Below are 62,828 nucleotides of genomic sequence, written 5' to 3'. Positions count from 1 at the left end.
ACACAAATGTCCTCGATCACTTAAAGGGCCACTGTCCAGGGAAGGCCCTTTTAAGCAAAGGAGCCCAGTGTTTCAATCAGGTACCGGAGATAGTATGTGCAAAATGCTACAGTGACACGCGCGCCGCAAAGCATCGAAAATACAATTCAAAGCTCTCTCATGCTCTCCTGTGGGAAGCCAGCTTCCCCGTTTCCTGCGCTGGCCCGACGGGCCACAATAATGACGTACGTACCGCGAACGATGTACATTTGTCCGTCTCGCTGACTGACGGGAGAAGGATGGGTGCCTACCGCTTGCTGCGCGCTTTTCCCTCGCCACGGCCAGACTGAATCCAGCGGCGCGCGCTCCCTCGGCCGTTTTTTTTTTTTTTTTTCGCGCTCTCGGAATGCCACGCCCCACCTCCCGCCCAACGCGGAGGAGGAAGGGGAATTTGTCTTGCGGAGGCTAGACGACCTCGGGCAGGAGAGTGAAAAACCTTTGCGAGGGAACGGAATGAGAGAAGCATGACAGAATCGGGTGATTGCGGTGGCTGTAACTGCGTTATTAGTTACTCTTTTCAAAAACATTTTGCGGCCTTGCGTTCTAGGGGCGAATTGTCTCACAGTCACCGGGGAAGAAAATATTTTCGAACGGAGGGTGGACAGTGGGCCTTTAAGATCCTGATTCAGTCAGCATTTCAGAATTCAACACTAAGTTGCCCGAAAGGAATTGACAATGTTATTAGGTCCGCTTCTTTGATATTTGAAACATTTCTCAGAATTCTTTTTCTCAATTATTTATACCAGGAAAGTGACAGAAAAGACCGAGAGGCCAACTCCTTATGTGCACAAGCCGTGCAGGGAGATTTTGAGACTGAATTTTCTAGACGCAGGTCGCATTGATGAATTGATATTTGAAGGACAATTTTTTATTGTTTGCCTCTCTTTTCGATTCTGCTCAACTGTTTCTGCTTAAAAGAAGAGAAGCGCTCTCTCCCTCGAGACCGGCCGTGGCTGCAGCCTGGCCTCCTAGATAACCCTCGTGCGTGCGCGCGGAGTTGATCTCGGAGGCCATGGCTGCAGTTGACATCCTTACTATAGTGCTCTAGAATATTGGGCAGTGTGACGACCGGCGCCGGAGAGCGGGCCGCTTTTGCGATGACAAGAACCGACTCCCGCGAGAGGGCGCGACGTGCAACAGGGGTGCCACGTTCGCCGCCCGGCGCGTAGCGGCCGCGGGATAGCGGGGGTACAGAGGAGGGGTGCCGTTCTCTTTTGAGCGATTTTCAGACGCTACGCAATTAGCGTGATAATTAATTAAGAGGCTACTTATTCCAGGTGCTTAAACTGATCCCTGCCATTCTTTTACGTCTATCTGGAGACATCGTGCACGCTTGGGTAGTCCTTCGGAGCAGCGCGCGATGTTTGAATCGCTATCTGAAACTCTCAACATTTCTTCCTGCGGACAGTTATAAATCGTCCAGATGAGCAATTTGTACTTAACGTTTGCAACGAAGCGTCGTATTTTGCACTCGTTTTTCCCGTAAGAGAATAAAGGCTACTGCCCAGGAGCGCTATTAACACGCGGAGAAAAACAGTGTACATGCGAATCAAAGCTTGTGCTTCGTATGGCCTAGCTTTAGGAACACTTATTTTTTACAAACCTTATTTACGAACACCTGCTTACATTTTGCAGCTTGAGCTTATTAATACATAACAACGTTTATCTTAAATAGTCAGTAATCTGTAATATATCTCTTTAATCGGTGTTCTTTATGTGACCTAATCACCGCTTATATAAATTACAAATACAGTGTGCGAGCAAAACACATTTATTCACTACCGTACTAATTTAAAGCACTGTGGTATTTACCGGCAAAAAAAAAAAAAAAACAAGGTATACGCGACTCAAGCATTTATTCTTTGTTCGTGATTAACATATACGTATATCACGGACATTTGTTTGCGTGCCACTAACGAAAGGGTGAACCAGCTGTTTAGATGAAAAAAAAAAAAAAAAATAAAGTACAGCTACGGCATTGCTTCAAATAAAATGTGAAAAATTAAACCTGTCACTTCCGTAATACGTTCATAGTGAGCACTTGAGTGCGGACGCTTTACTGGCATCAAATGGTACAGAGCAAACAAACAAAAATAAAAGCACTGATAATTACACGTCGAATTGGCAGGTATGATGCAGTTCTTGGCCCGTGCACCGAGAGAAAGCGGAAAATGCAAAAAAGATGACGAGCACCTAATACGAAAGCAATTAATATAATGCCGAAATCAAATGCGGACATATTGCGTGTTTATTCTTTGAGTGTGTGGTATGAAATATGAGTAATCGACTGGATATACTTGCAACTACTGCTTAATCGGGCTACTTGCCGCGGGTGCTCTTTGCAGTACTAACCAGACTAATTGTTAGCAAGGTTGATATTACACGTGAAATACTTCCAAGGGAATTTAATTACTTTCCCTTTGGGGACTCTTGTCGTGATTCGCTTACTTCGCAAAGAGCGAAGCCGCAAAATCACATTAAATTTTATTGATTCAAGTGCGAGCTTTTCTGGTGCTCCAAGTAGGTAAACTTTTTGAACCTTCACATTTTACAGGAAGTTTACAAAATGTGAAGTGCAAAGAAAGGACCGTGCATCCGAGCCAAATTTTTGAGTATATTGGGACCTAGCTTCGAACCTATAGCGCTATTTTTGTTCGTGGTGAGAAATCGTGCCGGCCTCACAACCTCTCTTTCGCAGAAGGATGATCTAGCGGAAGCGAATTTAGCCTCTGCGTCCTCTATTTTCCGTCGTTATTTCTTTTTCAAAGGTATTCATTTTTTTTGTATGTACATAAACAGGACTATAGCGATCTTCTGGAGGCAATGACTTGCATATAGCCGGTAGCTTGCGCACCCTAGAATGGAAACATTTTCTTGAACAATTAGGTCATTGTTAAACTATAACGCATTGAGATTAAATGTCATAAGTATAGCGCACATTTCTGGGTATTTATAAAGCTACCCGTTACAACAATGTTTCAGCTTATGGAGAGCAAATAAAATGGTGTGTTCTTAGATTAGTGTACAGTTTCACAAATTGTTGTCTCCTAAATTTCGACGCTTATATCTTTATACGCGTTCGATTGCAGCCTGTTCGTCCACTGCTTTCCTCTCCCGGGCCTTCATTTGGTTCTTATGCTCGGTTGTTTCCTCTTTTTTTTATTGTTTTTAATATATCTCCATTTTTCTTCGTCGTGCGTTTGCCGTGCCGCACGAAAATTCTGAACCTTTGTTCACATTCGCGGTCGCTCTTTTCACGGCGCTGCGTGCCTTCCACCAACCCCTTTCTCCCTCCCTGGTAGGCGACACGTTTCTTTTTATTTTCCTGTGCAACCTTAACCTCCCACTTCTTCCACCTTTCCCGACCAACTGTGTTCCGTTATTCAGTAGCCAGTTGGCGTGGTGTCGTTCGTTTTTCATGTCCTTACTTTACTATATCTCTACCTCCATGCGGGGTAGTCCACATTTAATTCATTCCAACTGAATGCCGACTTCTCTTGTGGCTTCAGTGATGTACTGTAGTCGGCATAGTTGGCGTGGGAAACAACGGAATATACCATTTTGGACTGTTTTGATAATGGGATTACTGTGACCAGTTTTAGTCAGCGCTCGAACGCACGTGTTGTATGTTTCACTTCTTCATACATCCTGCCTCCACACTGCCCTCTTTTCAAAACGACTACATTTCTGGACGTGAATTAGGTGCTTTAGGAATGCTAAAGCAAGCTGTACGGCGAGTGAAGCGTGCTGTGCGAGTCGTACGCCGGCCCTCTCCAAGCTGTTTTCTTCGGAGCCAACTCCTGTCATATTACTTCCCCGAGGTGTTGCCGACGGCCAAAATGGAAAATAAATTAGGTGACTGCTAACAGTACTGAGCACCGTTAACCGGCATGTTTCTAAAATCTTGTCGCGAACAGCTCGAGACGACGCACAAGTAAACAAGAACGTACAGTCTGCGCAGTATCCGCCCCGCCGCACAGCGCGCATACGCGGGCGCCCGGATGGCTGACACACCAGTTGCTGGTGGCGCCCTCTGCGCTGGGGCGCCTCCGTCATCGCAAAAGCGGCCCCTCGCTCCCATGCATTTCGCCGCGCGGTCGACACACTGCCCAATCTTCTAGAGCACTATAGGGGGTATTCACTGACGCGCTGTGCGCGGTGCATTGTGGGTAACTGAGGCACAGTCGGCCATTTTTGTGTCCTCGGAACGAACAGGGCGAACGTATGTATCAAGTGCTGTCGTGCGGTTCTACAAGCAGTGACACCCGCAGCTATATGATTGTTTATTGAGCTATCGTAGACTGTAATAGACGCGTGCACAGTGTAAACAACGGAAGCTGAAGAGCTGCGCGAAAGACCTCGGCATTTTAAGGTTCCGGAAGTACACACGAACAACTCCACCCGAACGAGACACTTCCCCGAGATGCGACGCCACGTATGGCTGGCACGGCACAACCGCACAATTATCATGGAATATGAGAAATGTATGTCAAAATGGGCTGGACTGGAATCTTCTGAATGTGCCCTAGCAGCCAGCTCTTGTCACTATCTGTGCACGACTGTTCTTCACGCACTCGGAAGACACATTCCCGGTAAAGGAGCAGCGCGGCAATGTATCGCTTGCAGTCATGTGCATGCATTCAGCGCGCTGCCAACACCTCCTCGTCGTGTTTTGTTGAAATAAAATCATTCAAAGAGGACTCGCTAAACTTTGTGTTGCCGTACTTGCCTCATTCGATCAGAAGAAGTTGGATGTTTGCATCGTCTGTGTCGGCTGCTAATCAAAGCAGACCGCATGCAGATTCGGCGAAGGATCGTAGGCGGGCAGAGTTGTTTTGCAGAAGGTTTGAAGAACTTCATAAACAAATTTATCTCTAATAACAAATCAAGTTTAGCTTGGCCAAAACTGCGCTATATTTCAAGAGTTTTGTTGCAAAAGGTTATTTCGAGCCCGCAAGGCAACGAGGTGGCGCTACCGGTGTCATCGCTGTGGCGTGTGGCAGCGGTTTCTTTTGCTTCATTACCGCCACAGACGATGCAAAGATCCGACTTCTTCTGATCGATTGAGGCAAGTACACCAAACAAGTTTTGTATAAAAGATACTGACTACTAAACGCCATTTCTATGCAGAATATCAGCTACAAAAACTCATCGGTTTAGTTGGTATAAACGTTGGACGGCACGCACGTAATTGCACAAAGAGCGAGTTCGTCTGCTTCAACCGCGGCTCTTAACCCAGCCGATTGCAACGTAGTTGCGTTCTTCGAGTGGTCAGTAGGCTTGCGATTGGTTTCTTGCGATGAAGCTCGTCTGTAGAACAAGGAATTCATGAATGTCGCACACATTTATGCGGGCACAGGCCGACGCTTACCGTGCAGTTGCGCATATCGACTGCACACGGGTTGGTACCATTAATGTTTTGTTTCGTACAGGTCTCTGTCCGCATCGCGCCCACTTTGCTGATAAATCGAACTGTCACTCATGATACCGATTGAGTTTTCATAACAACGGTGCTGGCATGAGGCAGAGTGACAGACCAAACGGACGCGCACGAAAAGCTAACCTAACCGCCGCTCCGTACTAGTACTAGTCAAAAACAGGACGCAAATATGGCGTCGGCTGCATACTGACGTCAGCTGTGACGTCATGTGAATACCTCCTATATCCTTACTGCGTGAGAATGCCGCGTGCGGCTCGATGGATCACCTGGATTACGCAACTGGCAGCACCGTTTTTTCAATCGCTCCTATTAATCATTCTAACTCTTTTTCACCCAAGCTTCCACACCTCTCCCATAGTCTCAACTAATTTCTGCCCCACCATGGGGCTTTCTTTTTTCTTTTTTTTTCACCCCCTGCTAAGAAGAAAACCCGTCTTTACGAGACCGTCTTTAAAAAACCGTCTTTACGAGGCCAATTAAGCCATCTTATGACGACACAGCCAAAATGCCATCCGACTCCTCCGCTCGCCGCTTCACCGCTTCCAACCAATTCCTCCATGAAGAACATCGAACATCCCTTCGAACATCTCCTCGATTTCAACGAACTCCGTGATACTACCATACTACGTTGCACTATCCGCTACACGACGTTAAAAAATGAACACCAGCTTCTGCCTTTCTTTACACCTTGATTGTTGTTACAAATATGTCAACTATCTTATAATTTTATTTACTAAGTTTTTTTTTTTACTCTATCCTTCTAACCTTCTATAGAGGCTAGGACATTTTAGCCTCTGTAAACCTTCTTCATTTTTCTGCTTTTTAGCCACTAATCATCCATAAACGATGAATCTTCCAACTTTTCAGTGGATGTCTTTTAGCGCAACGTAGCGGCTAGTTAGCGCAACGTAGAGGTGGAGCCCAATGACCATTGAAATCGAGGAGACATTGCAGGCAAGGTCTTCAAGGGGGCTTTGGTCAAAAATCATTTTGGCGGGATCATGGCCAGGACGGCGAGATTGTCGAGATTGCTGCTGTTTCTTCATTTTGCATTTGCAGAAATTTTGGCTCTTAGAGCCATGAGCTAGACATTTTGATAGAGTGGCCTGAAGCAGAATGAAAACTTGTCGTGTTGTATTAGCAGTAGAACTACAATGTGAGAGAGGCTGACAGCGGCCTTCAAAAATGGCCTGTTTGCTCCCGGGAAGCAGCGCGGAGAGAACCTCGCCAAGAGAAAAAGTTGACCGAATGACAGTGGCGTAGGTGTCTCGTCCTGGCCTCGACGTATCGCTTGTCCAAGTTGAGTCAGCACTGCGACTGCATGTCTCTGCCGTCAAGCCAGCTGGTTATGCCTTTCATGGTTTTGTCTGCACTTTGTTTCATCGTGAGTAGCCACCTCGACATTGGTCTTATGATAGTTTACAGGTCACTTTAGCCTGTCAGATAGCTCTTAACGAGTGCGTTTTGTCAAAGACCGAGCAGCGTATGGGCGTAAGCGGCACTGCTGCCTAATATTCACTTGACTTTTATAAGTTCATAACCGAGAGCAATGCACTGTTGAAAACGATGCTGCCGATTTGTAGGTTCGCGAACTGGAACATTGATCGTGTGGGCCCCCAGCGATGCAGTAGTGGTGCAGAAAAAGAAAAAAAAAAAAAAAAGTTGCCATTCATCTTTAAACCTGTCGAAGTTTTGCGTATCTAGGTTTGTGGAAGTAGAAAATGGTTCTCTATTACTGGAGCTCGTTAGGTCTTTGTGGTCATAAATCATTTCACATTAGGAAGGTTTACAGGGATATAGGAGTGTTTGCCTAAATTGGCCGTTTTTAATATGATTTTCTCTTATATGTGCTTGTTTTCGCTACTAACAGAATTCGCGCCCCGAGTGATTAATCACTGTCTCTTTGCTTCTTTGCGGGTTGTCCATGCTATCAGTCTCCTTCGAGTGTCATTCCGGGGGGAACGCATTTCTTCAGCTCGCTTTGTCTATTTGCGAAAGTTCGCTGCTCAAGCATTGTGACATATGTGAGTTAGGGAAGAAGAGTGAGCTGCAGCTACCAGTGTGCGGGACTCGCAGTAGCCCTTTTGTGTTTGCTTTTGCGGTGTAGCTTTGAGAATGGGGTGTGTATGGAGTTGGGACGTCAGCATGGTGCTGAGAGCTGCCAGCCTTGAGCAGTCAGTAAATATTGTTTTTTTTCTGCCCTTAGGGGGCCTCATCTCTATGCTCCTTCTCACTGAGTATTTTCACTTTAATGTTCAGTCTCGCAGGGAGATAGAAACTGTGCATTGGTGCTTTGCATATACATTTTACTTGTGAATTCTGTTTCTGCTTTGTTTACTTTTTCTGTGTTTGGTGTGTTTGCTCTGCTTAGTTTCCTTCCTGCCTGCAAATAAAATTAATCTGTACGCTCCGCTTAATGCTGTGCATCTTTAGCAGCCCCACGTGTTGGCCACCAAATAACTCCTGATTCCTGGTGAGACAACAGAAATGAAACTATGGAATAACATGCAGAGGTGTAGCTCCACATTGTCTTCGACATGTTATTTACTTATACAGCTAGACTTGCGCGGTCACTGGTATAGAAATGGGTAAAGTCATCAGTATAATGCCCAGCATTAAATAATTAGAAAACAAATTGCTATAGGCAGGATAATGTGCAAATAATGTGTGGTTTAGGCTTTTATTGATGAAGCTATCACTAGAGCAGAGATCAGACCATCACCAAATCGCTGACAGCATAAGTTTGGATATCTGAAGCAAATAAAATGCAGCTCCTTTAACTAGTCAAGGACAGGTAAATGTCACACCTCTCGTTTTGCACATGGGCCTGAGAATGACATCCACAAATTGTTAGATCTTTTTGATCCAGTAGTGAGAGGCCTCATTTTTGGAATTGTTTTCCTTATCTACCAGGCAGGCTTATTTCCTAAGTCATCATAAACTTAAGGGCTTGGCTTGGCTCCACCATATTGATGATTTGCGTTGGGTCTGCAATGAAATCTTTCCTCTATACTTTTGTGAGGGCAGGGCAGGTATGGTTTGTAGTTATAGCAAGTCAACCTAATTTGCCCAGTTTTAAAACATGGTTAATTGTTTTTTGTGCCTCATGCTTTACACATAATTTGTGTATGGCAACACTTCAAAGGTGTATATCATACAGATAAATAGGGATGAGAATGGAAGGTAGGGGTATCAGGGATATCACGAACGTAATGTACAGCCACGGCCGCTCAATGGAGGCGCACTTGGGTGTGGCCCGTCGCGTCGCCCAGAAGAGCCGTATTGCGCCTAGTTCTCACCGCCACCGTTCCGGGACGAGTCCGGGCAGAGAGCTGCGCGCAGCGGCCGTGGCTGTGCTTTCGTTTCGGCGTCCGCGTGGTCGGCGCTTGCTCAATTTAGGATTATGAGCGGCGTTTCTCACATTATGTGATGCTATGGGCAAGTTTGCTATTAATAAGGTGATAGCGGCAAGTCATCATCACTAGGCTTTTCCAAGTCATTCGTGGTCTTCCGTTTACAATGAGAACGAGGCAGTCGTGTGCTTCGCTGAGTGCGCACCCATTTAGTTGCATTTCAACCACTGTAATAACGTATTAGATATTGCAATCTTGAAATCGGGACATGGTCTGGGGCCATTTATTCAGCGTGCACTTTTCTGGAAACTTACAATTCAGGACGTAGCGTTCAACATTATTGTTCAGCCTGTTCCTCCGTTTTCACTGGAAATAATATTCAAGTGGGCACCATCACCAAAACATACTAGCTAACACAAACTGTTGCAAAAGAAACAACACAAGACAGCCAGTTCAACAACACGCCCGCAGGCTCAGGCAATTTTTTTCTCGTTTGATTATGAAGCCGCGTGATGCACAGAAGACACGCAAGCTTATTTTACAAGCTTATTTTTAAAAAGGTTTACGTGCAAGCGTGATTTTTTCCACTGTCTAATTGATGTTGTCTGTCCAGTTGGTCAGCAGTGGTCGCATTAGTTTGGTTAGGTCCTTAGTGTGACTGCGGTCTTCTCTCTTGCAAATCTACTCTGGAAATTGCACAAAATAGGGAAGAAGGGACGAAACTAACATGTCGCATAGCTTGCTGCTTCTTATGACCTGCGGGTACTTCATCACCTTGCTAACAAAGATGCATGGTGATTTTCAGATACCTTAAGTGTCCATCATCAAGAATTTTGATAAGTCCAGGGTTTTGCAGGAATCACAAGGCGTAAAGTTAATAAATGGATGGGGGCTAATAAAATAAAATTATTGACACTCTAAAGTAAGCACTAGAAGTTATTTAAACATTGGTAATACATAAATAATGAAAACACGGGCAGGCTCTGAACACAGAATAAATAAAAATGTTTCATGAGCTTTTGTAAAACTATTCGTATACTTTCTCTTCAAATGGACGTGCAAGGTAACTAGCCAAGAATGCATTCGGTGCTAACTCTGTGTCAGCCGCTGGTTCACACCACACATGAATGAATCCAAACTGACTCGAAAACTCTCTCGCAGCAGACGTGATATGGCAGTTGGCAAGGTACGACTTTCATAATCACGAATTCCAAGTTTTATCGCTGCCTATTGTTGATAGGTGCATTTGCAGACTGATGCTTGCAAGATGCCAACCTGCACAAAGCATGGCAAAATGTGTATAACATCAGTCGATATATTTTTTTTTCGCTGGTGGTACCTTCAGTATTTTCTTCGAGGTGAAAACTTCAGCCCTTGCGTCAACTTTGTCGTTCCCGCTTTTGAATTGCCTTAGACTGCTAAAAAGCGATTCTATAGACCCGCTTTCAGAGCCTGCTTTAGGGCGTATCGGAAGCTGAAAATAAGATTCGGTTAAATGCAATGCACTAGTAAGGCACACAGAAGACATTGTTGTAAGATACTTGATGTGATCAAGAAGGTACTTAATTTGCGCCACTGTGGATCTGATTGTCATGATTGTTGCTTCGTACGTTTGCTTGGTTAGCCTTTGCTTTCACGTGCCTCCTTGGACCTGAATGTCTTCAATATGGCAAAGTCCAACTCAAACCAAGAGAGTCGCTCGTCATCTGACAAATAGAGCGGCTCCTCTTGGTGTCTCCATGGCTTCACTTATGCGATGTTGGGCAAGGCATACCATTTTGATATAGTTATAAAAGTGATCGTGGCGCAGCTATCTTGAAACACACATGCTTCAGGATGACACAGGGGGTTGTCCAGGAGGAAATGAAGTGTAGCTATAACAAGTGGGGAAAATAAAGCTATTGACCTGCGCACATTAATTTTTTCAAGGTTGTTTGGCTCAACATGAGCCCGCGTGAGTAACTCTACTTGTAATGTGGGCAGTTCGGGAACACGGAGGGGACAGCTGAAGGAAGCAGGATCTTCAGTTTTATGTTCTTCCTGTAATCGTCATCTGTGAAGTGCAGTGAGTATACCAGTGACTTGTCACTCGGCTCCCACCGGCTTCCTTTTCCATCCTAGCCCTCCAGAGATATGTTTTTCAGCCATGCTGCTCGACGTTGTGAATCGCACGGGAACTCATGGTAATCGATCTTTTCTTGCTTTCGTGGTGCACAGCGGCACACAGCAGTTGCCTGGCATGGTGCTGCATTCGCTTAGGACGCTGTTGACACAGGCACCGATGACGCGCATGCAGAACTATCAGAACCACGCGGTTATGCTGAGTAGTCAAAACGATAATTTGCGCCAACCCAGCCAGCGCGCTCCTTCCGCGTCGTCTGCTCGTCCGTGCCCGGCTGCCGGCGGCGCTTTGTCCTGGAGTGGTGGCACCCCCGCGGAGAATGACGGCGGAAACTGTAACTTCTCCCAATACGCGCTTCCCCAGCCATTGAGGCGCGACGCGACGGGCCGCACCAAGTGCACCTCCATTGAGAGGCCGTGGTACAGCATATGTCTATAAGAATCTTTGTTGCAGAACAGCTCTGAAGTATTCGCCGCTGTGCTTGGCACTCAAAGCTTGTTTCACCAGATAAGTTGCCGCATTCTGTGGTATTCTAAATGCATTTTCGCCATAACAGGAGGTTGTCCATTTTAGAACTTGGAGTATGCCGGTTGTGGCTGTGTAGTGCAGATTTCACTGGGGCTTTTGGCATGCACATCTGAGAACTGTGGTCTTCTTGCCTTGCAGTATTATACCTGTGTGGAGGGGACGACGTAGGCGGCGTCTCTTGTTCAGTGCAGATGAAGAAGGGAACAGGAGCCCCCACTGCGTTATGGACGACCACTTGGCATCGACCTCTGTGCCAAGTGAGCAATTTAGTCGGATTCTTCTCCACTGTAGCTCACAGTTTGGTTTCAACGGCCAAACAATAGCTGTGCGGTTGGGTTGGGTTCAGGCTTCATGGGGAGGGGGAGAGCCAAAAACACCGCTGAATGCCAAACTGCAGTGTAATTTTGGGTTCTGTTGTGAAACCTGCAATGGCTTGCCAGCTTGCCATTTTTGTTTAAAAGTTTTATATCATCTTTCTTGTTTCCCCCTTCTTCTAGGTACCTTCACATGCTGCAGATATTCTAAATCAATAAATAAAAGGTCCACTGTAATTATGTTTTGTTCAGTAGCTGGCAGTTTAGCTCTATGGAAAGCTTAGATTCGGAGCGAACTGTCATAATTTGCCCCATACTGTGTCTATACATGATGATACTGCATATACCCCATTTGAGGCTGGTGAAGGAATTGGCATCACAATTATCCAAGTGATTCCTTTTGCCAGAGTAGTGTAAGGCAACATCTTTGGTATGTGCCCTGTGTGGGGGAAATACGGAATGGAAGACCGATTAGACGCAGTGGCAGTGTGCTTGGGTTTTCTGAAGGAGTGGTATATTAGAATGTAGTTAGAAATGTTAATAGGATGATATATTTTGTGCAGATTTGTAACGCCTGTAATATTAGTGGGAACACTGGTAAAATGTCATGGAAGGGACGTTATAGGTGCCCTTAGCAAAGCCAAATTAGTTGCTACAGTTGACAGTTTTCATAAGGTTGTAACTTCATTAGTCTTTTTATGCATCATCGAATTGAATTGAAAGCACTGTGCACAATTGACCAGTAAGCTAGTAGCTTCATTCTGAAAAGGTTGTTATATGAGTTTTGTGGTAATGCAAAGGTGTGGTGAAGGAACAGCGCAAGGGATGGGATACAGTGACACGAGGAAGCCCAAACACAAGGCGCTGGCTATCAACTGAAGTTTATTTCGAAAAGCATAGATTGTATAGCGAAGAGAACAGGGGGTAGCACGTCGATAGCGATAATGCCCTGTCAACGGCCATCGGAAGATTGTCACGTCAGTTAATAAAACATCTGCAAATGATTGAAGTTGCGGTGAAAAGGGTAACAGCGGTAAAATCTATAAAACATATAAAGTAAAAAGCTAGGTGTAGAGGGCCTTGGTTAGAACAGAACACCCTAAAACACTAAAACTGAATGGCAGAAGCAATTGAAGGTGCCCAAAAGAGGGTAAAATCTTAAAAAAACATAATGTTACTAGGTGTAAAAGGCCTATGGGTGAAGAAACAATTAAAACTGGTACAGGTATTAATACAGCAAAGAGTCAGGCAATAAACAATAAAACGTAAGAAATGATTAGAGAACCTTCATAACGTATGCCCGGAGGCGCTTAAGAATTTCAATTCTTTCTCCGATCAACAGATTAATGCTGTGCTAACACAGTGGTCTTTGGCATGGCTTCGATTATCTCCCTAGACATCCAACAAATTCCTGGTGCCATTCTGTGCCTTGCAGAAAACTTTGCGCCTAAAAAAAAAATGCAGTCAGGTTCAGTTTCTGTTTATGTACGAACGTCCAGTTGGCTATGGCATGGCTGAACACAGCTCGCAAACTTTCATTATTAGTGTCACTAGATAGATAGTGGTGACTTTATGCATCAGCAGCCAGTGGCTTGGAGGCAGAGGCAGCCAGTGGCAGGAACTCATGGTAACCAATCTTTTCTTGCTTTCGTGGAGCACAGCGGCACACAGCAGTGGCCTGGCGTGGTGCTGCATACGCTTAGGACGCCGTTATGCTGAGTAGTCAAAACGATAACACGCGCCAACCCAGCCAGCGCGCTCCTTCCGCGCCGTCTGCTTGCCCGTGCCGGCGGCGTCTTGTCCTGGAGTGGTGGCGCCCTCGCGGAGAATGACGGCGGAAACTGTAACCTCTCCCAATACGCGCTTCCCCAGCCATTGAGGCGCGACGCGACGGGTCGCACCAAGTGCGCCTCCATTGAGCGGCCGTGCTTTTGATAACATACTGTAATGTATGTCCTTGAATCAGTGAATCTTCTTGACAGTCATCAAGGTAGTATGCATTGCAACTAACCATTTCGTCTGTCTGAAAAGTACTCTCAGGGTAGGAATTGTACATCGGCAACACTGTCTTTCGCTGTTTGATCTTATGAAGGCCTTCAACATAATCTGGATGTTTGGAATCTTGCATGACCTGGCAGACCTTGGCATCTGTGGCAGGATGCTGAACGCTATGAGCAGCTTCCTCTTTAACTGCTCAATGTCCCTTTATTTACAACTATGACAAGAACTTTATCAAAGAGAATGGGGTGCTGGAGAGATGTTTTAACCACTATATTTTTGTAACAACGAATTCTGTAGTTAAAATAATCCCGAAGTTCATTATGTATTCAGTGCATGTTGATGACCTACAAGGTAGCCTATACATCTTGCATACCAGCATCTGAGAAGCAAATACAAATAACATTAAATAAACTTTCACTTTGCACAGACAAGAATGGATTTAAATTCTTTATGCAGAAAACTGTGGCTGTTTTTTTTCTCACTAAAGAGAGGGTATTAAACTTGCTTTATTTCTAAGTCCAGCTACCAGTAAAACAAGAATAGATTTTTGGGCTTGGCTTTTGATAAAAAGCTCGCATTCCTGCCACACATAAACAGTTTAAGGAGAGACACTCCTCGAAAAAACTTTTTTTTTAGTAATTAATTTAGAGGTCTGAAATTTGCACAGCTGGTGAAAAGTGAGCTTCTGTCACTTTTTTATACCTATAGTAGTTAAATTTTTATGATGTATGAAATGTATAATCAACACCTTTTTTGTGCACACAATTTTTCTTATTAATTATTATGACTGAGCATTTTAAAACAGCCTGGGTAGTTCATTATAGACCACATAATGGGCAAATCTAACTGCAATAGTTTTACGTGCATTTTTTTTTAAGAACATTTTTTTTAAATAGTGCTATTTTCTATTGTGTGTCAGTTTTTGTTATGAAACTGTCGGAAAAATATTCTCGGATGAGCCTAGTTGTATGAACAAGATTTGCTCACTCTGTGCACCCCAAGGAACATCTGCAAAAATTCATTGTGATTCAGCAAGTGCAAGAGGGAAAAATTGCGGGCACAAGCTACAAAAATGGGCAAAAACATCAATTTGAGAAAAACGCAATTGAAAGTTTATTTGCATGTTGAACGCCAAAATTCTCACTCAAATCCCGTGAAACTTGGTGATACTATAGTTCAAAATGTTGACCATTAATCACAAGACTAAAACTCTCCTGCTGCATACGTTTCACCGTTACGTTTCACCGTCACTGTTTTTGCGAATCGAGTCCTCTGTACGAGCTCGCTTCACCTACTTGCGGCGATGGGATTTCGCTTCAGCAGTCAGCTTGGTGGACATGTTTTTTATCCTTTTCCGGTCACATTCAAAGCTGAGTCTGGCCAGGTGCTTTGAATGGAGGACTCTCAGTTCATTGAGTTGACATCTTTCTGTGACGTCTATTGTGTCCACAGGGCGAAAAAGCTTCACGTCATCAGGAAACTGTAATATGTCACAATATCGGATGCAGTCCACAACGTCATAAATAAACAGATTGAAAAGTAAAGGTGATAATTAGACCCCTGCACTATGCCAGTTTTAGCAGGATATGCAGATGAGAAGCATCCGCCGTATTTGACAATATTTATGCGGTTGCAAAGTTTACTTGCAAACCATTCACTCAGAGAAGGCGAGAAACCGTATTGTCTCATTTTGCATAAGAGCAAATCATGACTGCCAAGGTCAAAAGCTTTGTTAAGGGGGGAGGCTACCTTTCAATACCAACCTTCTTTTTCTTGAGATAACCGAATGATATTTTCAGAGTAGACTCATGGCACAGACATTTGGATTACTGCAAAGTTTCATGGAGTTGCCCACACTGGTACCCAAGTTACAGAAGTATATCAGAATGGTTTACATAGGTTCCTTGCAGCATACCTGGAGAACTTGCAGAATGTGTTGGCTCAGTGAAATTCATTATGAAGTGGAGTTTCAATGACAAAAAGAGAAGTGAAAGAAAACAATCTTGACACACAAATAAAATACGAAAGAGTGCAGTGGTTTTATTGAAAATTAACACTGAATTTACCATTACACTGTTTGTTCGCACACGCGCGTCACACAGTTTTCTAGCGTCCACTCTTCGTGCTGACGCTCCGCTCACTCTTCGCACATTTTCTCAAAGCCCGCTCTAAATGACGACGCACCGCACACTACATCCTCACGCACTCCACACTCCTGGTGTTCCCCGAATCTCACTCTCTCACCGCATACGATGCGAGCAAGGTCCGAGGTTGCATGCACGCGTCAACATCTAGGTGCGTGCGCCAAAGCAGTGGTCTGGTCGATGCACCACTCAGGGCAACTGCCCAGAGGAAGGAACTGCGCAGTAGTAAAAAAAAAAAAAAACAAACACTCTAACACTCTTGCATTCTGACAGATATTAACGTCCTTGTTAATTAAAGGGAATAAAAAAAGGAAAACGTACACGGACTGCTCTTTATTGCTAAAGAACACCGAACCGATAAGAACAAAACTAATTTTGTATACAATTGATGCAATCAGTTAGCAGGTGAATCAAAAAACCTGCATTCATCCTTGGAACATGCCATATAAAGCTGTTCAGCTCGTCGCTGCTTGTCTGCGTGTTGAACGCCTGAGGGGCCGCGGCACACCGTTTGACTCACTCGCAGTATCTTCATTTTCAGCGGACGACTCGTCTTCCAAACTGTCTTCCGGATAAGTCGTCGTCCATCGCTTAAGCTGAGAAACGTGAGCCATAGTCGCAAGGCGGGTGTTCTTGCGCTGGTCTATTTCTGTCACTCGGTACATGTCAGACGGTAGAACTTGAGTGACCACTAAAGGCCCTCTATACCTCGGTTGAGCCTTTGTGGGCATCTTGGTTTGTTCAGGTGCCTTGGTCATGAATACAATGTCACCGACATTGTAGACGCGCTGGAAAGTGTCTGCGGTCGTAAGCTGCTTTGCTGTTGTTCTGATCAGCGAGGATGCGCTGTCGAACTCGTGTTCGCAACTCCTCAGGACTCTCCCACCCAGCGTCGTCGCTGCTCACAATTCTCTTTAATGCTGTGAAAATCCGGCTCATATTCGTATAACATTTCAAACAGCGTCTTCCCAGATGTCTTGTTAACGGAATTGTTGAGATCGCGCTCTGCAGTATTCGCCTTATATGGCCTAACCGCCACGGGAGTACTGCCCGGCATCTCAATAATGTCCACCTTCAGGATGGCTGTGCATCCCAGCTCACTCAAATTACTGGCGAAACATTCTCGATACTCGTTCAAAAGGTTAAGGAGCTCACCCTTATGTTCTGTGGTCACTGAAGATCTCACCTCCAGCTGTTCCTCCTCTATCGGTTGGCAATCTGTTCAATGCAGAAAATTTCTGGCTCGTTACTTGGCAATTTGGCTGATAGGGTACCTCAACAATATCGACCTCTGTTACCCGCCCAAATCACTGTTCTTTTTTGACAACCTCTCGGTCCCCGCGCTCGTGAAAACTGGCATAGTAATTTCACCATTTTATTATTTCGACAAGGATTTCGCTCTCAAAGGTGCCAAACAAAACTGGGCAAGAAAGATCAGAAGTCGTCGACAGTGTGATCCAATTGATTGAGTTAGGCTGCAGGACGCTCTCACTAGTTGTCAGCACTCGCAATCTTGACTCATCGAGGAGTTCCAGATGGGAGAACAAGCATTTTTCTCTGTGCCAGAAATGCAGGCAACCTCCTAGCCTTGCATAAGCCACGTATGGACGCTCCATATAACTTCTACCCACGAGAAGATCGACCGACAAAGTATCGTCCGGGACAACAAGAATTGGAATGTTTTTGCCTTTAACCTCGTCAATCTCCAGGTCAGCGTAACACTTCCCAATTGCTCTTGCCAATGGTGTGCCCTGACTGCCAAAACCGTGGAGTGCTGTGGAATCTTCTATCAGTTCTGCGTCGCAACGTGCTGCCGCCGATGTGTGCAGGAGGCACCCAGAGCTCCCGTTGTCAATCATGCCAACGAGGGTCTTCGTTCCATTCCAGATCACTTGCCTAAGTAGCGCTCCTCGAGTCATTTTCTCCTCAGACACTGTATTGGTCTCGCAGCTTATGGCGGAACAGTGACGCTGAGTATGGCCGCTCTTTCCACAACGCAGCACTTCATTTCACGCCTTTCTTCTGAGCAGTCGCGGGCGATATGGCCAGATCGCCCACAGTTGTAGCACTTTGGCTCGCCTTTATCATTAGTCAGAGGTGATCTCCAGTTTTTTGTTTGGTCACTCGACGGTGCTTTTCCGTGCCAGAGGTCTTGCTGGATCCCTTGTTTTGGTCACGGTGAACGGCTTCTCATGCGAAGAGCCGAACCGCTGCTCCCGCTCTCGGTTTATGCGCTCAAACTCGATGCCGTGGAGGAGGTCCTCATCGTCATCGTGGTTGCGTCCTAGTAGCATCGTACACATTTGTCTCGAACGCAATTCAGTCAACACCTGCTCTCTGGTGTCGCAGAAGTCGAGATTGGCCTCCCGACACAAGTGAACTTTTGAGTGAAAGTATTCCGTCCTACTTTGCGCTGCTGTACGCGTTTCTGCATCTTCCTCCACCTCGGCCGCTCGGGTGTGGCCACAGAAAGTGCCACGGAGGAACCGGTATCAGGAAGAACAGATCCGTCGGTGTAGAGGAGTAAGTGATTGGCCAACCGTTCATGTATGAGCTCAGGAGAGCTGGATTGGTTGGCACAATGGGGTGAGGCTGTTTTTGAAATGCGGTCTAGGCCAACAGTGATATTCAGGGGGGGAATGTCTGGAGGAGGGGGAGGAGTTGATAGGAAGGAGGAACTCCAACGATGTCCTCGTACAGGTGGGCTATGGAGCCCATGCGAGAGGAGGGGCGAGAGCGAAGGTTGACAACGAGGGGGACCATTAGGGGCTTTGAGGAGCCTGTCAGTGTGGAAAAGAGCTGTCTTGAGGAAGCGGAGGGAGAGGGGCCAGAGTTTGGCTGCTGCGAGTGTGGGACCGATCGGTGAGCAACAAGGAAGGGCAAGAAAGGAGGGTATGGCATGCGAAGTGCTATTTCAAGTTTTTTGCGTGCTGCAGTGGAAAGCCTTAGGAGCGAGAGAGCATATGTGAGACGAGATATGGCTGCGGCCTCGAAGAGTCTCACCGCCCAAGCTGGGGAGCATCCGTTGCTGCGTCAAGGACGAGACGAATGGCTTTCGCGATTTGTGCCGTCAGTGCCGGCAGTCAACATCATTTTTATTGGTGAAAAAATGTTCAACTTTTTGGAAAAAGACATCAGGGTTAGCAATGTTAACAATCTCACTTGGTAACGCATTCCATATTTCAATTGCCTTAGGAAAAAACGTGTATTTAAACGTGTCACAACTCGCCCAAAGTGGTCTAATACAATAATTATGGTTATCTGGGGCACAGTGACGTTGGGGTGTTTTTAGGTAGACCTCCTCAACTATGTTTAATCTATGATGATAAAGATTGAAAAGTTCCTTAACTATGTTTAATCTATGATGATAAAGATTGAAAAGTTCCTTAACTATGTTTATTCTATGATGATAAAGATTGAAAATGAACTTCAAAGTCTTATTGTCACACCACGTTCTGCTCAAAGAAGGAAAGAAGCCAACAGTATTATAAGTATTATAACGAGCACCCTCATTTCTCCTTCATATATCTGCTTGCAGGTTCTGCACACTAACATATACGAGAAACAGCAGGAACCCAAGAACGGAGCCCTATGGAACCCCCAAGAGAACTTCAGGCTAGTCCAAATTGAAAACATTAAGACTAACTGTTTTTGGATGGAAAGGTAGGCTTCTCTCTATACTACTACTTTCAGATTAATACCTATTGATTTTAGCTTCAGAATCAATTTTGCAGACTGACATGAGAATGTTCTGTCATAAACCATCTATACATATCTGAAAAATTCGTTCACCTCCGTGGTTTTCTTCACAAGCTCATAATCATCTTCCTTGCAGAGAAATAACAATCCACAGCCTCAAAGCTGGCATGTGACCATATAATGCTGTTTTCAGCACTGTGAGCCACTACTAAGTGTGACCATTCATTTGCAGCAGCTGAACTCCAAAGTCAGTGATGTTTCTTGCTCTTTTGTTATCACTTCTTCTACCGTACCTCACTCCATTGCTTTCCTTTTTAAAAACAAACTCTGCTGCAACTGCACTGCGTGGCACAATCTGTTGAAAGTGACACCTAAGTTGTGCTCTCAGCTCATTACAAGCAAACATGACAATACTGGTTTCACGATCCATTTGTAACACTGCAAAGTGCTGCGACAGCTTGAATACTACTTCTAGAGCATTAATCGTTTGTACAGAAGGCAGTGCCTGTTCGAGGCACAACTCAACACACAGCAAAGAGGACACGAGTACATTTGCTTGCCTGACATTTTCATGCATGAAAAATGCTTTGCAAAGTTCCCAACAGTAACATAGGGTCATGCCTCAGGCCACAGATCAGTTCCATAATAAAAGAAAAAAACAAAGTCAATAAATAATTTGTGGGTAGCTCCTCTCAACGTGCTAAAACCTAGTGAAAAAAAAAGCTGTGAGCCAAAGAGAATTTCTCAGAAGAGAAAAAAGAGCCACGAGCTCTGTGCTGCTTGCTCATCCAGGCCGGCATCAACAAATGCCTGAGGCAACCTGCATCTTTCTTGCTCTATCTCCCCACTACTGCACTCTCCCCTCACATTCCCTTTTACTTTGTGAAAAAAAAAAAGGGCAAAAGAGCTGCGCTCCAATTGGATAGTAGGACAATGGCCGTAATTGTCTTCACAATTTTCTTTTGTATGGTACAAAAAATTTTTAAGCCTTTATGTAATGATGGATGCCCACCTGGACGACAAGCTCTGCCTTTAGATTCCTGCAGTACTTCAAACATGTGCATACAACAATGATGAACCAGCAAACTAAAACTTGTATGGAAGTACTCCCAGCATACTTCACACTATGAAGAATGCAGTCTAGACAGGCATACACTGAGGAACACTTCTGAACACTGACAATTTGTAAGAAATGTGGCATAAACTGTTCTGACCTCTGTCAGTGGGCAGGTGCGGGGTATTCATCCCATTTGCATGCACATCTTGATGTCGAACATCAGAATTGGGCGACAATTCTGATAATACTGTGCGCTCAGTAAAATCCTCAGGCACAGCTGGCGGCATATTCTCGCTGTCCTCATCTGCCAGAGTTTTTTCTGGCATATCCTCAAACATGCCATACAGCAGTGTCTCTGCAGGGCATTCCTAGTGTCAGGCCAGGCAGAGTGTGCAGGTCCCGATATCAGGAGTGCATTTTCAGGTGGCACTCGTGCGCAGTGCGGCACAGTTCAGAACTTGGAGGGGGTTAGTTATTTTTGCTCCTGGTATTACATGTATTCAGATTCCTCACATTTCCTTGTTATTTGTGTATGTGTGGGGAAGAGGGGGGGGGGGGGGGGACTACGCTGACAGCTGACAACAGTTGAAGCTGGTTAGTGGTAGTAAACATTTAATGGTTTGGTTTATACGGTCTGATATCGTAAGGCGACTGGGGTATGAGGGACACTGCAGTGGAGGGCTTTGTAAATCTTGATTACCTAGGGTTCTCTAACAGGGATTGCTTGAACCAAGTTGTACAAATGTACCTTCACAGTTTGAGTAGCATTCAGAGCTTCTTGCGGGCATCATCCTGATCTCAAAATGACAGGTTTGTTCAGTCAGGCAAACACTGGCACGAGCATGAGATGCGCCAGCTGCAGCGAGCGTTACGCGAGCACGTAGCAGTGCAGCCAGCTAGGCAGCCTAGCCACTGCATATGGCTACTGCCTACAACACAAGTTGGCAGCTCATGCTAGCAGCTTCATGGCCAGCTTCAAACAAACTATTCTTGGTCGCACATACTCGGAGTACAGTCGTAATCTACCACCTGGTGAGCATGGAAGCTTCCTGGGGCTTTTCAAGTCTTACGTGCTGTGAATGTGTAGGCATCATTCTCGCTATGCTTGCCGTTTTTGCTGCATTGCTTCTCTATTTCACTGTGTTTTTGTATTGGGCGATACTGGAGTTATTCTTGTCACTGCTTCTCACTCTACTTGCTGCTCTTGATGTTTAGCTGCAGTGTGTTTTGTATCCTGCATCTTCAGTGATACCTGAAATCTTGTTGCTTTGTGCTGTCTTGCCGCACTAGTGGATGGCACAGGTGGCTCCTATTCTGGTGGCAACTGGCACAGATGTTTCCCTTTCTTTTTATGTATCCTCTACTCCTGTTCTCAGTTGTATGGCCATCCATTCTAACAGCTTCATAGTCCTTTCTCAGTACCATTGTTTTGTGGCTATCATCATTAGTTCACATTCTGCTCGCGCCGAGCACGAGCCATGTAATGGTATGCATTAACATACAGCCCTTTTTAACCATGCTATATGGTTAAAACAGTTAAAGCTCAGCTACTTTGGTCATCTGATGAGAAGAGAGGAGTCGCTGGAGAAAGATTGGATGTTGGGAAAGGTTGAGGGTCACTGGAGAAGGGGTAGACAGCGAACGCGATGGTTAGATAGCATCCTCGAGGCGCTGCAGATGAAGTTATGTGATGTTAGGTGGATAATGAGAGATTGGAAAGTGTGGCGTGATATGGTCCATAGGGTCACGAAGAGTCGGACACGACTGAACTGATGAATATACCCACAGAAGTGGAGAGACTTGGGATGCAAGGGTTCCAGTTGGTTTGATTTCCATCCCAGAAGTGCTGCGTAAGCTGGCAGCTCCAGCTGATGGCTTCACAGCTGGCTTCAGAGCGACGATTCTGGGTCACACATACTCGGTAACATACAGCCGCAATGTAACATCCAACCAGCATAGATTTAAAGCCCTGCTCGGGATCTATGAGTCCCGAAGGGATTGATTCCCATCTGAAAAGTGCTGAGCAATTAGGAGCTCTGGCCAGCTTCAAACGGAGACATATCGGGTTCGGTGAACAAAGGCTGTAGTGTTAGCGCTGCAAGAATGTTAAAAAAAAAAAAAAAAAACCCTGAAGACAGTTTGCCAAGCTACAGAAAGGCAACATGTATGGATAACTTGAGACAGGAAGAGAGTGATGTAGTTCAGAAACCTATAGGGTTAATGATATTCCTGGTAATAAAGGGCAAATAGAGGTGGGCAAGGCATATAATGCAGATAACAGGGTCACTTGGATAATGATTTTAAAAAGTTAATGTAGCAAAGGGCAACACAGCGATGCAGACACGGATAGAAATAAAAAGAGCAGGTGTGATACCTGCCCTAGGTGAGCAGCCTCCTCAGTGTAGGAAGCTATGAACCAAAGCCATTTCCTTAGTTTGGTGGATGTGACCTGGAGTCCATTAGATTTAAGCAACTGGGAGGTGGTGTGCTGTGGTGTGATGGATTTCAAGCGCTAGGCCGGAAATTCTTCTTTTTTGGTAATTCCTGCATGCAGACTGAAAATCACTGAGTATTATGGCACGTTCATTGCACGTTGAGAGAGCTGAGGCAATTTCAGCCTCTTCTGCTGTGTTGGTGTCATTTGAATAATTGCAGATATCTTTTCTGTAAATATGTAATCCATGATGGTAATGCAGTGGGCTTGCCTCCCCGGGTATCTTGCTGTGTCAGTATATCTGGTTTCCAGATTTGTTCCATGCGCTTTGTCTTTACGATATGAAGGATGCTTATTTCTCAGGATGGAGGCTGTGGTACATGAGCTAGCATCTACTCAGGGGGGGCGCGGCTTGGCGCACTCTAGTTCAACGCCTTCTCTATCCAAGTTTCTTGAGAGTTCCCCATCCTTCCTTCCTCGCTCTTCTTCGTAGTAAAGTTCCCGTGGTGGTTCTTCTCTGTGCACCAGTGGTGCGCCGTCAGAGACGGTATACCGTGCTGCAGCGGAAGTTCCTTGCGCCAGAGACGCCCCGTCGGAGACGGTGTGAGCGAAAACTTGAGGGCAGGAGTTGACGAGAAGAAAACTGAATTTTATACACGCAGCAAATATTTACAACGTTTACAGCAGAAATACAGGTTGGAACCGGCTAAAAGGGAAATATTCCCACCTCGGCATAGCCGACGATGCCGAGCATCAAAACCTAGTCCGGAACGCCGGACCGTGCCCTCGGGCTCGGTTTCAACCCCCTTAGGTGCAGCCCTAATTTCCGCAACGACCAATCACAACCAACATTAACCTGATTGGTTCGTTCCAGCGTACAGCGCCCCCTTCAACTTTATGAGGACTAACCCTCTCTCCCATAAAAAAAGGAAAGGCAAAACTTCTAGGGTCACGTCCTTCCATTGGGCGCTTGCATTGAATGAGCGTCTCACCTGCCCCCACGAGGTCGAGACAGCGGGTACAAAAAAAAAAAAAGGAAAGAAAAGAAAAGAACAGAACAGAGCGGTCCAGTCACGACCCGCCTGTCGGCACTAGTGCCATGGTTAGGCGTTCGCCACAGCATTCCATAGGGGCATGCGCTAATCTGTTGTGCCCGTCGGTCCCTTACATTCGTGTTTGGGCTTTCAGAATGAGGCATGCATATTTCTGTGGTGCGCAAGTGAACCCACAGTCTTTCAAGTAGCTGTTGGTGCAGTCGACGGCTTTCTGGGAAGCGTTTTCTTATTCTCCTGGGCAGCCGCCTCGAATCCAAAATGTTATATTGTCGACGCAGAGGGTGTGCTGTACATCGTTGATTTTATGAAGCGTCTTTGGGAGTTTCAGCATAGTGATATTATACGAGGGGCGATGTAACTGAACCTTGAGGGGTGCCTTCATCCGCTACCTGGAATTTGCCCGTCTTGAGGTTACCCGGGCTTATGGTGGCCATATGATTCTTCAAGAATATTTAGACGTAGTTGTATGTTTGCTCCCTGCAATTGGTGTCATGCAGGTTGCGAAGAATTGCAGCATGCGAGACGTAAAACGCCTCTTTAATATCTGTTGCAGTGTCGTTTTTATTTTTAAATAAAAATGTGATGATTGGAGAAATTTCAAGTTTAACTTAAGAATGATACTCTTGCCGTTTTTGTCAAAGTGGTCAATAAGATCCTTTTTTAGTTGAAATAGTATGTCTTGGGCTGACAGCTGCAGTCTGAAGCTGTCGAGTGTATTGGGGATGTGTGTCTGTGATCTTCCAAGTAGCCTGCGAGGCAAATAAAAGTATCATGACATGCAGTGGTCACAGCTGATGTACATAGTTGTGCTGAAAATGGTGCTGGCGATATGTTTCTACATACAATCCTGGTGTTTGTTGTTGACGAAAAATGCAGACTCTGCCGCACTCTTGTTACTTTTGCTTTGGATTCATAAGTTGATGTCGGTAAAGCAGTGTGCGCATTGTCTGTGTAAAGTCTGTGTGTGTGCAGAGCAATTGTGGGCTTAGAAACTTGTTCGTTCCTTCATTCATGATGGCAGTGAAGGAACACGAGAAGAAAACATGCAACGCACGGATGAATGCTTTGTGCGTTTGCTTCTCTTGTATTCGTTTTCATTCCTGCAGTTATCTTGTATTGCAGGTGAATTAATTGGGTTTACAAATGTGAAAAGCTTCTTGTCTCTCTTTGGAAGGCAAGGAATCTTCTATGTTGAAAGATGGTAATCCCATCTTTTATTAAAGTAATTTTTTTTAATGGAGGCATGTCCTTTCTTCCCAGACAAGTGTTCCATAGATATTGGTTCTCTGCTTTGAGAATATCTGCCAGTTCTGGGTAATTGTAGAAGTTAACTAGTAAGGTGTGCCCTTGTTGCCAGGCTTAAAACATGAAAGGCACGAAATGTTTTTCTTACACACACCTACTGCCCTCCAGGGTTAAGAATTGATCGCAGCTCTTATTTGGCGATAGAAGCAGTGCGCCATCGGTCCAGACGAGTGTGACATGGTTTTTAACTCATGATGAATACGGTTCGGGGTTTACAGCCTAAAGGGTTAATTTTTTTGTTGAAAAAGGAACAATAAAATATTGTGTAATGCACACAGCAGACTGCAAAGCTTCGTACAACTGTTCAAAAGCAGGACACCAATGTTTAACACTGGTTGAAAATGGAATAGGCATGCTCCCCCCTACTCAGTTTCCTTTTTTTGGTGTGAAAACCTTGCCACCCCAGGCAGTGTAACAAGACTGTCGTACTTCTCTGTGTGCTCTACTATAACAGGCTTGTGACTGATGTAGTTGAGTACTATGCAATTATATTTTTCATAGGCTCCTTGAGCCGTTATGTTTTGTGGAAAACGACAGTGCAATCCAAACGATGTCAAAACAAGTACAGTAACTTTATTTTACTGCACTCTCAACTTTGTTCACAAGTTTTTCTATAAGTCGTAGGTGCGCTTCTTGCACAGCAAGGTGCGCTTGGCGTTCCTGTGCCCGCTCCTCTCTCTCCCTTCTGTGCAGCATCATTTTGTCTTCATGCCTTTTCTTCTCGAAATCGAGCCGCTTTTCCTCAAGAGCGATGCGTAGCCGCTCTATTTCATTGTCGCGGCTCCCACGTTCCGACAAAAAGTTAAGGGCAGCCTCGCTGTGCCTCTGTGTACCTGCAGAAGAGCGTGCAAACATAAGTATATTGACCTGAAACAGCAATCATTTTAAACAGAAGTGTTGCTCTTTCTAGAACTAGAAAATAAACATACTTGTGTAATATTCACAGCACACCACATTTTACAGGTAACATAGTTGAAACGTAACTGCCTTGGTCAAAGCACAATTGCAATACTTTCAAAAAGCGTCTGCTGAAAACAAAGTGCCAGTGGATGCTTCATAAGCTAGCAAGTAGTCCAAAAGAAATGGTACTCTTCTGTGCCACATGGCTTCAACTATCCCTTGCATGCTGATGTGTGCAAGTATTTTTGTTGTGTATGATCATACAACAAAGCTTTTCATACATACAGCCATATTTTAAAGCAAGCTGGCATGAAGTGCCAGCTACTGTTCGGCATCAATGGTCAACGGCCGTAACCCATGTTCCCAAATCGCTGAAGTGTACAACATCTGTGCCTGATATATTGATATGCATGAAGTGTGCGACAACACATTAATGGTGTTAGAGCCATTGTTCACGAATGAGTGTTTGAAATATGCTGCACACACTTAGGGCGTGCACTGGTTTATGATGCTTGTGTATGAGACTTACTCCTGCTGATGTTACACATCCTTCAAGGGCTTTGCACGATGTATATACAGTAAAACCTCATTACAAGAGACACTCAAGGGACCCGAAAAAGTTTCTTGTAACCAAAAAGTCTTGCTGACTCTTATGTGTGGCAGTTTATATTCCTTTAGCTAAATTCTGTTCCCTATCAGTGTCCTTTTTTGTTGCAATAGGGCAATAGGTCTGGAACCAAGGAATGCCTCCTCTTGACTGGGAAGTCAAAATGTCAGGACATCTTGTCTAGTCAAGAGGAGGCACTCCTTCTTGGTTCCTGACATAGTGCCGCAAAACAGGACACTGATATGGAACAGAATTTAGCTAAGGAAATCTAAACTGCCGCACATGTAAATTAGTACGAGCCAGCTGCATTATTTGAGCATACCTGGGTAAATTATCTCTCGTCTAAATAGAGAAGTTACTTTAGGGACCTGCAAAAGTTGCCCTTAGTAACAGAGTGTCTCTTGTAACCATCTCTTGATTCAATGATAAATTTTGATGCTGAAGTTGCTCGATGTTTGCCACATACCCTAAAATCCTGCATATAAAACGAGGTTTTTCCCCATAATTTGCGTCCTAAATTTTGGTCTCATACTATTTGCAGATCCGAATAAAAACTTGCTTGAAGTTTTGGTTTCATTATTGTGGCTATGGCTTGGCTTTCGTTACGCTCGACAAACGGCATCACAATGTCGTTTCGTTGCAGTTGATCCGCTGAGTGCCTGTTGACAACGCATGTAAGCCACACTTTGTGAAGTGGAAATTTTTTTGGGGAGCAAGATGTCAGAGTCTCAAAAACAGCACTCGGCTGCTTTCAAACGAAAACTGATTTTAACTGCAAAGAACATTGGCAACAGTGCGGTCAGGAGGCAGTTTGGTGTCGTCAAGGGAAGCATTCGTGTATGGCGATGATAAAAAGCCCTTTTCACGCCCCGAAGAATGGAACATACCTAGAAATTGAACTTGGCCTGACTGAGTTCGTATGACAACAGCGAGCTGCACATCTAACTATGAGTGTGGAGCTTGTGCAGGCAAAGGCTAGGGAGCTTGCAAAAGAAAAAGGGGTATCGCGTGCTCCCTTCAAAGCGAGCAAGCACTGGATCCATCGCTACATGTGCTGTGCTGGCTTTTTCACTATGCCGGCGGACCTTAATTGCACAGAAGCTGCTGAAGCGTTCAAAGAGCTGCTCGTGAGTTTTCAGTACCATGTTATTTCTTTGCGCAAAAACTTTCTGTTGGTCCAAATAGGCAATGGCGATCAGACACCGGTTTACCTGGACATGCCATCGCCCTTCACTGTGCACGAGAAGGGGTCTACCGTTGCATTCAAGAACATGCCTTCACTCGAACTTCTCCAATCGCCCCTAGAGGCCTGTTTTTCATTTCAGAAAGCAACCTCCACTTGAATCGCGCCTCCAGCGGCGAAGAAAACTGGAGTATTCTCGAGAATCTCAAGTCTGCAACGACGCTACCTTGGCCGCTTATGGCCAAGGTAGCGTCGCAATATGGCGGATGTCGCATCGCTTGCTCGCTGTGTGGACTTTGTTCTACCAAACTTTTTGTGAAAGTGGATACGGCGAGGATGCACCGAACCTTCCTCTAAACATTGGCTGAGAGTGACAACGACCGTGGATTTCTAGCATGTTATCATTTTAAAGGTATGACCGCGGCTAGCCTCCTGCCGGGATAACTGTGAACAGCCACAGACACCAGTGCTATAGTTAATCATTGCATCACGCTTCTGTGGTGCAGGCACATTTCAAGTTGCCACTGGATAAGTGAACTACTTTTCGGAGCCTATCGAGTGCAGAGTTGAGGCGCGCATTTGACTGTTAATGGTGAGCTCGCCTCCTGCCGTACTCGAGCAGCGGCGGCACTCCTTCGATGGCTCGCCCTGCGCAGTGGTTTCCCAGCAAACTGTGGGGAAACAATGTGTTGCATGCAGTAAGCTGGGGGCACTGGAGGTGCAGTGAGGCTGTGCTGCACCCCCACGCATCAGTGGCTAGTCACCAGAGGGTACGAAGTATGTCTTCGGACGTGCGGCGCTGTCGAGGGAGCGCGTTCGTGTGCTCGTCTTACGGAGGGATATTCACAGTCGGGGCTTTTCAAGCACATTTTCAATTGGGGCTCTGAACCTGTTTGCAAATCGCAGGCTACATTTGCTTTTGGGAGAGTTGATTCAGTTTGCATACGAAGCAGCACGCATGTTTTCAACGCTTGCCCCTGAACCCTCTGAAGGCCAGAACCATGTTCGTAGGAGTTGGTAGCTTTTAGTTTTTTTTTTTTTCTACAATGTATTTTGATGTCTGTCAAATCCTGGCAATAAAAAAAAAAGGCAAGGCATCAAAGGGCGAGAGCAGATCACCCTCCAAACGAATAAGCCAAAGTATTCACACCATTTCTTAAAGCATACGTCATGTTCTGCGTAAACTCCACGTCACCAGCAGCAACTATTGCCAGACGCAAAAGCATTTCGGCCATTTTTCATGGCCACATTTGTCATCCAACTCTCAAAAGTTCCACTATGCTATTAAAGTCGAGGTTGCTTGCGAAAGTTTAAAAGCCCTTTCATAAAAAAATGGGCTGGTTACGCAGTTCAGCACGCAGTTTTCGGGGCAAAATTTCGCCTTAATCTCGTCCACATAGGCCATTCGCACTGCTTAGAGTGGCGGAGGTATTCTCGAGAAGACGTCGGAGGAAACGCCGAGGGTCATTCTCATGAATCCAAATCTGCCCTGGAGTAGAGGAGCGGCTGTTTTCTTCACTCCACATAGTGGAGGTGAAGCATCGAGTTGCGCGTTTGTGAATACGAGCGCTCGCGAGAGGGCATCGCCAGCCACAATGTGCAAATAGATTGTGGACGTATGGGCGACCATCCCAAAAAGTGGCGGTCGAAGCCGGGATTCAATCCCGCACCCTCAGGGACAGAAGCCGAGCGCCCTAACCACTGCGCCACCATGGCAGGAAGACGGCCCTATGTACTAAGCAATTTTCATACTTGCGCACATAGATAGTGCGATCACCGATGCTACACAGTGATATACGCTGTTTTGTAAGTACAGTGAAGAAAAGTTTCCAGACACTGGTACATACTGATGAACTTTGTTAGCGTAAAGTGTAAAATTTGAGTGGAAAAACACCACAATTCCGTCAGAGCCACTTTGAAGTGGCCTTACATCGTCTCCTTTCTTGTGGCCCTTTAAGTTGAGTATATGTAAATATATATATATATATATATTTTGCAGTCACCTGTACAAACACACAACCGACATAGTGGTGTTTCTCTTACTTCGTACTGGTGTAGTCCGCCGGTTTGTAGGCTGCATGATGCCCAGTGGCATTCTCTGCAGCAGTGGACTTGGCCTTGAGGCCACATTGTGTGCTGCAGCTGTGGGGCACCGCTGACTGCTGAAGCCCTCAGCCTCACCCAGGGAGCAGGGGTCAACAGGGATGCTGGAAAAACGTGAATTCCGCACGAAAACCTTTATACCTTAATCAGATCAGGGCCCGTATTCAGAGCTTGCATCGTTATCGAAAGTGTCGCCATCTTACGTGACCTCGAGTCATGTGAGTGGGGGAAATGCCGGAACATGATGTTGCCACCTCTTCCGGTTCCGTAGTGGTACTGGCTTTTTGACCAATCAGATTACTCGAGGTCGCGTGAGATAGCGACACTTCGATAACGACGCAAAGTCTGAATACGGGCCCAGCGCTGTGCCAACAGTAAAAGGCTGACTGAAAGGTGAGAGAGGCACTGCTGCTTAGTAAATCTTTTAGAAGTAAGGTTGAAAGACAGTGAGAGTTGCAATCATCCTCAAACCCAGACACCACAAATAAGCACCTCTTACCTCCTACAAGCTTCTGCCTGAACAATGAAAATGGCACTATGTCCAGGGTTCATGCAAAACAGGTGGCCTAAAGGTAAAGCAGAATAACAGGATTCCAGCCTTGCTTTTTAGAGAAACCAGCAGGCAAGACATCAAGCCTTGTCTCATGCATCACTAAACGCTTCAAAATGTGCTGCATTTTAAAGAAAATGGTAGCACAAAAGTAGAGCACTTGCGGCTCCGAAAATTTCATCCCATTTGAAACCTCTGCAAACGACTATGTACACAAGCAGACCTCCATCACTGAGGGTTTCTTGTGTAAACATTTTCGAAAATTCTTTATTGTGGACTAGTCAGCATAGAGAATATTTTTCCTCAAAAACCAATGTGCCCATATTACCAAAGAAGAAGTATACAATGATCACAACACCTTGTTTGCTCTATCACAGGCCACAAACTGACAGCACACACTTATGGATGCAGTAAACTAACAAAAGGGGCACATATTCGCTGATCGGTCTCCCTTACCCAAAGCTTTGAGAGTCATTTGCACTCCGCCGGCTGGACGGGCGATTTGACTCGTTTGGCCCCCTGGGACTTCCCAGCTCTCCTGGGCTTATTTCTTCATGAACATCCGGCTCGCTACAATATGCCGCTGGGCTAGTTGCAGCAGGTGGTGACCCGCTATATATCATTTCCAGCAGAACTGCTGCCTCTGTAGTCCCTTGAGTGTGGTCATCTTAAGAGAAGAAAAGAATAAGTGAAACCAAACCTGGAACCAGCAATCACATGAAATGCACAAACACACAATCTGCACTTAGACAGAAAAATGCATCAGCGTAACGGTTCAGTGTGTGAAAAAAATGGCGACTGTAGTTGGATGCAAAAAAAGAAAAAAGAAATTGGCTTCGAAATTCCTTTTTCGAATTTTTTTTTCATCAAAATTATTATGATTGCTAGTTTTTTATATCCATAATTCTTATAGCTGCATTCTTAATCTCGCTTTGCAACAGGCTTGTGCCTGTAATTGAGTTTGTGGACAACACCATACCTTGGGCAATCCAACAACTCGCTCCCGCGCTACAGACAAGTGAAAATAATGTCGCGTAGTTGACTTACAAAAGGGGGGGGAATTCTCTTCCTCCTCCACGTGGTCATAAAATGACATTGCAGCAGCAACCCTGCCATCCTTAACCAGGGCCGCTGCCAGGGCACGGGCTGTGTACCCTGTTTTGGCTGGCCTTGCAGTAGATTTCCTTGGCACTGCACAGCGCACATTGACGCCGAATTCCTTCGCCATGTCCGCAACGTGCTGAAGCAGTCCATCCCGTTCGGTGTACTCTTCTTTGGTGCCGGACCTAGATTGAAATGAACAATATTTTTTAGCAGCTTGAAACAATGACAGCGAAGAAAGTGTACTAATGAAATCACACTTACTGCTTCAGCACTTGCCGCTCATTGTGCAGGAACTTGCGCAGCATGAGTAAAAGCCGCTCTCGCACGCTGCGCACATTGAAATGCCTTCCAGTCATGGCTGTTAAGTTTTCAGAAATGTGCTGCCACTGGGAGGGGCCCGCAAATGGATTGAGGCTGACTACCTCGCGAAGGAGGGCAATATCATCCTTAATACGGAATCGCGTTCTGCTGCGTAGCATGGCGTTTACGCTAGTGCGCTTGCTGCAGCAGTCGTCCGCCGCCGCCACCGTCGCCATCATGGAAGTATGATCGCGTTCCTTGGCTTGGCTTCGCTTGGCTTGGCTATGCTTGTATCGCAAATTTAGTTTGCGGTTGTTTTCGGGTTGACGCTAACTTTCCGCGCCGGTAAGGCGGTAATCCCTAAACTGCTCACCGCGGTAAAGGCCGCGCATGCGCAGATGTCGCCCGCCAAGTCCGATAAACTGTAACCTAAACACGGTAACGATATGCTATATCTCTCTATTGACACCATCTTTCGGTTCGGTTCGGTGAGCCCGAGCAATGAGCTAGTCTGCAGATTGATAAAATTTTTGTGAGTGAACCTGAGTGAGCATCGTGATTTTACCAAGGTATGGTCCTTATTATTGCAGCGAAGAATGCTGCTTCTTAGCGTTGCCATTTTCGCATGTAGCATGCAAACACCGCCCATATGTAGGATGTGACATTAGTATGGTCCTTATTACTGCAAGGAAGAATGTTGCTTCTTGGCGTTGCCTATTTCGTGTGTAGCATGCAAACACCGCCCATATGTTGGATGTGACATTAGCCATGGGTTTACAACATCCTCAGTACTAAACTCCAGTGAAAAGCAAGTGGACACATTCAATGTACACTTAGGAACTTCACGTAATCTTTAAGGTGTCTGCCACTTACCAGTGCGGGATTCATTGTCGGGGATGTTGAAATGATTGAGCGCCGCTGCCTCTCTGCAGTCCAGGCCTACACGGTTGCTTGCAGGCCTTGGTGGTGCTTGGTATGATGCTGTGGCTTTTCTGTTTTTCCTGACTACGTTCTTTGGCCTATATTTCTCTTTGTTCGCGAGGTCAGCCGCGTCTTGTAGTAGCTGTTCTCCTTTTCTGAGTATTGCTCCTCTATTCCTGATCTGGTTGAAGATGAACAAGTTATGTAAACACTCATATAGGACAGCAATCAAAACTTTGAAATATCTTTCCAATGAGGGTGTACTTACTTCCTTAAGTTGTGCCCATCACTTCGTAAAAAGTACAGCAGCAAAAGGTCCTCATGTTCCTTTATGGAGCGTGCCAAGTAGTTCTTCCCAACTAGGGCACTAAGTGCGGCCGCCACGTCCGCCCATTTTACTGCATCCTCAAAGGGGTTTAAGTGAATGAAATCGCTCTAAAAGCAAATATCTATTTCTACTGTGAATCGCGCCCGCACTCCCGCAGAAGCTGAATCTGGTAGTGCGGCCATTTTCTCTCTCTGCACTGCACGAATGCTGAGTAGCTGCGTCTTGTCGTGGATATCACCGACCCGCCGACCACACCGCTCTTTTGCCCTCGCGGCGCGGCAAGTGCGGCCACGGGCGGCTGTGCATAGCGCCCGAGCGCGAGCGGTAGAAGCGGCAGCGGTATGCTGTTCCGCCGCGGTAAAATCCGTGCATGCGCAATATGCGGTTGGCGGTAGGTGATAGCAGTAGGTGGTAGCGCTAAGCTAAAAGTCTACTGACACACGGAACGGTGGTTGCGGTGAGCGGCCGGGCCGATGCGGGCTCGTAGCGCGAATAGGAATGTCAGCTCACCCGGAGTGAGGCGTGCAGTGCGGTGTGCCAGTGCTGGCTCGCCCGGCAGCGGCGAGATGGGCCGTGGTCGCTCCCTGTCTGGGGGAGATGGTAACGGAGTAAGCACCATGACACAAACAACAATACACACACAGGGGGCGCCGGAGATTGCGGCATTGAAACACAGTCACTGAGAGAAGATTCACGGGCCGCCGGAGGGAGCACGCAAGGCCGTCGCCCGCTGCTGCGGAACACCGGCAGCCAGGGTCTCGATGGCGCACGTGCGGCGACGATCAGGAGCGAGCGCCAGTGCAGGCGCGCGCGGGCGGACATGCTCTGCGGTTGGCGGCAGTGCGAAGAGTCTTACGCGCACTCGTCTGGGCGAGCACGCGATGGGGGGCCAGTGGCGGGGCGAGCGCCGATGTTGACGCGCACGCACTCGTCTGGGTGAGCGCGCGACGGAAGAGGACTCACCCGAACTCCTTAGAGCGAGCGTGCCATGCGACCGATCACGCCGAGCCAGCATGTCTGCAGCTTGCTCTCTGCAAAGGTCTGAGTACTACTACTACTACTGTTACTGGAGGAAGAAGGGAGCAAGGCGAAATTTTGCAGTCCTGGCGAAGTGCACTGCTCTGCGCCCGAAAGGTCTGGGAAGGGATTATAGGGGGAGATAGTTTATATGATAAAGCAGAAAGACAAGGTGGAGCGGAAAGGACGTGGACGTGGATTTAGACCACGGTCATGAGGCTGGTTTCCTCGATGAAAGTGAGGAGGCCCTGGAGTGCGGCAAGGTGTTGCGACGCAGGGAAGAGATGTTGCTGCGTTGAGCAAAGCAGACCTAACTCACGGAAGGTGCTATATAGAGAGGCTCTTCGCTTGGAAAAGGGCAGGAATAGAGAAGATGCTCCATTGTCTCGGGTTGGCCGCATCGGATACAGGATGGAGAGGAAATTCTTCCATGACGGTGCTTCCTGGCTGCGGGCCAGCAAACACCTACCCGGAGGCGAAAAAGGATGGACCTGTTTTCCCTACTGAGTTTATTGGGAAGAGGTCTGGCGGGTCTACCGGAGGCCTCCCAGGAGTCTGGGTGGAGAGAGAATGTGACGGGAGTCATCGAATTTCGTGAGAGAGATGGTGTAGGGGGCGTTGATGTGAGCTGACTTTGCAGCGGAGTCCGCAGCCTCATTGCCCTCTATTCCTGAATGTGATGGCATCCATTGGAGATGAATGTCATGCCCTATGTCTACTAGTGAATGGAACCTGAGTACAAGGGAGGTGATGCCCTGAGAGGAGACTTTTGTGCTCTTAAGAAGGAGGAGAGCTGCCTTGGAGTCAGTGAGGATAGAGATTGGATGGGAGGGGTGGAGGTCCGGATTGAGATCGGCAGCCAGATGTAGTACTGCAATTTCTTTGAGGGTCGAGGAAGCGGGGAAGGGGAGGCGGCATTGTTTTGGTGATGCCGAGGGAGGGGATGATGCATGACGATGCGGAGGAACCAGTATCAGGAAGAACAGATCCGTCGGTGTAGGTGGAGTAAGTGATTGGCCAACCGTTCATGTATGAGCTCACAAGAGCTGGATTGGATGGCACAATGGGGTGAGGCTCTTTTTGAAATGCGGTCTATGCCGACAGTGATATTCAGGGGGGGGGGATGTCTGGAGGAGGGAGAGGAGTTGATAGGAAGGAGGAACTCCAACGATGTCCTCATACAAGTGGGCTTTAGAGCCCATGTGAGAGGAGGGGTGAGAGCGAAGGTTGACAGCAAGAGGGTGACCATTAGGGGCTTTGAGGAGCCTGTCAATGTGGAAAAGAGCTGTCTTGAGGAAGCGGAGGGAGAGGGGCCAGAGTTTTGCTGCTGCGAGGGTGGGACCGATCGGTGAGCAACGAGGAAGCACAAGAAAGGAAGGGTGCTGCAGTAAAAAGCCTTAGGAGTGGGAGAGCATATATGAGACGAGATATGGCTGCGGCCTCGAAGAGCTTCACCACCCAAGCTGGGGAGCATCTGTTGCTGCGTGCAAGGAGGAGACGAATGGCTTTCGCGATTTGTGCCGTCTGAGCCAGTCGGGACTTGTCCTCTGGTCTCCAGGTCAGGCAGTGATCAATCGTGAGACCGAGGTAGCTGACCTGCCGCTGCCATGGTAGAGGTGAGCCATTGAGAGTAAGATGCATGATGGTTAGTCTGGCGGCTACTCTGGGATGGTAGAGAAGTGCAACGGTTTTTGATGCTGGGGGGGGGGGAGGGAGGTAGTGAGGCCCATGGAAGATAAGTCCGTGATGACGGCATTTAGGGTCTGCTGGAGTGAGTGACGCAGAGCAGACATTCTGCGTGTGGGACCATAAATTCAGAACGCAATATCGTTCTCGTAGATGGCAAGAGAGACAGGGAAGGGCTGGAGTGAGTGACGCAGAGCAGACATTCTGCGTGTGGGACCATAAACTCAGAACGCAATATCATTCTCGTAGATGGCAAGAGAGACGGGGAAGGGTAGGGATAATGATGAGGTGTGAGATATGCTGTTCTCCTCGATGTACAGAGCGCCTTCGACCTTATCCAGCACACAACCATACATGGTGTCCATGATCAGATCTCCATCACGGGAAAGGTTCGCCTCTTTATCTCTTCCTTGCTTCAAAACCGTACTTTCCAAGTTCGTGTTGGTACATCATTGAGGTCGTCGAGATCTCTTCCCACCGGTGTTCCACAGGGATCTGTCCCAAGTCCCTTTCTCTTTAATTTGGCGTTTGGTGCGGGCTGCCTCGAGTGAGCTAGTCCGCTGTGGCCCAATGTCTGCAGAAGCCTGATTGAGTTGGTTGGAAAAATTTTAAGATGGAGCTGATTCACTTCAAGTGCTTAAGGGCAATGTATTCCATGGCCTTGCACGCAGCTGAGGTGAGGGAGATGGGCCAGTGCGAGGTGATAGCAGATGCAGCTTTCCTCGTGTTTAGAATAGGTAAATGAGCACATTTTTCCATGAGTGGTAATATGCCCGAGCGCCAGATGTGATTGAAAGAATCAAGGAGGCGTTCTTTCTCCGGAGCGTCAAGGTTCTGGAGCATTTGCATGGTAATACCATCCTCCCCTGGGGCACTTCTGCGGCGGTTGTGGGTGAGGGCTAGGTTCGGCTCATGGAAAGTGATATCTTCACCGTAGATTGCGAGGATGCGATCTGCGAGTGGGGGAAAAGATGGAGAGAGTGGAGCTTGAGGGGAGGAGGCTGGGAGTAAAACGAGTTGAGGGGGGTTGGAGGAAGCAAAGAGATCAGCGAAGAGTTCTGCTGGTGCAACACTGTCGATCCTGAGGGTGATGGGTACAGCAAAGATGGGGCGGAGAAGGCGAATAGGATAGAGAAGTGAGTCTAGCAGGTGCCAGATGCGCGATGAACTTCTGGAGTTCTCCAGGGTGTTACATAAATTCCCCCAGCTCTCTGAGTGTTGACGGCTGGCATGTCGGCGGCACTGCGCGTCGCAGCGGTTATAATTCATTTCGTGCTCGGGGCGCGAGGTGCGTAAGACGTGACGCTCGGCTCGTCGCCGTTTAGCGCGCAGATTGAGCATTTCCAAATCGGGTACAGGGGCTGTAATTCTGGAGAAACATATTCTGGAAGATTTCTCCGCGCATGAGACAATAGCTTGGAGGATGTCCTGGTCAGTGGGTACACCCTTTATGGCACTTCGATAATTGGTCCAAATGGTGATATTGTAGGTTCTTTTTGGCTGTTTTTGGCTGCTGTATGGTGTGAGGAAGATAGGAAGGTGATTGGAGCCCCAGGTGTCAGGGGAAGTCGTCCAACTATAGGAGCATCTCTCTGATGCCAGGGAGAGGTCAATGCATGTGGGGACAGTGTTGAGGCAGAACCACTTAGACTAGGAGAAGGCCTCGGCACTCCTCCCGTGACGTCACCACACTCAGCCCGTCCGGCCCGTCAGCCTCCGCTTGAGGTGCTGTCGAAAGAAGAAAAAAAAATACTGCAGCATGTTTGTAGGTATACGTCTAGAATTTATTTGCATCCAGTATAAATTGAGCACTGGCGTGATTGAAAGGACTAAGGCAAATTCTTTCCACGTCAATTTCGGCATTTGGAGCAGAGCTGACCCCCATAAAACAAAATACACTACAGAATTTGCAGTTAGAAAGACGATGCGCCGGAAAAGCATATATTTTTTTTTTCAGTCTGTCACACACAGCCGTACAATTCAGGTCACAAATTTTATTGGCATTGGTTTTCAATATCAGAGAATGACATTCAAACACAATACACACATAAATAAAGTATGACATACATCAATCTCACTAGCTTAATAAAAATCTGAACTTCACAGTGCTGAATAATTTAAAATGATGAGGAGAAACGGAGGGCGGAAGGCAGGGATGTTAAAAATTTCCAGAGAAGTCGACAACATAACACACAGTTCATATATGTAATGCAGCATACACATTCGTGAAAACAGCTCACATTTTCACTTGAGGGTAGTCAACTTTCTCTTCTTTCCATTATTTTTTTCTTTGTTTATTTTGTTGTTTCTGAAGGCCGCGTAATTCTTCAGCAGAGTGTTTACTGCTGGATTAAGGATGTTCTTTAACATTGACTCTTGACTGTGACCAGTTGCACAAGTGTCAAAGTCTTCACTGTCACACAGCAAATACTTCATCACACTTAGAAGTGCAGCTCTTTGATTACTTTCTGCATGAAACATATGCTCTTTTCCTGTAATATGTTGCAGCACAATCTTGGTGCACAGCACCACATGAACGACACAAGGCTGTGGAAATTTCAAGCCACCTCTGCTCATATTATGAATCAACACATTATCACTGCATTCAAGCTCTCTTTCAGTAATTGTGAATAAATCACAGCAGTGATTGCAAGGTTGGTGCTTCAAAGCAGCATAGGCACAGTAGCCAGCGATGTGCATCAATGCCGGCATGTCTTCCCGGGGCTTCTTTAGCTCACAGCTTCTTAGCTTTATGTTATATTTGTGAATCAGTGTTTCACCACACGGCTCATTGCAAGTGTCAGTGGATGCTGGCATATCTGGCAAGATCAGAGTGTTCTGGAGGCAGATCTTTGCCTCAGCTTCAAATATCTGTGTGATCGACACATTATAATGGGACCCACACAGCTTCCGGTATTTTCCAAACCGAGCTTCGAGGGGATCGGTTTGAAATTTTCCAAGGAGAACATACGTAAAACCGAGCTCCTCCAAACAATACCTTGACACTTCAATCAAGGCATATATGGAAAGCCGGAGAGCTGAGTGTGTCTCTTTTGTCAAAGCGCCTGTATGCACACACCTACTTTTCCAGTCGTCGAGCCAGATAACAAATGTGTCGAGGAACTGCAGCTGCTCACCATTGATTTCACGTACTGGCTCTTGCCACACATCTCTCACTCTATGTCCCTTATGGGGAGTCTTGACATTGACGATGCTCCACCATCGCACAATTAAGTCAATAAAATCTGCAGTACCATCTGCAAGCGTCAGATGCAGGGTTTCGCCTCTTAGCCTCAAAGCAGATGAAACAAAAGTGTTAAAAATTTGCAGAGCAAGTTTCACATTCTGCCTCTCAATATTTGTGGGATTTAATGCTTTATACGTTAGCCCAAAAGCCACTTTCGCAGTATTAGTTTGTTCAGCCTCATGAAGCTTTCTGAGTGATGTGAATGAAGCCCCCTCCATTTTATTTTCTGTGGTTCCAGGGGGAAAAGGTGGGTAATATAGACATTTGTCAGCATTTTTTTTGGTTTAGCCAATTGTTCCTGATACATTTCAGCAAATGCACTGAGTCAACAATGTGAAAGAGGGGCTGCTGCAGATTAGCTGGATGGGGGTAAACAATTTCCAGCTTCTGAGCCTTACTGAACATGGTCATTACTTTGTGGTTAATAGAATCCGCCTTCTGCGCGAGGATGTGGCGCCATCATGCGGGAGCGGGCGGGAAACACATTGAGCGGCAGTGTAGCAGACGACGCGAAAGCACACCATACGAAATGGCCCCGCCAACGCTGGTAGAAAGCGAAAGCTTCCCCCCTTTTTTGGCCTCGGAGCGGAAAGTAGTGACAGTGATTGCAGCATATCATGTTCACGCAGTATGGGGGAAGGTAGAGCGTTTTCACAACCCACTCATAACGCACGTACGCATATACTATCTTCGTATTGTAAGAGCGTGTAGCGCGGGCCGTGTTCGACGTGAGAGACGCTCTCAGCGTGCAGGTTTTCGGCAGACAGGAGAGCGTGGGGGCAGAGAGAGAGAGGGATCTCAAAGGGCAAAGCAGCCAGGGGTTTGTTGATGCTGCAGAGCTAGGTGGAATCGTCTCCTGTGATTTTGAGCGGCGCATATGCGCGGGGTGTCTTGAGTTACCGAGCACAATGCGGTCACCGCGGCGCCGGCATGGTGCAATGGGCGTCGCTTCCTCCTCGCGTCATCTACAACCGTGCAGCTATAGGATTTCATCCACGAAGATCGGCAGAGAGTCACATGTACACACCCCGTGAAAAGGGCATTGTCCCGGCCGGAATGCACACCTGCAGGAAACGCGCTGCATTTTTCTGGCAATGGATGATTCAGAGCTGTAGCCGGTTTCTGGCCTCAGGAGTCAGAACAGATGTGGTCGCAGCGGTGAAAAGGTTCTCGGTGCGCAGAGAATGGTCATTCTGTTGTGAAAGGATCTCCAACGTTCATTTCTGCCTCCGCCCCGATTTCTGCGGAATCAACAACTTGGTGACACATGTGAATCTCCTACATATCGGATGCTCATCTCGGTCAGGAACCAACCCTGTTCTACGTCCAGAGCGATCCACTCTGCAAGTGAATTAACGAGCATGAACCCTCCAGGAGACTCATTTATTGTGCCGGGCGGTTTCCTTGCCGTTGCAAACGGTTGGACGAAGACGACGATTATCAAGCTTCCTAACGAAGTGCATCTGATTGCGTACATTAAAGGAACAAAGTCCGGATGCTTTGGCGTGCATGAAGGCGAGCCTTTAATTAAGTGTCAAGTGCGTCATATGCTCTGAGCGGCAAAAACACAGATACTAAGGTATGTGTGCATCTAAGCGAAATAGGCATGATGAAAAGTACCTACTGGAGTTTTCACCCAGGCTGTAGCGCACCAGTGATAACTGCAATGAGGATTTCTTCGGTGCGTGATTGCTTCAGTTGCACCGGGGCCTGAAGGCGATGAATTTTGTCCCTTCTTATCTTTATGTACGAAAGGGCAAGGTAGCTTAGATATCACAGGCGGCTGTGTGCGCTAGGCCGTAATATTTAGCATGTTTTATTGTGACTGCCACCTCACTAACAAGAAAAAAAATACGGCGTTTTAATGCACTGCCGTTCGCGAGCCTCGTGACCAGCTCAACCACTCGGCTCGCTAACGGCGGTGCATCACAACAAACACCCTTTTTTTCTTCTTTTTAGTCAGGCGGCAGTCGCGATAAAACATGCTAAATATTACGGTCTAGCGCACACAGCCACCTGTGATATCTGCGCTACCCGGCCCCTTCGCACATAAATAAAACAAACGACAAAATACATCGCCATCAGACGCGCCGAACAAATGCTCATTGCGGCTATCACTGGTGGGTTACAGGCTTGGTGCAAACTCCGGTAGATACTTTTCATCATGCACATTTCCTTTAGATGCATACATACCTGTAACGAAGTGTTTTTCGCACAGTCGAGAGCACGCAGTCGGCTGCCAAGGTCGCCCATTCACATCTTGACGCTTGGTTGCCCTAATCCAAGCTTCACGCCGTTGCAGGTCGCGGCTCGCCGAAGGAAACCTAACAAAACGCGTCTTGCATCCCGGCACGCCTCGAGAGTGGCAGCCGTAAGCGGCACAGGTGGTTGGCATCGTTTTACCGAGGCTGTGAACGTGACCGCGCCTCCAGCCCCCGTGCGTTGGCTATGAGTGTGGCGACGAGAAGCGCCGTCGACGCCGCTCAGTGTGTTTTCATCAGTCGCCGCTGGGGCTTCGCGCATGCGCAGAAAACTCGCGCAAAAGGCGGATTATTGTCTGTAATGACTGCAACAATATGAATGTTTGCTTCTTCAAGTCTCAAGACTACTTTTTTTACAGTTTCATGAAGCTCCTCTGCAGTAATTTTTGACACAGGAAGGATGTGTGCAACATCCTTGAACTGTGACAGGAGTGACTGCACCATAAATACATGCGCTGTTTTAGCTGGTTCAGAACAGTTGGCAGCAGCCCTTGTTACGCTGCCACCCTTATATTCAAAAAACTGCTGTAAGTGTATTTCATCCATCATTAATGTAGCATTTCTTTCATGAGCTTTCAGCAGACTTGCCCTCCTTTTCATATACCTTAGGAAGCCCTCTTCATTTTGCTCCTTTAATGGACTGACATCGTGTGCACCACAGACACGCTTGATTGTTGCAGTATAAGGTAACACTAGCTTTCCACTGCTTCTCAAAAACTTGTAGCCATGCGGTGAAATAGTGTACAAAATGCTACGCAACACCAAAAGTTCTGCAGAGTACCGAACAGCATTATTCCTTTTCATGAGGAGATGACACTGCTCTTTGAGAAACATCACAGCGCCCAACTTCTCGTCCTCCAGAAGGCCTCCACTTGAAATGTCATCAAGAAGTGAGATCACCAATTTCAGTGCAGCCTTTCCTTTGTCCACATGTTGTGGTTCTCCTTTAGTGCAGTGATCTTCAACATTATCCAAGAGCTGAACAAGCACGCGGAAATCGTGGATATAGTCCGGGATCTCAAGACACTTGTCAGATGTAAGACGAGCACCTCTCCAAAACACACACACCCGACGACACAGTCACTGACACAAAAATCTCGGGAGCACCTGCTGTCACTTTGACTTGAGCAAAGATCATGCAGCTGTCGCAAGGTATCGCTGTCCAAAACCTTTTCTCTCCTAGCTAGTGCAGGCGTGCACTGATGTCTTGGAGGCTTTTAATTTTGTTTTCTCGTTCCTCGTTCTCATGTGTCAAAGCTGACTGCCTTAAGGCTTCTTGAAGCTGTTCGCTCTCCACACGTGCTCGCTTTGCTTCAGGGTCTTCTCTAGACTGGCGAGAATCCGAAATATATTTTGGGCAGTCGGGAAGGATCGTTGGAATGGCATCAGGCATAAGCCGGGTGAGCTTCATTTGATCCTCGATGGTCCGTCCGTCTCAGTCCGTGTATTTAGATGTACGTAGGTGCTCGGGCTTGAAATGCCGTTCACAAACCTGCGGAACAACCAGTTCCGTCATATTGTGAAACACATTGACGCCTGCAAAACTGCGACATGCGCTACAATTCTAAGCGCGAGATCTGTGAAAAGTGCATTTTACTGACCTATGAGCCATTCAACGAATGAATATACACACACGATCGCAAACGCACGCGAGCCCACGTGGTTTACACATATAAATAAATGGTCACTTGAAAACGTATTCGCATAACAATGGATTATCGTAGTTTGCACTCATACGCTTTCAATGTACATTGTACATATAAATCATTACTGCACTAATTGAAAAGCGAGACAACACTTACCAGTGGATCTTTCAGTTTTCCAACATCAACATCGTCCCGTCGCACTGCCCGCTGCCATTTTTTCCTTCGTTCGGGATCACTTGGGAACCCAAACAGCCTGACTTTTGGCCCGTTGTCGTAGTTTCCTCTACAGTTTGGCACACAACATCGGCCCATGACATCGAACAAACCGCACGTGTACACAGAGGAATAAATGCAAAAGAGCGAACCACGTGCAGCGATGTTCTCCTGCGGTGTCTGGTGTCTCGATAGCACCGGCTACACGCGTCGCATGCGTCGCGTAGCACCTAGTGCCATCTGGTGCTCAAGGGCGACACCACGCTGCTAGGGCAGAGTGAGATGACGTCAGAGGATGGGTGCGGGCGGGTGTGGAGGCCTTCTCCTAGTCTAGGTGGTTCTGGTTGAGGGGAAGGAAGGTTGGTGCGCCGATGTTCACGATCTTGAGGGCAAGAGGTATGGATGGAGTTGAGCAGGTGCTGCCCTCTGCTCATGTAACAGCGGCTGCCCTAGTCCCGGTAGTGAGCATTGAAATCCTCACATATGACCGCATTCCTTCCGAGATTGCTGCGAAGCAGAGCCAATGAAGCAGCATCCCAAGGCTTCCCAGGGCGAATGTAGACGCTAGCCACCTTGGTGTCCAGGCCGCCTAGACGCACTGTCACCACACAGCACTCTAGAGGTGCTTTGGTGACATGAGCGAGAGGAACTGAGCAGTGAAAGATAGATCTTCTTACATAGATAGATGCCCTGGGATTGCTGTGAGGGTGAGTGATGACAGGGGATATCGGAGTAGGAGCTGACTGTGCAGTCTGTGAAGCTCGAATCCGACATAGCCGGGGAGCCATAAGGAGGAGGGTTGAGCATAGGGCTCTTGGAGGGCGATGATGTCTTAGGGGGTGTGGGGAAGGATTTGGGCAAGCTCCTCGTGCCTCCTACGGAGGGACCGGATACTTCACCGAGGAATGGTGGGGCGATAGGGCTTGCTTTTTTTGTTTTCAGTCACTGTGGATTGCTTGACTGGTATGGTGGAATTAGGAGGGAGGAGGGGGAGGAGAGCACTAACAGCCATGAGGAGGGCGGTGGGGACAGGATTCTCATCTTTCTTGTGGCAAGGGACCTTATTAGGGGAGGAGGGCATAGGGGGAAGTGCGGTGGGATAATCAGGGCGAGGGGGAAGTGGAGGGGATTGGGGCGTTGGAGGTGAGCCTGCTCTATGTGGGGAGGTCGTGGGAGATAGCGCCGCTCCCGCATATGAGCCATCTGCGCTGACCTGAGGGCGGCCTTTTGTCTGCGTGATATCCTGGGTGGTGGCGGAATCTGCAGCATGATCAGGTGCGATGGCTTTTCCCCAATGGGAAGCAATGATCTCTTTGCGGATTAGGGGGTCGCTGACTCCGCTTAGTGTAGCAGTGATCCTGCTCTCACAGCCAGCGAGGGCATGCAGGGTCGGTGACACGGTGAGGTCCCTTGCAGTAAATGCAGGATAGTATGGAGGAGGTACTTTCGCTCGGACAGTGGGGACATCCACACCGGATACATCCTGAAGGGAAGAGGCAGCTTGACGCCTAGTGGTTATATGCCCTGCAGTTGAAGCAGATGGTGGGTTTTTCCAGTGTGGGGCGAACTCGGAATCGAATGCCATATATGTAAACATACTCAGGAGGGGAGGCCGCTGCTAAGCGCAGGAGTACCGAGCTCCACTGCTTCTGTATTGATAGTACCTCCACACTAGACTATCTGGTCCGCCGCATCCGCTGCCGTGATCTCACTGTCCAGGCCATAAATGGACCCCACGCAGCCCTGGTTGGAAATGGCCTCGAAGGCGCATACTGGAGTAGATCCGAAAGAGGTGAGGGAGAGAAGCGGGGGAAGGAAGTTTCTTGATGTGACATCGGCTGAGATGATATCTTTTTACCGGTTTACTCTCCTCCATGACTCTGTGTTGTGAATGTAGGAAACCGGAGTAATCTTCCTTCACTGCAATTCTGAAGGAGAGCTTGAGGGACACGGGACGGAAGAGAACAGTGGCTGCTCTGGTAGCAGCTGAAGGGGGTGAGATGCGAGGGGGCTTGCGGGCTACCTGAACCCAACCGGTGGCAACAGAGGCGAAGGATGGTAGTTGTGCTAAGTCTACCTGTGAGCTGGCGATGAGGGGAGCTGAAGCACCAGCAGAGGCGGAAGGTAGAGGTTGCGCTAAGTCTGCCTGTGAGCTGGCGGTGAGGGGAGCTGAATCGCCGTCAGGGGGCAGAACCCCCAGTGGTGCGGTGGGTGGAGAGGGCTGGGAACTATTGAGTGTGAATTGAGTATCAGCGATGGACGAGCTAGAGAAGGCTGCCGCTGGAAGGAGAGATCCTGGGGGGTTGGACTCTTAAAGGGGTAGTTAAATCTTCGTTGGCCTCTTTCTTCTTTGTTGCCCTTTTGCAACGTCAGGTCCTCGGGGTGGAGGAGCGGTTAGTTTGGTGTGCGACACGTTGCAGAGGAGATGAGACAGATGGGCAGACTTCTTGGCACGAATGCGTATACTGATGAATTTATTTACACTATTTACGTTATTTACATTATGACCGGTGTGGTCGCTACCATCAGAGGCAAACTAGAACGCCAGGCCACGGTGCGCCCGCAACAACACCCTGTCCTGCCTGGCTGACGACTTAACATGCGTCGCGCTACAAGTAGCGGTTCCTCGGAGCACGGTCAGCGCATGGCATAACCCAGTCCGCACCTCTTTTTCCTGCTCTCCACCAAGAGCCCCAGATCAGTCTCTGCTCTCAGTCCGAGTTCCAAGTCACAACTGCCCTTTGGCGCCAAAAACACATCCTTAAATCAACTCGCACAGCATTTCAGTGTCCAATAAGGAGCGCGTTTTACAGGGCCCAATCAATGGATTATTTCAAGTTCAAAATGGCCAATGGCACGCTGCCATACCACTCACGAGCACAGCATGCATTTCACTCTCTCAACAGCAAAAAAAAAAGAAAGAAAATAAACAAACGCTCAAACGCAGCGGCCACCAACGTTGCTCACTAAAAGCTGTAAGAGCCATCGGCAGAAGGTGACCGAGGAAAAAAAAAAGGAAAGGAGCAATTAAGCGTCCTCTTTAGGTGCGCCGACTCCTATGCCTTTAGGCTCGTAGCATTCCCCATGCTACAATCTCCGACCGTTCCAGGCGGCTTCTCCAGAAGGACCAAAACCGCAGCGTGCGGGCAATGCACGGGGAGCGCGACGTGCAGACTACGTCGCCAAGCACGTGCCTCCTTTCAAGGCATTTCCTGCCAGCTTGGTTTACTTCCGTACCCGGCGGCCTTCTGCAGCAGCATTTGCCCCAAAGTTTTGCGACGGCCGAACAATTGAGGTGGGGGCGAATCGAGGAGCCGTTAAAAAAAAAAATCTAAAGACTCCGACCAAAACACCCTCCTGGTGTGCAGGCGTACATGGCCCACCCAGCCCTACGGCCTGCAAACCTGACTCCTCCCAACCCAGATTGTTGTGCATACACTTGTTGTAAGCACAACATATACTCTAGGCGTCGTTCTGCTGGCGCCCCAACGCTCAGCAGTGGTCAAGTTAACCACACAACAATAAAAAAAATTAATACCCACATAGCAGCAAGCATGCCTACATCGACAGCATCTCAGCATGCATCACAACCATACATACGATGCAGTGGGCACTTTAACAATGCGATACAAGAAAGAAAATCGCTAAGTGGTACGCTATGACGCACAAAAGTACGGACAACAGCTCATGTCGCACAGCACAAGTAAAACCACACAGAGCGGTTTAGGGATCCTTCGCGTTACGCTAAAACTGTTCATTACGCACTGCGACTGAACCAGTTCAAAAACTTCACACTACTATGTTCGAAGTCACTTGGGCATGCAACCACAGCGAATCCGCACAATCAGCACATTCCATGCTGAGCATCTTTCAACTCCTGCCATTTCAGCTGCAGTTTTCCCCTCACTCTCACCTACTGCCACCCGCGTGCTCGAGCCTTAGGTGCACGCTACATAGCTTGATTGCAACACGAGTGCAATGATCTTCATAGCAACAGGACAACAAATGAGATCGAGTGGACTAGACCAGCTGGGCCAAAAATTAAATTATGCCCACCTGAGTCGAACAGCAGCCCTTCCTGGATGACACGACATACCTGCGCGACAGAAACTGCCCACCCGGAGCTGGCATTCCGCTCGCGGCGCCAACGGTCTACTGCGAGCTCTCCGCGTGCTGTCCGCGCGCAAAGGCCGCACGCAGTCACCATGGACCCAACGCGCACATAGCCCCAGTGCTCCTTCATGTGTTTTAACAGCTACGATGAAACGCTCATCTGCGACCGACTCCGGCGCCTCGTCCTGGCAGTCATGCACAAGCGTACTCGAATCACGGTGCAAATGGCGAGCCATCTTCGTCCGTGACGGTGTTTCTCTGATACGCTCGCTGTGAAACAGGCGACCTGAGTGGTCCCCAGTGCAGCACCATCCGCGCATCGCGCGGCAGCAGCTCAGCCACAGCGCCACCTGATTCCAGACCGGTTAACTTCTTATCGGCGCTCATTGGCGACTGAGATTCTGTCAACAAAACATTGCACATCATACCTGGCCCGGACGAACTACGCGTGTCAAGCTTCTGCAAAGCTGTGCGTACGTCCTCAGCGTCTGATACGATTTGGTGCATCAAGAATCTCACAGTCGGTGTGCACATTCGCAGATCTTATCTGCACACCGGCAGTTACAGATGACTGCTCCCTCTCAGCCTGATTGGCTGGCGCAACAGCGGGTGTGGTGGCACCAGCCGACTCTGACCTGGTTGCCTCGTTAGCTTTGCTCCTAGGCAGCTGCGATTCTGTCACTGACAGGACATCGCACTTCACTCCTGCATCTGGCAACTCACTCGCGTCATGTCTCTGCGTTTGTCCTTAGTGCTCACGGTGTCGATGACGCGACTGGTTGCATCAATGACATTACCTTTGGCGTACACCCTCGCGGAGCTGATCTGCATACCGGCAGCCACAGACTGATCACCCTCAGCCTCGGCTGCTAGCATAGCAACGTCGGGGGCCGCACAACTAGTGGTCTCCGCGCTGAAGCATGCAGGAATCCTACATTCACTTTGTATGCTGTCTTGCTCCACCGACCCTATGTCCTGGCCAATATGGTGCACCTGACTGACAATTCCTGCCCCTGGAGGAAGTGGGCTACTGTGAGCTCTCAGATGACAAAGTCGCTGCTCTCTGTGGGCGCTGTTTGTTGCTTAGCTCTTCCAACTGACGCTCGATGGCTCGCATACGATCTTGTCTTTCAGCCTCGGTGGCTGGCATCTTGAACTCATACGGCGCGTAGCCAGCGCTCCCCGAAAGGTGTGTCTTACTCTCATCCTGTTCCGGTGGCTTGCCGTTCTTCTTGTTCCTTCAGAAGAGCTGCCAACTGAAGCCTCAGAGACTTTAAGCGCTCATTACTTCGCTGCCTTTCTCTCTTCCGATCCCGCTCGCATTCCGGACAATACCCGCAAGCTTCGTCGTAACCCTTCATCGACCAAATACGCTGATCTATCATTTTCTGACTTTGCGGCTCGAACGGAGGCAAGCAGAGTGGGAATGGGGTACTCACTTTTGCACCGCGCTCCGCATCCTCTTTGTGGCTTGGAATATGATTATCAGGCTGTCCACTCCGCTGTCGCCCTCGGAGAATCTTCCGTTGCCGCTGGTTGACTTGCAGCGGTCGACCTTACACCTCCGGACTTGGATGTTGGGTCGGCTGGGATCTTCCGTACTGTGTGCCGTCGAAGCCGCTCACCCTCTGTAGGAAGTCGCACTCCAATCCTGTACTCGACTGCGCCAGGTAAATCTTCGTTGGTCTCTTTCTTCTTTGCCCTTTTGCAACGTCAGGTCCTCGGGGTGGAGGAGCGGTCAGTTTGGCGTGCGACACGTTGCAGAGGAGATGAGACAGATGGGCAGACTTCTTGGCACGAATGAGTATACTGATGAATTTATTTACACTATTTACATTACGACCGGTGTGGTCACTACCATCAGTGGCAAATTAGAACGCCACGCCACGGTGCGCCCGCAACAACACCCTGTCCTGCCTGGCCGACGACTTAACTTGCTTCGCGCTACAAGTAGTGGTTCCTCGGAACACAGCGCATGGCATAACCCGGTCCGCACATCTCTTTCCTGCTCTCCACCGAGAGCCCCAGATCAAAGTCTCTGCTCTCAGTCTGAGTTCCAAGTCTCAACTGCCCTTTGGCGCCAAAAACACATCCTTAAATCAACTCGAACTTCATTTCAGTGCCCAATAAGGAGCGCGTTTCACAAAGGCCAATCAATGGATGATTTCAAGTTCAAGATGGCCAATGGCATGCTGCCACACCACTCACGAGCACAGCATGCATTTCACTCTCCCAACAGCAAAAAAAAAAAAAAAACGAAAATAAACAAACACTCTCAAATGCAGTGGCCACCAACGGTGCTCAATAAAAGCTGTAAGAGCAATCGGCGGCAGGCGACCAAAGAAAAAAAAAAGGAAAGGAGAAATTAAGCATCCCTTTTAGGCACGCCGACTCCTACGCCTTTACGCCCGTAGCATTCCCCATGCTACACTCTCCGACCGTCCCAGGCGGCTTCTCTAGAAGGACCAAAACCGCAGCGTGCGGACAATGCACGGGGAGCGCCACACGCAGACCACGTTGCCGAGCGCGTGCCTGGCTTGGTTTTACTTCTGTACCCGGCGGCCTTCTGCAAGCAGCATTTGCCCCAAAGTTTTGCGACGGCCGAACAATTGAGGTGGGAGCGACTCGAGGAGTTGTTAAATAAAAACAAGATCTAAAGACGTCGACCAAAACACCCTCCTGGTGTGCAGATGTGTACCTGGCCCACCCAGCCCGACAGTCTGCAAACGTTTAAAAAAAATTAATCTAATGACGCCTACCTAAACACTTCCGGGTGTGCATGTGTGCATGGCCCACCCAGCCCTACGGCCTGTAAACCTGACTGGGGTATTCACACGGGGGAGAACCCCACCCGTTTTGACGGGAATGTTGTGAAAACAAGCCGCCTTCGAACGCCGGAACCGGTTTCCCGGGGGCCCCTTGGTGGTGGGGGGCTTTTTATCCGCTGGCACAAAAGCTCCCCCGAGAGGAGGGGTGTCCACGGCCGTTTTCGCTCGACTGGCAACTTCGCGGGTCGCGCGCTACGGGAAGCGTGTGATTATAGTTGGGATTCAGTGGTTGCTGGCGGTAGGAGAGTTGCCTGGCCGGGCCGAAGGCGCGACCAGCGTGTTCGTCAACTTCGACTAATATTTTTTATTCGCTCGCAGTGAAACAAGGAAAACAGCCAGATATGAAATGCTGCAGGTGACACTCTAATGGCTAGCTGCCTGTGGCACTCTTGCTTGCGCGACAAGTTGGGAGCCAGCGACTTCTAAGTGTTGCAAATTCATTCCCTTTTTGTCCGAAAACCTGCGGCGAAGAAAGGTTGACGAACGACGCGCTGGAATGTGGGAACGACATGATGACGGCTGCACAGGGACGTAGAGAGGGCCTGAGATGGCCAGGATGACAGGAAACCCGACGGTGGGGCAGAGGATTGAGAGATGCTTGGGGAGGCTGAGAAAACACTGAAAGAATTACCTAAACAACAATTAATTGTCTTTTGTCAAAGCATTCGGTCCTCTTCGAATGCCATTTGGACTTAATGAAACCGCATTACTCCGACAAAACAGTTTAAAAAAATGCATTGTGTCAAACAGATGTTCCTTGCAATGTACCGATTTTTCGAAAGTGTTTCAATTGTTCAACCATAGTCTTTTTAATGCAGAAACTTGGCTGATTTGGTGTCAGAGGCGTTAGGCTATCATTACGCTCGTACATGATGCATCGCTAAGACATCGAAGCGCGGACCAGGACTATAGCGCCTGTCCGATGAAGACACACTGATATGTCTGACATGCCGTATGGATGCATTTTATACCCTCCCTTTTCTTTTGTATATTGATGATTTATATTTTGAACTCTGTAGTGCGTTTCGTAGCACTTGCTGACAATCTTACTGCGCCCATAGCAAGTGATGCAGTAATAAAGAAATGTTACATCAGGGTCAGCTTTTGGAATGTTTTAGTCGGGTGCCGGAAAATAAATTTACAAAAGTTATTACGAAGAAAACAAGAGCTGTACTGTCCTTAACTCAAAATATATAGCTATTTGTAATAACACCAGATTGATCCTGGGAAACAACTGGGTAGGCGTACGTCCGACAAGGCGTCATATTTTATGTGAGTGTGGATGTGTGTGGCACTCGGTTTATGTTGTGGCTCTGGTGCTTACCATGCTTTTACGCCCTTATTTTTGTGTTGAATATGACAATCATGCAAATTTGGGTTCTAAGTTCCCAGCCAATTTCATTCTATTCCCGTCTCCCTCTTCCTCATTCATTATCCGGCGCGACTACGCTACCTGCAAGGCCGACTGATTGAACCCGGCTGCGGCGAAGTGGCGAGGCAAGCAGCGCAGATGCGCTCTCCTCGACGAGCGCAGAGCCTTTGTCGTTTGCCAACAGTGACACCTCTCTCGTACTCCGCCGCCCGTGTGAATGTGGGAGCAAGGGAGGGGGCTCCGCCGGCCAGCGGTGTCCCCGCACCCCCTCCCCGAAAAGCTCCCCCGTGTGAATACCGCTTAATGCGCATTTTGGAGGGGGAAAAGCTTCCTTGAATGGCGGTGTCTGCCTGGCGAGGAATCCTGGGAGTCGCAGTTGGAACAGTCTCGAGTAAGGCTGGAAATTAAGTTTGTTCGCTGTGTTGAGTTGTTTTGGGTCATGTGAATCACGTGTAGTTTCACTTGTGTTTAGATTCGAGAGGGATCTTTTGGAGGATAAGGTGGTTTGGAGGAGGAGGGAGGGGGGCTCAGGTCCTTGAGGAACTCCCGGCTTCGTGTAACTGGGGGTGAAGGGTCCAAGAGGGTGGAAGTGACTAATTTGCTAGGAGGAGGAATGTCAGATGGATCAAGAGGCGTATGCATGTGAGGGGAGCCGAGAAGGAGGAGTTGGCGAGGGGGATGATCGACGTGTAAGTGGACACAGAGGAGGATGAGTTAATCAAGACGCTCTTGTTGGAATGCAGTCTGGAGGAGGGGGGCAAGAGCACGGAGTTTGCCTGATTTTTCATGGACGAGTGAGTGGGAAGAGTCACGAATGGAGGAAGCCGCTTTGATGACGCGATGGCCTGCCGAATGCTCGCGGAGCAAATACTCAACTCTGTGGACAAGAATGTGCATCGCAGGAAAAGTATCGGTGCCGATACTCATGCTTCGACAACGGTCAGGATCAAGGGAGAGCCGACGGCTACGATGTGAAAAATCCAGTGGGTAATTCATAGCATCGGAGATAATATCCATGGTGGAAGAGAGCTTATCCATTTGGTGCGGCGCACATAACGCGAGGAATGATCCTGAAGACTTTCACAGGAAATCACAACACTGCACTATGTTGAGCGACTGGAGATGAGAGGGAAGTAGATGGCTCTGAAGTCCAGGCTGTTATTCCAGGAGATGCAGCTGGGTGAGGTTGTGGAGGCCCTGTGATGGGGGGGCAGATGGTGAAGGTAGTTCCAGCGGTCAAGAGGACGAGTGGAGCGCGGTGGTGCCGAGTGGCGCAAAGAGCAGAGGAGTAAGATGGAGGTATGAGAGTGCTAGGTGGAAGGGTGAGGCAAGCGTAGATATGGCAATGAAAGCAGAGGCAGAGAGGCTAAAGACACAACGATGCGAAGAGTAGACAGACGCGAAGTCATACTCCGAGGCGTGTCCGCTGATGCGGAGCGCAGAGAGGCGACTGAAGAGAAAAAGGGGCGTGGCCAGGTGGCGCGCGGACCTTTGGGAGGCGCAGGGCGGCTGGCGAATCAGTAAGCGCGGAGTGGAGAACAGTTGGAGCAGCGGTGGAAGCGGGACGAGGCCGATGGTAGCGGGTGGTGTGCGCGGTGTGTGGCTGCAGAGCAGCCGGTGGTTGCGGCGCGACGCGTTTGAGAGAGACACGAACCTCTCTCCTCGGTAGCGCGGACGAAACTCACATTTTATTCTGATGTGTGTTGTGTAGTGTGCTTCTTGATTTTATTTTTTTTTGTTGGTTGTTTGCCACTGTATAACGATAACAATTTGAAAATAAGTGTGAAAATAACCATCTTCTACTTGCTTCTGTTTCGCACCCCAGTTATGTAACCCCCCTAACATAATACTCCAGTAGGAGCCTGTGAGGTATTTGAATAAATCAATAAATAAACATTGTAATGAGTGCTGTATTATGTATGGCTACCAGCCCTGAGGAGGTGGTGGTCATCGCCTCTATCTGAATAAAATGCCTTATGATGTTACTTAGTCAGCATGGCTACCAGCCCTGAGGAAGTGGTGGTCATTGCCTCTGCCTAAAATGCCTTATAATGTAACTTAGATAAAATCAGCTTGCTAAATATTTTTGTTGTACTTACATTGTGTATGCGTTTAAGTCCCCATTCCAAATGACTCCCATTCGGCATAATACTGGCCAGCTTGATGCTGCGGTACGCTTTCAGCGATTCGCTGCGAGATCGACTTAGAGGCGGCGCCACCGTCACTCCGGTAGTGTGGATCGGCAGCCGGCGACGCTCGCAGAAACGCACGCTGCGTAGGTCTGCTTCAGAGTTTACGGCGGGTTTGTTGGCGATGAAAACGTGTCTTCTGTAGTATTTCTGCAATATTGCAGAAAAACATCCAAGGATTTCGCCAATGCAGCAGAAGAAGAGCGGATTTTAGGAAAACAAAGCACGCAACCAGCAGTCTTCTAGATTTACTTTGCACGTTTCTTGCGCTGTACCGCGCTCACGCGCCTAATGCTTGGGCCTGCCTAATGACAGCTTTATTTTTCTTATTGACTTTTAAACAGTTTGCGCGTGTCTCATGCGAGTGAGACCGGTGAATTTAGTGTCAAGCCCACGCAGATACAAGGTTCGTGCTCTGACCTGCAGTAATTTAGATTGAATCGAGAAAGCATGGTTCATTATATCGTACTTCACTCTAGGATTAAGCAGGTTAAATGTAGCATTGGCAGCGCACTGCATGGCGAGTTGCTTTAGACTGAGTGCACATCAACTCTGGCTCCAGACAACCACGCACAAGTATTTCCCAAAAATGAGATCACCCCGACACTATACAGGAAACCTCGCCGCACAGGAAAGCTGATTGTTCACGTGTACAGCGCTGAGTGGATTGAATTTGCCGAGGTGTTTTCTGCAGCCACTGTCATAGAATGTGATAGTGTATTAATGCATGCGCCACTAACTGTAAATTGTTTCCTGAAACCGAGGAAAGTATAAGGGATTTCTGATGTGTGTGATGCTAATATATAACGGTAAATTAGTAGTGTAATTATTTTGTTTTGCAATGCGAATAAATTTCACCGTGTGAGAGAACTTTTACACACTTGACAATTTACAATGATCGGCGATTAATTGTCAGTAACGTTAAAGGGCAAGCTACGAATTACTTGCTGCGAAGACATCGTTATAAACTGCGCATGGGCACTGTCATGTTCTGGGAAGCAATTTTACAGGCTGAAAATTTCTTTATCACTAATTATTTAGCAGTGACTAAATCTTATGCGAAGTAAAATATTAGGGTTGCTTCCAAAACAGATGCCAGATATAAAACTATTCCGAAAGAAATGGAGGTCATGCATGCGACTATAAAAATGTATTTATTCCCGAACTAAACACTGATATTTAAACCCGCATGAAGCTGTTTTACTACCCTTATCAGAAATGACGAGTTTTTGTCGGAAGACAGCACTTGGACGAAAAGGGATTATAATGAATATAATAGGCTACCAGTAAAGTACATTGATCTAGGTGTATTATGTAATATTTAGGGTAACAATTAGGTGCAGGGAATATGTTTCCCAAACATTCGAGCATTTCTCTAAAGCAAAATGTGCTCACTAAAACTTTTACGGATGCACAGAAGCCTTCAACAACAACAACAAAAAAAAAAGAAATCCATATTGGCCCAGGTATAACGCATGAAAGCGGCATCGGCTATGACGGATGATTGCAGAGGCTGGTTTTGGTGTCGTTTTTTTTTTTTCATTATTAACACCACATTTACCACGTGGGATTGTTTATTGTGCAGTCAAATCCCACTGTGATTGAATCCCCCGTTCTCGAAATCAGCAGTCGACCTTACCATTGAGACACCGGACGCGACAGAGGTTTAAAAGCAAGAAAAAAAAAAGTACTCACACAACTCTGTCGTGCATACAGACTGCATAGTAGGCATAGAGCGGTCTGTTCAATGCATTCTGCTATATGAAGCAGTCTGTGGTGGCATGCTTTAGTAGCTGCGGTATTCCAAACAGAAACGGGAATATGCAATTTCTGAGCGTTTGCATTAACTTTTATTGACGGCAACGACCTGTTTTGCTTTGACACGGCGGTAACGACAGTACCACTTCGTTTGAGACATTGCATGTCAAAGGATCTCAAGCTCCGAAGACCGCGATGGATGATGTCCTTATCCAAGCATGACATGCTCGATACGGACAAGTATATATATATTTTTTAATGAAGCGTGGGGTAATAGACTATTCATATTTATTTTGCAAGCGGCATATAGGTGAGCAAAAGCTCACAGGAACTGCGAAACAAACAAAAACACTCCTGTACACGCCGCATGCGCGCGCGTAAATCACTGCGGGCTGGCACGCGACGCGAAAACGCATCCACACTGAGTAGGTTTTGCCGCTGAGCCGCAAGGTGGCGATTCTGCTCGATCTCGAAGCCAATATCAAGAGGCACAGCTAGTAGCTTTTGCATGCAGTGCACGTATCAGCATTGGTGCCCCGGGATGGGAGATGACTACAGCACCTGGTTTTCCTCTCGGCTGTCAGTAGTCAGCCGGAAGAAGGGAGAAAGAGCGCGTGACAGACATGCACTATGAGCGGTTTACAAACTAAGAACTGCTATAAACTGCGTGCTTACAACAAAAAGAGCATGGCTGGCGTCATCCTGGAGCCCATGAATGCTGAAATGGGGCCACATAAAGCCAATATAGGTTGGGGTTTCCCCAGTGCCTCATTTTCTGTTCATAGACTTGCAGTAGTCCTCTCCTCAGTACTGGTATCGGTGACCAACTCCGCCGATAAGTGCAGATGGCCTGAGAGCATGCAGTTTTTCAAGCAACTTTTTTGCCTGCTCTATGGAATCTGCACCACATATGTTTGGTGTGAATAAGGACTGGATTAGATTTCTGGGCTCTCCTGAGGTCAGGACAGCATAGAATATATAATAGAAATGCAGCATGAGTCTGCTTCCTCACGTAGTGCTGTATGTGATGCATGCATGCTTTAAACAGCAATGTCTAGTAGCTGCAGCACAGATGTCAGTCAACTAGGGATGACCACGAGGTCTGTCTTGCCATCGCACAGATCCCGCTTTACGTTGGCTGTGAGGTGGCCTCGAAACAAGTTCAGAACGAGCATGTTCGCTCTCTATAAAGGGTACCAGGTCAGTGCTTGCAGACGAGCAGGATCCGCTCCAGCATTGATTCATTCATAAAACCTTTTTCATTAACCCAAAAGATGTCACAGGGAGCTCCCCTTCCTGCAATCTTCCTTTTAAAAATGGTGAAAGGGTGCACCTTCCCATCGGCTGTGCACACAAGTATCGCAGGGAATCGCAAGTGCTCGTTACCTTTCGTTAGAAACTTGACTTGCTTAGTTCCTTTTTCGGAAACAGTCTAGATTAAGGGCATGTCAACCACACTGGCATTTCGTCGGCGTTTCTGATTTGTCCCATCATACAGTCACGTTGGCGCCACAGTGCAATTACATATCACTGAAACATGGTGAGCTTGTCTTTGAGTTCTTCAGGCAGTTTATGGCATACGGAAGCATGGCACCATAGTGCAAAGCCCTTCCTCTTTATGAATCTGTGCGGCCAAGATGGCGAGTCCTTGGATTGCACCCTCGTGAGTCCAGAGGTATGTGCGATTTCTATCGCTGTCATGCGGATGCATTCGGCCGTCGCAGGCAGCGATCTTACATGCAACTTCCAGAAGAACTTTGCACCTTGTCTTGTAGTTCTGAATACGTTGCTGCCAAACCACAAAATGACGTTTTCTTCTGGTTGCTGCAAGTTGTAATACGCAGGTTCTGCTTTTGCCAGTCCATTCTTTTCGAATATAGTCGTGCCGCGTTAATACGGCTCCCGTTAATATGGACGACTCGAATTATGGACGGTTTTTTTGTGAACCAAACTTTTCCATGCATTTACGTCTCATTAATATTGAAACTCTGTTCGGACAATGGACAAGGAGAAAAAGCACAAATACCATTAGGGTTCATACATTTTTGTCACGTTAATATGGACAGTCATGAAAACGAAATCATTACATTGCTTCAAAGATAATTTCTCTCTAGATTTTGTTCACATACACCACACGAACATAGTGCCAATGACTGATTGATTGATTGCCCTTTTCGCTTGTGGTTTCATATTTTACACTGCGAAGTTGCTTAGTCGATGCATGTTACTATTTTTTGTATGATCTAACAACCACGTTAAATGGTGGATTCCTAAGAAATCACTAACAGCCACAAACCCTACGTAGCAAGAGGTTTCACAGGCGGTTCTCCCTGCACTACAAGAGGATGCTTTAATGTGAGGCTTGGGATTCCGTGCAGGCGTGTTGCTGGAGATGCTGCAGACAACTTGATGCTGTAAGGCTAAGGTGATAAGCGGTGCAGCCAGGGTCGATCCTAAGATATTCTTGCCGGAAACTTCTTGCAGCTGTACAGTTTCCTAGGTCGACGGAAGAGAAGAGGCAAGAGGCTACGATGTTGGCAATAGTTACTTCAATTGTTTTCTCTTTTGGCTAGGAGTATTTTTGTACGGTAACAACCACTTACAGATGGCCGTGTCCAGAAGGTCCTGGAGCCGATGGTTCCGCCTTCCTCAAGCCGGCTCTTTTCAGATAGTTTCAACTTTTCTTCTAGAGACGCTATTCTCTTTTCCGGTCTGCGGAGCAGCCTTTCGGGCACTAGCTCATCTTCACTGTCACTGTCTGACTCAGCAGCTCATGCCCGCTTTCTTGCGATGCGCCTCATTGTTATATTGTTTTTTTTTTTGCATTTGTTATTCATATTCATTTTTCTTTAGCTGTGAGGTCCGCCGGGTAAAGGAAAGCAAAGATAAAAACAAAATTACTGTAGCATGTTGAATTCAAATGCTACACATGACTAATAGGGCTACCTCCAATGGGGAACTGGTAGCCAGCTTCCTCAAATATATTTCGAGGAACCACCTTCCTCTTCTTCGTCATCTTATCAATGAGGTCTGCCATGTTCACTGTAACAAAGTATTTTTGTCACAACAATATTTGTTGGGCTGTCCAAAAAAAGCCTTATTGATGCATTTCATTCAGAAACAGAACATTCTGCTACAGTTGAACCTGGATATAACAAAATTGAAAAAGCCCGTGAAATATTCGTTATAGGGAGGTTTTCGTTATATGCAGTTTCTGCAGGAAAGTTCTAAAAATAAATACAGAAACAAAACTAAGCTGAAAATCAAGGCTAGTGAACTCGCCCAGAACGCTTTTATTGCACTGAGAAGTAACAAGTGATTTTGCTTTGCTGTTTGTTGACGAGGGTTGGCACCACTGATCGCTCGTAGGTCATTAAAGCACTTAAAGCTGAACCACCATCGTCCAGCGAGCCGGCGACGCGGCTCAAAACGTCGATGGCGTCCAATACGTCTTTCGTTGAAGGCATAGCACATGGTGGCTCGACCTCTGGGAATCCATCACCGTCGGTCTGACATCGGATACTTTCCACCAGCGCCTCATCCGACATCTCTTCAGAAGTCACGGCACAGTCATCCGCATGCAAAAAGTCGCAGAGCTGCACGTCATCCGGGGCTGCTCCATTCAAGCGCAATAAACCCCAAGCTTCGGCGAGATCGGGCGGCGATGAAGGCTCCAAGCGCTCCTTTTCATCATCAGCTTGCGCAGTCTGAACTTCTTTTGTAATGCGGGCTTTTCTGAAATAGTTAGCGATAATGTCTGCACCCATTTCTCGCCACGATGCTTCAAGCATCTCAACTGCTTGAAAAATGTCCACTTTCATTTTCCGCTGAAGACGAATGTTCAGAAGCAGCCTTTGAATCAGTCTACGCCGGTAGCTGCACTTCACGTATTAATAATTCCTTTGTCGAGGGGCTGAATGAGTAAAGTGCAGTTAGCGGGCAAATACTGCAGTTCAATATTTCAAAGGTCGAGGCCTTCAACATGGTGCGCAGCACAGTTATCTAGGAATAAGCAAATGGTGCGGTTCTGCTTCTTGACATCTTCATTAAATGCCTTCAACCAGTCACCAAATATAGCCCGCGTCATCCACGCTTTCGTATTGGCTACGTATTTCACGGGCATCCGGTGCGTTCCTTTGAAGCACCTGGGGCGGGCACTCTTGTCGATAATCAGTGGGACACGCTTGTCAGTCCGTCTGAGTTTACACACAGCGAAACAGCTATGCGAAGTTTGCTTTGCTTGCTGCCGTGGCAGACGTCACCCTTTAGGCTGAGGGTGCGGTTTGGAAGCAACTGATAAAAAAGAGCCGTCTCGTCACAGTTGTATATTTCGGACGCGTCGTAGCGCTCCAAAATTGCTGGAAGTTTCTCTTCAACCCAAGAATTGGCAGCATCACTGTCCGCAGATGAGGACTCACTGCTTATCATCTTTCCAGAGATGCCATGCCTCTTTTTGAAGCTTTGCAGCCATCCGTTGCTCGCTTTTAGGTCATCAAAGCCCAAGATGCAAGCATAATCACGTGCCTTTTGTTGCAAGAGAGCGCCGCTGATCGGAAGATTTCTAGCTCTCGTGTCCATGAACCATGCGAACACCGCTTTGTCCACGTCGGCATATGTTGATGGCTCCAGCTTCTTTTTTTTTGCCGTCAGCACCAGACTCCATTGCACCACGAATCGCATCTTTCGCTTTGAGTATGGTAGAGAGAGAGCTGGCTGGGATTCCAAACCTGGCAGCTATATCCTTCTTTTTTTCGCCTCCAGCAACGGCGTCCAGAATAGCAATTTTGTCCTCAAGAGACAATATTTTCCGTTTTTTTCGTGGACGCATTCATTCTCGATGTCTTAAAGCACCAACACGACCCGGCGCACAGATACACGAAGACAAAAACGAAATGCACACGCCGGAAGCAAGCTTGCCGGAACGACGTAGGGCAACAAAGAGATGGACCCGAAAAGCACCGAATGAAAACAAACAACAAAGTTCGAGAAACGCCTGTCGCGCCACCTAGTGTCACGCATACGAAGTGATTTCTGCATCAGTCAAAGATTGGCGCTGCTAGCGGGGCGCCTGTGCATTATCATCACCACCGCGTGGGCGAGTAATATGCTCGCTCCCCGTGGCTGCGAATGTTTTTTTTAGGCAGTCATTCTTGATCATTAACTAACGAAAAAATTGGCACAACTTCGCTCTATGTTCTTAAAATATGCGGCAAAAAGACTAGGCGGTTGACGGCCTGAATTCGTTATTTCAAGGTTCTCTCCTCTAGCCACTTTTGTTACATTGAGGTCAAAAATACATGGGTTTCTATGGGACTGGCGACGGGGAATAGAAAAACTTTTTAAAATCGAGGAATTCGTTGTATGGAGGTTCGTTATAAGCAGGTTCAACTGTATTTCCTTGTGTGTTGTGTTGGGTTTTTTTGGCGCATAAGTAACTAAGGCTATCATGCGCCAAGAGCAAGGTTATTTTTTGTGTGTGAAAAAAGGGGGAAAACGTGTGTTCAAACTAGAGTTTGTTTAGAAAGTCTCCTTTTACGAAACGGGTTATGTTGGTTTTTATGGCGCATAAGCTGCTAAAGCAACGATGTGGAAAGCTTGAGGTTTTAATTTGTTTACTGATGCACACTTGATCTATTCTACAGTTTGCATAATTTTATTGCATAAATTCACTTGAACAAAACTGACAGCAGCTTGCTCCTTGTAGAAAGTTGGATTCAGCAACTTTCAGCAGACTAAATGCTGATATGTAGCAAGGGTTCGTGGAAGATGAAAAGTAGAAGTCAAGTAATTTATTGATGAAACGTCATCGAGAACAATATGCAACGGCATTACAATAGTTCCAATTGCATTGCGTTTGAAGCATAACGATGACTCAGATAATGTTTTTGAAGCTCCTAATGCTAACTTCGCTGGCCTACAGTGTGCTCTAAAGCTGACCTTATCCTTAGGATTGATTTATTAATTTTTCAGAAACAACATTCCGATTCGTTATTACAGACGACTTGCTTTATGGACAGCTTTGTGTGGAAAAGTTTCCTTTCCTTAAAGGGATACTGAACAAAATTTCCGCCGAGATTTCTAGCGCAGATGGTAGGTATCGCATTGAGAGGGACCAAAACAACACACTTTATGAACAGATATGAGCGGAAAGTAGGTATATTAATGAATATTTCTCAAATTGCCGCACCCTGCAGCTTCCTGTGACAGCTGACAAAACCGATCATGTCACATTTACCTGCCTCCCTAGCCACCCCATCGTGAGCGGTCGCACTCGTTCGTTTTTCCCTTCCTCCGTGGCACTCACGAAGTGCACGGACAGACCTTTTTTTTTTATAAAGTGCAACTAGTCCTAAAACTGTTCCTCGTGTTCCTATGGGACAGCGTACTCAGCGTGCAGCTTTAAACCACACTGCACACAATTCATCCTTCCCTCCCAGCATGCAAGCAATTGTCTGCCATACGCACCCTCCGTATGTGTCCCCCTCGACCTTCCTCGTCTGCAGCATTCCACACTGCAGCATTGTGCACGTTATAGTCATCTCCAAACAGCCTCATTGCTACCACCTCACGCAAAAGACATAAGTCTTCAGCTGTGAAACATCTCTGGGCTTTCTTAACTTGTAAACAGGCCTGAGCTGGGGTCGCCGTCAACAACGCAGCAGCGTCAGTGCTTGTGTTGACTACCATCTTGAATACTTATACACGCCTGCGTGCTGCCTATTGCTTTGTTGGAGAATGCTTCCCAGCAGGCGTAAGTTTCCTTTAGTAAAAACGGTGGCTGGCCCAGCGCCGTGCACATGCGCAGTGGTGTCTGCTCGTCTGCTCCTCTCCGCTGGCCGTAAAAACACTCGGCTAAAACTCTATTGAGTCGGGCGTAGACACTGGAGAGGGAGCGCATATAGAATACACATAGTGGCTATCCCCTTGTAGAGTCTGAGAGGGAGAGTAGGCACAGTGCCCTCTCCACATGCAAGGAGTCTGGCTGCTAATGTTGGTACTTGCTTATTGGCC

The 62,828-nt window shown here is 47.4% G+C and overlaps 1 long non-coding RNA gene and 1 pseudogene across 2 annotated transcripts; one reads left to right on the top strand and one right to left on the bottom strand.

Annotated features, from left to right (window-relative positions):
• The first annotated feature begins 6,274 nt into the window (after positions 1-6,274).
• On the top strand, positions 6,275-39,122 carry LOC146174587 (uncharacterized). 2 transcript variants are annotated; one of them, XR_014701900.1, is made up of 4 exons: positions 6,275-6,863; positions 11,621-11,739; positions 19,480-19,604; positions 38,699-39,122. It is a non-coding gene; the product is annotated as an uncharacterized LOC146174587 (long non-coding RNA). The 2 variants fall into 2 exon arrangements; XR_014701899.1 differs by lacking the exon at positions 38,699-39,122 and adding an exon at positions 19,777-21,204.
• Positions 38,435-43,663, bottom strand: LOC146174586 (uncharacterized; annotated as a pseudogene).
• Between the last annotated feature and the right edge of the window lie 19,165 nt (positions 43,664-62,828).

The sequence above is a fragment of the Amblyomma maculatum genome, chromosome 11, assembly GCF_055883805.1.
Source record: "Amblyomma maculatum isolate TAMU_Amacu chromosome 11, ASM5588380v1, whole genome shotgun sequence".
NCBI classification, from domain to species: Eukaryota; Metazoa; Arthropoda; class Arachnida; order Ixodida; family Ixodidae; genus Amblyomma; species Amblyomma maculatum.
This window is presented reverse-complemented; position numbering and strand designations above follow the sequence as displayed.